Source organism: Rhinopithecus bieti, unplaced genomic scaffold, assembly GCF_001698545.2.
Source record: "Rhinopithecus bieti isolate Rb0 unplaced genomic scaffold, ASM169854v2 scaffold_21542, whole genome shotgun sequence".
NCBI lineage: Eukaryota > Metazoa > Chordata > Mammalia > Primates > Cercopithecidae > Rhinopithecus > Rhinopithecus bieti.
Window position 1 is genome coordinate 1,507,465 of NW_016810483.1, and position 72,089 is coordinate 1,579,553.

The window sequence follows — 72,089 nt, forward strand, 5'->3', positions numbered from 1 at the left end:
GAAAGATGAGTTATTGAGAAGGTTACTACAGAGGGCCACGGGGCCCATTCCAACTGGGAAACTCTTGGAGACAATAAAGAATGAGCTCCGGAATTATCCCCTCCAGGAGTGAGGGAATGAGGGTTATTCATCTTCCAGCTCACATCCATCATTGGCTCAGGGCTGTTCCCAGAACCTTAACTCCCCTAGCACTTTAGCCTGCCCTGCTCAGGAGCCCAGAACAAGCCTTTAGGTGAAGAGTTGCAAGTATATGCAGCAGGACATGGTAGGCATGGGCTTGGGGGACCCTAAGAATAAAAATGGATATTGGAGGGGCCCAGGCAGCACCTCCACCAGAAACTGCAAATGTTCTTGTTTCAATTCCCAGGCTTCTGGCTTAGCCTCTTTTCATATAGTGGCTAAGAAGGTGTATTGATTGCATGTATGTTGATTCATAAATAATGACTCTTCAGAAACACAGTAGCTTTAAAACTTACCAGGCTTTCTCCACATTTGAAAAGATGAGATTGAGGTCAAAAGTGGTGATGTTTTCAGCCTATTTCAATCACTCATTTATTCATTCATATAACAAATACTTTGTGGGAGCAGAAATCGATAAGCAAAAGTCCTTATCCTTGCAAAACTCAGAGGCTGATGTCAGGTAGAAACAACTGTAATTACTGGTGGAATAAAATGAGACTTGCTTTAATAAAGGTGGATATAAACTACATTAGAGCACAGGTAGAATGACAAAGAAGGCAGTGTTTGCATCTTAAAAAGTAAGAAGTGAAAAAGGGAGAGTTCCCTGAACCCGCTTGCAGAATGTGCAACAGGAGTGTGGCTCATTTGTCCGGCCACCACTCATGCTCAAACCCCTTATGGGAGGGGGAGCATGCAGATGGGCAGGTGCAGGAGCTGGGGCAAGTGCCCCTGGGCTCTGCCCCACAGCAGCATCCAGGGGAAGATGTCTGCAACTCTCAAAGCCCAAGTGGGTGCGTGTTACAGTGTGCTCTTTTAGCCTTGCTGTCTGTGGACAACTTAAGTGTTAACCAGCTTAGTGCCCTCTTGGTACCTAGGTCATTGTCCCACATCCAGAAAGAATCAGGTTGCCCATGGACCTGAAGGATGAATGTGGGAGTTTTATTGAGTGGTGGAGGTGGCTCTCAGCAGGATGGATGGGGAGTCTGAAGGGGGATGGAGTGGGAAAATGATCTTCCCCTGGAGTTTGGCTGTCCAGCGGCCAGTCTCCTCTCTGACCATCCCCAGCTGAAATCCTCTCGGCATTCAGACACTCATTCTCTTCTCTCTGCTACGCCATTCTGCCATTCTTCTGTTCTTCTGTTTGTCCCCTCAGGGAGCTGGGGGTGTAGGGTTTATATGGGTACAGGATAGGGGAATGTGGCAGGCCAAAAGCAACTTTTGGGCATGAAAACAGGAATACCTGTTCTCATTTAGGGCCATGGGTTTCCAAATTGAGGGTGGGGCCTTTGCCGGGGAACTGCCCTCTTCTATCCAGTATTTCCTTGTCTCATGTCTGTGTCACAAGGATGAGAGGAAGGAACCTTATTCTCTTTGCTGTTACAACCTAACAAACCACCCCAAGCTTATGGCATAGAACAGCAACCATTTTATTACGCTCATGATTCTGTGGGTCATGAAAGGAGGTCCAGAAGGCTCAGTTTGTCTCCACCATAATGTCTAGAACCTCGCTATGAAGGCTAGGGTTGACTCAGGGGCTTGTGTGTGGAATCATAGGAAGACTCCCTTACTCGCTTGTCTGGCAGTTGACGCTGATGCTTGTGAGGAACCTGGCTGGGGCTGCTGACTGAAACATCTACATTTGGCCTCTCCATGAAGCTGCTTTGGCTTCCTCTCAACATGGTGGCCAATTCCAAGAGCTGGTGTCCAAAGACAACTTGGTAGAAGCTGTGTGGCTTTTATGGACAAGTCTTGGAAGTCACACGGTGTCATCTCCACCATGATCACAAGCCTGCCAAAACTCAGAGGAAGAGAACGAGACCCACCTCTCAATGACAGGAGTATCAAAGTTACGCTACAAGAAGGGGATATAGGAAGGGAGATGTTATTGCAACCAGTTTTGGAAAATACCATCCTTAGTATTGAAGTGATCAAATTGTGATGAGCATCTGGTATCGAATAATATCTTTCCTGGGTCACTTTATTTTTGATCGATACTATTTTAAGTTGCTTAAACTACCCTCTTTCATAAAAAGATGAAGAGAGGGATTTATTAGTTGACTTGTTTGCACCCCTGCTCTGCCCACACAGCCTTTCTCCCTGGAATACCCTTTTAGAACCAATGCCACAGGGCTTGGCACAGTGGGAGAGGCAGGTGTCAGATTAGCACAGTGGATTCTATTTAGAGGTCAGGGAAGAGCAAAGACTGTGAATAGTCTTCCCTTTTTTTTTTTTTTTTTTTTTTTTGGAACAGGGTCTCATTCTGTCACCCCGGCGGGAGTGCAGTGGCACGATCTTGGCTCACTGCAAGCTCCACTTCCCAGGTTCAAACGATCCTCCCACCTCAGACTACTGAGTAGCTGGGACCACAGACATGTGCCACCATGCCTGGTTATGAATATTCTTACCTTAATATTAAAGTTGATTATAAATGCACATATTCATATACATGCTAAGTTCCTTTCTTTTCTCATTGGATCTTATTCTTGAGAGTATTGAGAAACCTTAGATTAGGCCGGGCGCAGTGGCTCAAGCCTGTAATCCCAGCACTTTGGGAGGCCGAGACGGGCGGATCACGAGGTCAGGAGATCGAGACCATCCTGGCTAACATAGTGAAACCCCGTCTCTACTAAAAAATACAAAAAACTAGCCGGGTGAAGTGGCGGGCGCCTGTAGTCCCAGCTACTCGGGAGGCTGAGGCAGGAGAATGGCATAAACCCAGGAGGCAGAGCTTGCAGTGAGCTGAGATCCGGCCACTGCACTCCAGCCTGGGCGACAGAGCAAGACTCTGTCTAAAAAAAAAAAAAAAAAGAAAGAAAAGAAAACCTTAGATTCATTTCATGTGTGGCATTATTCTATTGAACATTCTAATTTATTCTCCCTTTTGAGTAATTGTGATGAGGCTCAGGGCTGTTTGAGAATGTCTCCTTTGTTCATTACTTGGATTTTTTTAAGCGGAAAGTTGATAGTTTGCATTTTAAAAACCATATTAAAAACATCTTCAAAACTGACATCTCACAATCAGGGTATACACACGGTGACATTTTGACACCTGGCTGAATGAGGTAGCTAGGAGGCAGTATTGTACTATAGCCTGGCAGTCTTTGGCTTGAATCCCAAATGTACTACTTACTGTTCTGTGGGTTTTGGGGAATTTACTCAACTTCCTGCAGTCCTGGTTTCTCGATCTGTAAAATGGGGTAATGATACTTACTTTTAGTATTGCACTACACACTAAATAAGACGATTAAAGTGGTTGGTAGCTAGGAAATGATAACTGAATATTGTGGAATTCTAAGAGAAATTCAAGTCTGTGCTCAGTTCTCGCTGGAGACAGAGGGCAGGTCAGTATCCACATAAACACTGTTCAGATTTTTATGTCCCTTTCCTGCCTCCAAGGGCTGAGGAAAGGCAGAAAATCAGCTGAAGCCGAAGGCCTTCTTGTTATACTCGTGTGTGGCAGCGGGTGTCGGAATCCCGGCTGTGGAGGATACTTCCTGGATCAACCACTTCCTCTCCTCTCATCTCGCTCTCCTCTTCTCCTCCTGAGACTGGAAGCTTCAGAGACGTTTCCTGATTATTTCTCAGGGTCGTATATTAAGTGAGGCGGAATCAAAGCCTCACAGGGAAGGCAGCCCAGGGCTAAAGCACTCATTTGGTATGGCCTGTCAGTGCCCTGAGCACACTGTCTCTCCTTTCCTCCCAATCTAATTTAGAGCCAGACCTGTGGTATCACTCCCAGGCCTGCAATGGAGTTGTCAGGAAGGGCAGAGCCGGAATCTGCCCTGCCTTGTAATTAGAGTCTGGTCCTCCACCATCTCCTGTGCTGTGTTGCAGTGAGACACCCACCAGGTCACAGAGAGTCACTGAAAATGGCAAGAAAATCACCATATTGCCTGATATTCTTCTTGCTTGCTTTTTTTTTTTTTAAGTAAAAAAGCCATGAAGCCACAGTGAAATCACTGACAACGTCAACCAAAAACTGCCCATGTCATTTGGCCCTTGTGTGTGTGTGTGTGTGTGCGTTTAATATTAATTATTATATTGATGGCATTCCACCTTTCAAATTAAATCCCTTTCCTCATTGTCTTGGTTTGCCATTATTATTGTCTGAGTTGAAATGGATTTCATGACAACTTTGAAAAACCAGAGTTGGCTAAATTTAGCTTTAATTAGGCATCATCTTAGCCCCGTGATTATTTCCTCATTTCATTCGGATTCTACTAACAGGAATGCTGAGCGAGGGTTTGGCATGGTTTTCATGCAATTTTCACAGAATTCGCCACCACATTTCTTGCAAGCATAGTGATTGTTTTGAACCACAAATGATTTTTGCAGATAGAGCTTTAATCCCCTTTTATAACTCAGAGTTTATTAGGGGTCATCAGGCTATGCTCCATAGTTGGCAAGTGCTGCTGAGAGGAAAACCCAAAACAAAATTGCAGGGCATCTCTGCCTCCTCTGGGACCTCCAGGTGGTGGGCACCTGTGGTGGGAATTGTCTATTTTGGGTGGGGTGTGCCTGTCACTTCTGCACAGAGGAATTTCCACCTTTATCCAAGTAATGCTGTGGAAAGTGGATCTTTGCAGACCTTAGCTGACCCGTCCTTTTCCTAGAGACAATCAAGCCTGCTGGTTAAGAAGTAAGCTCCAGGCCAGGCATAGTGGCTCACGCCTATAATCCTGGCACTTTGGGAGGCCAAGGCAGGTGGATAACTTGAGGTCAGGGGTTCAAGACCAGCCCGGCCACCATGGCAAAACCCCGTCTTTACTAAAAATGCAAAAATTAGCCAGGTGTGGTGGCACGCACCTGTAATCCTAGCTACTCAGGAGGCTAAGGCAGGAGAATTGCTTGAACCCAGGAGGCAGAGGCTGCAGCGAGCCAATATGGCGCCCCCTGCACTCCAGCCTGGGCAACAGAGTGAGACCCTATCTCAAAAAAATAAAGAAGTAGGCTCTGAAGCTACAATGCCAGATTTAAGTGTTAGCTTAACCATTCGCCAGCTCTTTGACTTTGCAGAAGTTACTTCTTTGTGCCTTGGTTTGCTCATCTGTAAAGCAGAGATATGGTGGTCCTGCTTCATAGTGTCATTATGAGAACCCAGTTAACACATGTAAAGCATGTAATCACTTCTTGGACAGTGTGTGGCATGTAAGTGCTTGCTGCTGCTGCTGCTGCTGCTGTTATTTTGGGCCTCCTGGAAGACAGCATAGAAGAGTTATGGTCAAAAGTAACAATAAAGCAGGGACAGGCTGGAATGAAGGGCAAAACTTCGGTTCCTGGAAGAGAAACTCACAAGAACAAACCAGGATTTAATCCACAGTGAGCATCTATTAATTCTTGTCTGCCTACCAGTCATTCTCATTCCTGGACTTTCCTTCAGGGAGCTGTAAGATTCAGGATTTAGTTATCACAATGGAACCACTCCGGGTATTTCAAATGGAGTGAAATGTATATTGGGAGCTGATTATGCAGATGATGGAAGGGTTGAGAAGCCAAATGATAGATGGCAAGTTCGCCCAGTGGTTAGTGACTCTCTTCTGCACCTAGGGCTGGGGACCAAGGGAGGAGGCAATGCCACTAGAGCTCAGGGCCAACTAGTAGACGCCAGAACTATGGTGAGTCTGATCAGCAGAAGCTGGGACCGTGAAGGTAGGGTCCCAGAGGAGACACAGCCGTTGTCTGTGACACCACCTGAAGCAGAGAGAAGGATCAGTTTTTTGGCTTCTCGTTCCTCTTGTCTTTCCATCAGTGTCTCCAATTGAATCTACCAGGGAACCAGAGGCAAAGGCATTAAGGAGATATAGTTCTGCAAAAAGGCATATGAAGGGCCCAGGACCCGTCTGTTCCCCCACTACCCAGTTCCCATGACTCTGATGGCGCTGACCTTGACCTTTGGCTCCAGAGGTGGGCCTGTGACCTTGGTCTGGCCAATCCATGTATTCTACTCTGGTGGCTATCGTGATTGCTTCAGTAATGATAATGTGGCTAAAGTCAGTTCTAGTAGAGTGAACCCCGGAACGTTTGCTGTGACTACTGGGAAGGGCAGAGAGGAAGCTTCTTTCTTCTGGGGTAGCTGGGCTTCCAGAATATAAACCTAAAGTCACTAATGGCCAACTTACTGCCATAGAGAAAAACATGGCTTAGAATGAAGTCAGCTTAAGGCCAGGCGCAGTGGTTCATGCCTGTAATCCCAGCACTTTGGGAGGCTGAGGTGGGCGAATCACCTGAGGTCAGGAGTTCAAGACCAGCCTGCCCAACATGGTGAAACCCCGTCTCTACAAAAATACAAAAATTAGCCAGGGATGATGGCGGGTACTTGTAATCCCAGCTACTTGGGAGGCTGAGGCAGGAGAATCACTTGAAACTGGGAGACGGAGGTTGCCGTGAGCTGAGATCGCACCACTGCACCCTAGCCTGGGCGACAGAGAAAGACTCCATTTCAAAAAATAGAATGAAGCCAGCATAAAGAAAAGCAGAAGCATGAGAATGGAAAGAGATTGCTTACGATCTTGTTTGAATACCAGATCCAGCCATAACTGTGCATAGATCTCTTGGTTATGTGAGCCCTTTTAAAAATTATTATTGTTTTTTTATGAGTCAGTTTTGCCATTTGCAACTGGATGACGGTCTTTGGACTAAGATACAACAGACCTGAAACAGAATTAGGTACTAAGAGATCACTGCAGTCAAAACCAGTGAACAGTGACTGAGGGAGATGTCTGTCTTTGGGGCCAGTTGCAGGATTGGACAGTTTTGAATGAGCCAGATGTCTAGACATCAAAAGAGAAGCCCACCTCAGGACTAGACTAGCAGCGTAGGTGATCCTCTCTGTTGCCTGCTTTTCCAAACCAAGTTCTAGACACTCCCTACTTCTCATGCAGAATCTAGCCATAACAAACTTCTTCACAGATTCCTCAGCCTCATTTTTTGTTCTCTTTCTTACATCTGGGGATGCTTGCTATCCTTTCAATAGTGAGACCTTTTTCCTACCCCCATCCTTAATAATTATTTCCCCTATAAATTATCCTTACGTGTCAGATACTCTGACAATAAACAGTATTTATAAATATATTTATAGTTGTATCATAATATAAATATATTTTAATATTATATATTTTAATCTTTATCCATGAGGACAATAACCTATGAGGTCAGAATTATTATTTTCCATTTTTTAAATGTGGAAATTGAGGCTGAGATGGGTACATTGACTTGCCCAGAATTTGAACCTTGGCCATCAGACCCTAGACTGCACCCTTCTAGCCGTTATGACATGAGGCCTCCATCTTGCCTGAACACCCTTATTTATCCTTTGGGTCTCACTCAGATCTACCCTTAAATCAACTTTGGTTCCCCGCTGCCGTGCACTTCCCTGGACCCGCTGTTCTTCCCTCCTGATAGCTGTCAGCACATTCTTCTATAGTCGCTTGTTCAATTGTCTGTCTTCCCTGCCAGGCTGGGCCCCATAAATGTGTGGCGTGTGTCCCCCATGACTCCAGGTTCTTCTAAGTGTCCGGCATATAAAAGATCCTCAGCGACCATTTCAATAAATGGAGGAATGACTGTTGAACCACAGGTGTTGGCTTGAGTGAATCCTGCCTTTTGTTCAGACTGAACCTGAAAGTTATATGAAAAGTGACCATTCTCAGCAAAGGATCAAGGAACTTGGGCCGTAAGGGGCCAAGGATGGATACAGAGAAGAATTCAGACACAGCTTGATCTAGCCCCAGAGTCTGCAGAATGGGGGATTCCAGGCCTGGTACCACATAAGGAGAGACTATTAGGCAAGAGGGGTCTTGCCACCTCTCAAATCACATCCTGTATCCACCCTGCTCACCCAACAACCTGGATTCTCCTTAGTTGTCTTCTTCAGCAGCTGTGAGTTTTCAAAACCAGGAATTTTGTCTTTCAGCTGTTTCCCAGTCCTCAACCCAATGCCCAGCAGTCCATGGGCCCTCCTGGGTGCTGCTGGCTGGCTAGTTGTTCAGTGATGGAGTACTTGCTCCCAAGGCAGCCTTTCATTGCTCTCCTGGGGTTGAAGTGTGATGGAGAGGGCTGCTGTTCAATTCCAGCTAGCTTTCTGCTCTGTGCAGCTTTGGCAGAAGTGCCGACTCTTCAAAGGACAGGTGCATTGACATTTCACCAACTCTGCATGCTTTCTGATAATTCCTGATAATGCTATCTGCCAAACAGCAGTTACTGCTCTCCATGACCACAAAAATGAGATTATTGTCTCAAATGTCCCTCTAGAAATCATAGGCAGTTTTAACATTCATTCATTTATTCACATATTCATCATTCAGCAAATATTTACTGAACACATATTAAAGCACATGCTAGGTTCATGGCTATTGAGGAGGGCGGTAAGAAATGGATCAGTAAAACATGAATGCTCTCTAAAAGCTGAGTTGAAGACACAAAAGCTACTCTTTCTAAGATACCCACTGTGTGCCAGCCATGTGCTAAATAATCTTCATATATTGTCTCCTTCATTCTTCACCACCACTATTAAATATGGTATTAAATATGGATACTAGATGAGGCAGCTGAAGATCTGAACATGAAAACTACTTGCTCAAGACCGTACAGCTAGTGAGAAACAGAATGGGGATTCCATTCCCAATCTCTTAGACACCAGTGCCTAGTTCTTTCCTCTGTGCTGCACTGCCTCCAAAATAAGGATCAGATTGGAGGTGGGCAGCGACCTTGGACAAAATGCCATGGAAGATCAATAGGGACCGATTCCAGTTATGGGACTGCTGACCACTGCTGGAAGGTGGAAGCCATCCACGTGGATCCTTCTAACACCTATCCTCTACAATAGATGAAAAGTGAAAATTCAGTTGATCCTACGGTACTCCTGAACCATAACATGAAATTACTGAATGTTTGGAATCTACTTTCCATTTCTGTAAGATGGCACATGCCCAACAGACACAGCCTTCAGCATTTTTCCATTTTACCATGCCTGGCGCCAAGCATCCCACCTGCTGCATTCTATATGGAACAGGGTTCTGAGAGTGGACCAGGTGGTGTGGTGGTGGGCCTCCCTCTTTGGAATTGGATGTTAGCACTGTCCGTCATTCTAGGGACTGAGAAGTCAACCTGGGAATGATATGAAGCTAGGGAAAACTTTTCTCCTCCATCTGGGAGATCTTGATCTCTCAGTGAGTGGCTTAGCTGTATCCCTGGCTTGTGGAGGTCTCTTGGGAAGCAGGTAAGTCCCTGAAGATAAGCTCAGGACAGTAGGCTCTGGAAGTGGCAATTCCTGGAGCAAATGTGAGTTATTCTTTACAACTCCCAAGTCTTCAATAAATTCATTAGAAGAGAAAAAGTAGAAACGGCAAGCATAAATGTTTAATCATCTAGGTTTATATCCTTTCACTGACTAGCTGTGTGCTGCTTCTCAGCTCATTTAATCTCTCTGAGCCTATGATTTCTTATTTGTAAAATGGGGACAACAATAGTACCTATCTCATAGTATTATTTTAATTAATTTTCCAGACACAGGCTGGCTGTAAACTTAAGAGAATTATCTTAGACATTAAAAGCAATATAATCTTACCTAAAAAATAAATCTTTCCCGAGAGAAGTTCCAATTAGATGTTGATGGAACAGAATATTTTCATTCTTTTCCTTTCACTGTTTTTTTTTTTTTCATTGAAGGAAGTAGAAAAGCATTAGAGCTTATTAATGGAATGATTATTACAAAGGTGCTATAAAGAAATGGGGTTAAAATGAATATATAATGATAACACCACTTTGGTTAAACTTATTTATTACTGAACATATTTAAAAGAAAATGGGTAGTAATTTAATTCCATTTGTAACACTTTCATGAAATCATTTCCATTAAATGGTAAAGAGTGCATATTTTGAAACATGCTGTTCATATTTGTCTAGGAGAAGAAATTTCATTGCTTTAGAAGCGAGAGACTGCTGAATAGAATTTCCTCTCATAAATAAGGCATTGTCCTAGAAATCTGGTCTTCTTTATCCCACTATGTTCAGTTGTTCAGCTACTCTACTAATTGTTGCAATTGGCAGTTTTCAAAGAAATCAACATGAAGAGCTCTGCAAAGCAAAATTGGGCATTTGGTTATAAAATCTGGTGTAAATCCATTACAGTGCACTATTGGGAGAATCGGCGCAGCTTCCAACTTCATGAGCCATTAACAAAGCGTAGACTCTAAACACACAGACATATTTCTTGACAAAGCATAATGTTGTAGGTGGTTTTCTGGCTGATTTCAATTAAGTGTCTATTTTTTAATTATTTTTAAAATCACAAATAATTTTTTAAGTGATTTGAGGCACTACATGCTAAGGTTGAATCCCAGCTTACTAGCTCTGTGACCAAAGTACTTAAGCTTCTTGAAGCTTTAGTTCCTTTTTAACTCTATAAAATGTGAATAAGAATACTTACCTCATGGCTTGAAGTGAGGATTTAGTGAAGTAATATGTAAAGTACCTAGCACAGTTCTCAAAAATCTTTGGTATTATTTTCTTAGTTGTCATTATTATTGTAGTTGCAAATGATAGAAACCCAACTCAAATTGGTTTCAAAAATAACAATGATAGCATATATTGGGGGCTTACTGTGTGCCGCTTGCTGGGATCAGCACTTCATCCTAATTATTTTCATTAACCAAAAGGAATTTTTAAAATTACATAAGTGAAAAACCTAGGTTTGGTCTGGCTCCAGGGAATGCCAGACCCAGATGCTCAAATGAAGTCCTCAGCAGCCTGTCTCTTTTCACCTTTCCATTCTCTTATCTATGTTGGCTTTAGGCTCAGTCAGTCAGGGTCTCTCCATTAGCTATCAGCAATTCCAGGCTTTCATCCATTAGGTTCCTCTAACCCAATAGTTCCAGCAAAAGGTCCACATGATTTTTGATTAAATAGTGCCTTTCTCTGCCCAATAACCATGACCGGAAGGATGAACCATTCTGATGAACCTGGCCTGGGTCACTTGCCGACCCATTGAGGATTGAGTATAGAAATTAGAGCACTCAGTTTTCAATTGTTCTACCTCAATTTCTGAAAAGCACACAGGACATCATGAATAAGAAAAGACAAAACTCATGGACAACATCAACATCTTTAGCAAAACTAAGAGATTTTAGAAAACCTCAAACCCCAAGGTAGCAGAATTGGCATGAAATCAACCATGGTGCAACAGGAAGGAAAACAGAATGGTGAAATTTCCTACAAACTGCAAATCTCCTAATGACCAAACACAGGAGAGGGTTGCACCTTGAGTGAGAACTGCTGTGAGCTAATTTGAGAATGAAGCAAAATGAGGAGTCTGGGAAAGGAAGTCCTTGTACCAAATTATATTTCTATAAATGGAATGGCCTGCAAGTCATGTCATCTCAGTAGAAATGAACACTACAGAAAATCCTACTTAAAGGACCTGGCACTCCTTAGAGAAATGGTGGATCTGAAACAAAGAAGATACTTGGTGAGCTGGAGAGAACTTGTTCTACCAGAGAGCAAGGAAATTTCCAAGATTAGTAAATTTGTGTCAAAATAACATAGAAGGCAGTATGAAGGGGCTTCTGGTTACAGTTGGGTCAACTGAGCATCAAAAAGAATAATGATTAAGAAGAAAAAGAAACAAAAGGCATCTGAATTGGAAAGGAAGAAGTAAAATTGTCTCCGTTTGCAGATGACATGAAGTTATATGTAGAAAACCCTAAAGACTCCATTAGAAAATCCTTTAGAACTATTAATAATAAGCAAATTCAGTAAAGTTGCATGATACAAAACCAACATATCAAAATCAGTTACATATCTATACACTAACAATGAACTACCTGGAAAGGAAATTAGGAAAGTAATCATACTTAAAATGGCACCAAAAAAGTAAAATACTGGAATAAACTAATGAGGTGAAAGACTCGAATACTGAAAACTACAAAACATTGATAAAATAAGTTAAACAAGACACAAACAAATGGAAAGACATCCATGTTCATCGTTTGGAAGACTTAATACAAAAGTCCCCCTTTATCCATGGGGGATACATTCCAAGGCCCCTGGTGGATGCCTGATACCACAGATAATACTGAAACCTAAATATACTATGTTTTTTTAATCTCATAACTGAGATGACTGCTAAGTGACTAATGGGTGGGTGGCATATATAAGATGGATATGCTGGACAAAGGGATGATTCATGTCTCAGGTAGGACAGAGCAACATAACATGAGATTTCATCATGCTACTCAGAATGGCACAGAATTGAAAACTAATGAATTATTTCTGTAATTTTTTGTTTAATATTTTCAGACTGTGGTTGACCATGGATAACTGAAACCACAGGAAGCAAACCTGCAGATAAGTGTGCGGGGGAACTACTGTATTGTTAAAATGTTCATACTTTCCAAAGTGATCTACAGATTCAATACAATATCAAAATCCTAATGACATTTTTTACAGAAACAGAATTCTATAATTCATATGGAACCACAAAAGACCACAGGCAGGAATAACCAAAATCAGTCTTGGGAAAGAAGACCAAAGCTGGAAGCATAATACTTCCTGATTTCAAAATATATTGCAAAGCTACAGTAATGAAAACAATATAGTATATATGTCTGTACTGGCATAAAGACAGACATGTGGACCAATAGAAAAAATAGCCCAGAAATAAATCCATGCATAATATATGGTCAACTGGTCTTCAATAAGGGTATCAAGATATACAATGAGGAAAGGACAGTCTCTAATAAATGATGTTGGAAAACTGGATATCCGTCTGCCAAAGAATGAAATCGGAATCCTTATTTTATACCATACACAATGGTTATTCATAACAGCCAAGATATGGAAATAAACTAAATGTTCATGAGAAAATTAATAGTAAAGAAAATGTGGTATATCCACACAGTGGAATATTATTCAAAGTTAAGGCCGGGCACGGTGGCTCAAGCCTGTAATCCCAGGCACTTGGGAGGCCGAGACGGGTGGATCAACGAGGCAGAGATCGAGACCATCCCTGGCTAACACGGTGAAACCCCCGTTCTCTACTGAAAAAAAAAAAAAAAAAAAAAAATACAAAAACTAGCCGGGTGAGGTGGTGGGCAGCCTGTAGTTCAGCTACTCGGGAGGCTGAGGCAGGAGAATGCGTGAACCCGGGAGGGGAGCTTGCAGTGGAAGCGAGATCGGCACTCGCATCCAGCCTGGGCACAGAGCAAGACTCTGTCCTCAAAAAAAAAAAAAAAAAAAAAAAAAACCAGACCAAAGTTAAAAAAGAAGGAACTTTGTATGTGACAACATAGATGAACTTTATGAGAATATTATGCTAAGTAAAGCAGTCACAGAAAGCAAGATATTGCATGATTCCACATATATGAAGTACCTAAAGCAGTCAAATTTATGGAATCACACACTGGCTCATGCCTGTAATCCCAGCTATACAGGAGTCTGAGCCAGGAAGATCGCTTGAGCCCAGAAGTTCAAGACCAGCCTGGGCAAGACAGTGGGACTCCCATCTCAAAGTACTAAAATTTAAAACAGTGGAATGGTGGTTGACAGGAGCTGGAACTCTGGGACAGAGGCAACAACAGACATAAAGTTCCAGTCAAGCAAGATGAATAAGCTCTAGAGGTCTACTGTGCAACATGGTGCCCTCAGTCAACAATAATGTATTGAACACTTAAAAATTTGTGTTTCTTACAATTTTTTAATTTGTAAATGAGAAATCTCATGTTGTTTTCTTACCACAATAAAATTTAATGAAATAATGATTATAGATAGAATGTATTTAATAAATAAAATGTGTGACTTCATAAAGTTACTAAAAAAAGAGAAAACCTGAAAAGACATCACATGAGATGGCCATTAAACCACTCCTTATTTTTTAGTTGGTCATTAAAGGAAAAAAATTAAACATTTTGCCTTTTCCAGTAGGAACTATATGACAGGATAGACAACTAGCCCACCTGATGAAGAGAAGCTCTACTTTACAAAAGAATGCCAGTTAACAAATGTAGAAGAAATGATAAAGTTTGAAAACCTCATCTTACAAAACCTAATGAAATTATTGATTTAGGCAAGATTTACATATTAAGTGAGTGGGATATAGAACAAGACATAAGACCAAAGTAACATTATATAAATTCCTTTCTGATCATGTATCAGTTATTTATTGCTGAGTAACAAATCATTCAAAGAATCTAGTGACTAAAAACAATAATCACTTCTGATTCTTCATTACTCTGTGGGTCAGCTGGTTGGTTCTTCTGTCTGGGCCAGCTTTATTGGTCTCTGCAGACAGCTGGTGGCCCAGCTAGGGCTGATGGATCCCAGATTACCTCATACAAATGTCTGGCAGTTAGTAGAGATGGCTGGATGGCTGAGGCCTCCCTTCACATGGTCTGTTGAGATGATTTAGGATGGCTTGACTCACATCTCTGGGAACTCATCTGGACTAGCTGGGGCCATGCTCCATGTGGTGTCTCATCCCCCAGTAGGCTAAACTGAGCCCCTTCACATGGTGTTCTTAAGGTTTCAATAGCAAAAGAGGGAAAGCCCTGGTACACAAGCATTTTCTGAGCCTCTGATTGCATGATGTTTATTAGTATCCTATTGGCCCGAAGAAAGTTGCATAGCGATGCCCAGATTCAAGAGATGGAGAAATGGACTCATTCTCTAGTTAGTATGTCTAGTAGAATTTTCTTCAATGAAAGATATATTTCATATCTGCCTTGCCTAAATGGTAGCCACTAGCCACATGGGACTATTGAGCACTTGAAATGTGGCTAATACAACTGAGGAACTGAATTTTATTTAAGCTTAAATTAAAATAGGTACATGTGGCTGGTAGCTACCACACTGAGTAGTGCAGTTCTAAATACAGAATCTCCTATGGTGTATTCTAGCAAAAAATGCTTGTCGTGAATCTATCAGTCCTTTAGATCTAACCTATCATTTGCAGGAGATAGAGGGGTACAGGAATCAGCTACATGGCACAGCAAGGAAGCAATCAGACAAATCTAGAAGGTGAGATATTCCACAGGAAAACCAGTCCAGTGTCCTCAACAAGTCAATGTCATCGAAAAGGAAATCAGGATACACTGGGTGAAATAAGGAATATGTCAGCCAGATCTGATACTTGATAGGATTCCTAGAGAGAAGAAGCCAGTTATAAAGATCTTTTTAGCTTAATTGGGGACATTTGAATATGGTTTAGCTATTCAATGACATAAAAATGTACTGAGTGGGTCAGACACAGTGGCTTGGCTGAGGTGGACAGATCACTTGAGCCCAGGAATTCAAGACCATCCTGGGCAACATAGTGATGCCCTGTCTCTACAAAAAATACAACAACAACAACAAAATTAGCCCAGTGTGGCAGTAGTTGTAGACCTAGTTACCCAAGACACTGAGGTGGGAGGATCACCTGAGCCCAGGAGGTAGAGGCTGCAGTGAGCAGTGTTTGCACTACTGGATTCCAGCCTGGGTGGCAGAGTGAGACCCTCTCTCAAAAAATAAGTACTGAAGTGGAAAGGTAAAGATCATTGGCTGAAAAGGCAAGTTTTAAGACAGTGAATGGAGTGTCATCTCACACTGGTAAAGCAAAATCCATATAAATATGTGTGTAGATAAATACAAATATATGTACAAATATATAAAGATTTGGAAGCATATGGACAAAGGTCTAACATATGGTGATTCTGGGTGATGGGAAGGTGAAGTTTTTGTTTGTGTTTCCTAATTTTCTATAAATATAAATGCACTGCTTCTATAATAGTGAAGAGGTTATTCAATATTAAAGAGATAAAGATGCTACTAAGTGTCTCGGAGGTACCAGAGACAAGCAGCTATTTTACAGTGTTTATGCACGTGTGTTTGTTTAGGTAATGGTCTATCCCAATAACATTGCAGATACTATGTGCAGACAAGGGGAGACCTATGAGGCTCAGCAGCTGCTGAAAGCGTTTAGCTAATCTCGAGGATCTGGCAAGTGGATCACTTCCTTGTGACACCACAGAAGCTCCAGCTGTCAATTTGGATTAGTCAGTCAGCATATCCCATTGGACAGCATGTTCTAGAGTGTTCTAGTATGAATCATTCATGGAGACTTCTAGTTATGTTACTTGGTTTCCCTTGGAAATAATGGCCCCAGGGATTGAATGCTGTGTAACAGAGAAAGTGAATAAATTGGTGCAGGCCCTGCCAGGTGTCAAACAAATAGGAATATATCACAGGAAAAGTGCTCCATCTATAATTAATGACAACATTTTAAAGTTTTACCAGAAATTGATAATACAGTGGTTTCTTTTAATGTGTTTTCCCTTTAGTAATGTGTACATATTTTAAAGTAGGTCTAGCATTAAATATACATCAAACTCTTCTTATAGAAAATGTAATCATTGAATAGAAAATATTATATTCATAAATATCTCATTGTTACCTTTTATGCAGTTATTCACTCTGGGGTGTTCAGTGTAGAAGTTCCAGGAATATAATGCTTGTCACAGAAAGCATATTTAAGACTATCAAGTAAAAAAGCAAACTTATGACTGCCAATTTTTTTGAACTTTTTGCATAATTTCCAAATTGCTACTGTCATAAAAAAATCTAGATTGCCACTAGTTTGTCTTGGAATTACATGGGTATCTTTTAAAATAAACATATATTGTCATTTCTGAGTTACAAACCCATTTAGGTAGCTTAATCTTCTAGCAGTCAACTGAATAATTAAATAGTAAGGTAAGAGCTTTTATTATCCCTCAAATCTGCAATTGAACATTTGCCATGAAACAAATGGATACATTTCCCTTTGGGATCCATTAGGGAGAAAGGGGAATTCTAAAACTCTTAAAGTCTAGCAAACAGCAGTTGTTCAAGTGTTAAGTTCTATCAAATAAAATTAAGTGAAATCAAATTCTCTTCCCATTTGTATACTTTATGTCTTTGTTCAAATTGCTTGTTCTGAGACACAATAGGCTGTCACACCTGTCCCCTAAATTTCCAAAGCATTAAGTCATCACTCTATTGTCTAACTTCTATTAGTGCCATATGCATTCTCCCTTAAATTTGAGGGTAAACACAAGCTTTAACAAGTTCCCAAAGTCATCTTATTTTTTTTAAGAGTCTCCAACTGTCAACGTTGTTATCAAGTCCCTGAGAATATTATTGTTTCATTATAGTTAATTTGAAATTGATACACAATATGATTTTTTGGTCAAAGAACAAGAATGATTTTGTGCACTTTGTATTTATAAGTGGTCTCTCAAACTGCTGGCCCAGGGATCCACCAATAAACATCAGTCATGTTTATTGAGCATAGTTATCTACAAAGTGTTTCATCTAAATGAGGAAGGTGGTGGGCATCACAGTAGGAGAAAGGCAAAGCCTTCAGAGCTAGATAGTGTACATTGCACATATTCATTCTTCTATACACAACAAGAACTTGCAATATACCAAGCATCATGCTAGATGTTAGAGACACATCAGTGAACAACACAGGCACTCACATAATTTTCAGACTGCTAGGAGCACCAGATATTTGAAGTAACCATGCAATTAATTAATTAACTGCAATCATGAGAAGTGATATGAAATACACACATGATAAGAGAATGAAACAAGGCAATCTAACCTGTTGGGGACAGAAAATGAGGGCTGAATGGTGGGCAGGGGATCCGTTAGGCTTAACTAAGCAAAGAGAAAGAGGAGAAAGAGTTAGTAGATGAAGAGCAGAGAGTATTACAGACAAGGAGGGAATAGCATGTACTAAGGCCCTGGGGTGGGAGGGAGCATGGCAGTTCTAGGAATTGAAAGAAAGCAAGGATGGTTGAAATGCAGAGACTGAATGAGAGAATGGTAGGATATGGCCAGAAAAGAAGCACAGGCCAAGGAGAGGATACAGATCACCCAAAAGACAGTAAGTAATTTTCATTTTCTGGGGTTAAGTTTGAGAAAAAAGGAAAGATTGGGCCAAATAGGCTTTAATATAATAAGCAGTGCCCCCATTTGAGTAGGAGAAAAAACTTTTTGTCAATGGTATTGGCGCAACAGAGCACAGCTAAGTTGGTAAAAGGAGAAAAAAATATGCAATCTGAAGAGAAACCAGAGTATTAGCCAGGCTGGGAGCAGGAGTGAGACTGGAGACAGAGCTTCCAGCTCAGAGGATCTGCAGAACTCTGTTCAAGGGGCTTATGAGTAGATGTGGAAGGAAAAAAGGAAATGTGCAGCTGAGACACATTCATTAGTGGGATAAGAATCCACTGGCTTTGTGAAAGAACAGATGAAAGGAGGGGGGAAGGAGAGAGAGGAATTGAAACTAAAGCGAAGAATATGAACTTAATGCTGATGGCATTGATTCACCAATCCCTGATAGGAGTTGGAAAATACCCCTCATCTTCATAAGGTGTGCTCTGTAGCATTTCCCAGAGGTCTTCAGTGGGATTGAGTCTCCGTTTTTATATTTCTTCTTCTTTTCGTTTTTGTTTTGCTTTGTTTGAAATGAGGTCTCACTCTGTCACCCAGGCTGGAGTGCAGTGGCATGATCATGGTTCACTGCAGCCTCAACCTCCCAGGCTCAAGTGATCCTTGCACCTCAGCCTCCCAAGTAGCTAGGGCCACCAGTGAGAGCTACCATGCCTGGCTAAGACACTGAGACAGGGCGAGTAGAGAGGAGAAGATGGAAAACACACACACAAGCACACATACACACATTTTAAGTTTGGCAGCTTCAACACAGACAACAGTTGGGATATTGCTTTGGCCACCATTTCTGTGCACATGATCATTGAATCCCGCAGAGGCTGAGTTTCTGAAAGAGAGAAGAGAGGCTCAGACAATGCTGAAGAATCAGGAAAGTGGTGTAGGGGATGTTGTTATGAATGAGAGCGACAAAGGGGTTTGGTTTTGGAGGCTTCATTGCAGAAAGCTTTCAAAACAGTTGCTCAGAAATTTGGAGGTGAATCTATGCCTTTGAGAAAATTGTGGAAGAACAGCACACGTGATATATGAAAAACTTCTGTGTTTATGTAATTTTCTTGTCATTATTTTGTGTAGTAATATCGTTACTTCAGTGAGAGGTTAAGCAATTTATTTACGAAAACTGACTGGGCACGGTGGCTTTTGTCTTAATCTCAACACTTTAGGAGACTGAAGCAGGCAGATTGCTCCAGCATTAAAGTTCAAGACCAGCCTGGCTAACATCTGGAGACTCTGTGTCTACAAAAGGTTTAAAAATTAGACAAATGTGGGGGAACGTGCCTGTAGTCCCAGCTACTCGAGAGGCTGAAGGGGGAGGATCACCTGAGCCTGGGAAGTTGAGGCTGCAGTGGCCCAAGATGGTGCCACTGCACTTAAGCCTGGACAATAGAGTGAGACCCTGTCGCAAAACAACAGCGACAAAAGAAAGCTAATTAGTATGTGCCTTATAGGATCCACTTGAGGATCATTCTAGTATATTTCCAAAGGTTTTTTTTTTTAGAACTTCAATAAGCCTTTTCTTTTTTCTGCTATATTTCCAAAGGTTTTTTTTTTAGAACTTTATGAAACCTGCTGCCCAGGCTAGAGTGCAGTGACATGATCGACCTTGGCTCACTGCAACTTCTGCCTCCTGGGCTCAAGTGATTCTCCTGCCTCAGCCTTCCGAGTAGCTGGGATGACAGGTATGCACCACCACACCAGACTAATTTTTGTATTTGTAGTAGAGATGGGGTTTCGCCATTTGGCCAGGCTGGTCTCAGACTCCTGGCCTCAAGTGATCCACCCGCCTCAGCCTCTCAAAGTGCTGGAATTATAGGCATGAGCCACTACGCCCGGCCTACACAAAACCAATTTTTAAAATGTTGAATGTACACTGCCTTACACGTATCTAGCCCATTGTTATCCTAAATATTTCACAACAATTTACATCGCCTTAATCCTTACCAAATATTGGTGAGGAAATGCATTCTGATTCTCATTCTCAAGATGAGGAAATTAACCCAGAGAGGAAAAGTGACTCACCTAGTTACTAGTTACTTCCACAGTTGATGATAAACCTGAGACAACTGTGAGGACTGCTTCACTTCTAGCGTATCTCTGGTTTGAATTTAATTAGAAATGAGTCTAATTTAATAGGTTTGTTCTGTCATTGGACATTTCATGGTTTATGAAGGAAATGCTCCTGGAGCCATCATTTTGAAATGAAAGGGCATGTGTTCTAAGAAGGTTTTTTTCTCCCCTGGGAGCTATTTAGATTACGTAGTTCAATGGGTTTATAATCAAGATTTGTCTTTTCTTGTGGTCCCTTAAGAAAAGGACTTTCAGTAAGAAAAGCTCTTTTAAGATAAAGGGCTTACCCCACTAACCCACAAAAAAACCCTGCAGGACCAGTGAGTATAGCTGGGACATACTTCTAAAGAAATTTGGTCCAACAGAGTTCACTTGATATTTTTAAATGTCTCTATTACCTAAATTAATAAATTGAATATTTTTCAATTTTTTCCTTTTCTCTCTTAAGCAATTACTTCTCTCTTCTACTTAAAGATGCTCATTAACATTGATCATCACACTAGGGATGGTGGCAGGCACCTGCAGTTCCAGCTACTGGGGAGGCTGAGGCAGGAAGATAGACTGAGATTAGGAGTTCAAGATCAGCCTGGGCAACATAGTGAGACCCCACGTTAAAAAATAAAAATAAATTGATCTTCAGAGAGTGTATTAGTTTGCTAGGGCTGCTATAAGAAAATACCACAGACTGTGTGGCTTAAACAACAGAAGTTTCTCATGGTTCTGGAAGCTGTCCAAGACCAAGGTGCCCGCAGGTTTGGTTTCCTTCTGAGGCCTCTCCCCTTGGCTTGCAGATGGCCACCTTCTTACTGCTGTTAAAGCAAACTAAATATGGCCTGAGAAATCTCCATACTTCTATATTTGAGTCCTTGTGGGCGAACTGAAGCCTAACTTAATAGGTAGACAAGATTGAAACTCTCACTTAGGGGTATGCGCCTGTAACAATCGCTGAGTCTTGGCCAATCCCAGCAGCCATACTTCAACTACTCATACACTGCCGAGTGTTCAAACTGTGCTCAAATAAGGCAAACACTGAGCTGTAACCAATCCAGCTGTTTCTGTACCTCACTTCCGATTTCTGTATGTCACTTTTCTTTCTTCGTCCATAAATTTGTTCTGACCATGAGGTACCCCTGAAGTCTCTGAATCTGATTCTGGGAGCTGGTCAATTTACCAATCGTTCATTGCTCAATTAAACTCCTTTAAATTTCATTCGGACAAAGTTTTTCCTTTATCACTGCGCCCTCACGTGGTCTTCCCTCTGTATACATGCATGCCTGGTGTCTCTTTTTGTGTCCAAATATCCTTTTCTTATAAAAGGACACTAGTCAGATTGGATTAGGCCTGCCCTACTTTGAAGGGCCTATCTCCAAATATATTCAGGCCCACCCATATGTCCTCATTTAACCTTAGTGAATTCTTTAAAGGGTCTATTTCCAAATACAGGAACATTCTGAAGTACTTGACATTAGGGCTTCAACATGTGGATTTTGGGGGTTGACAAAGACTCTTTCTAAATAACCTTTGGCCAGGCTCCTCTGAGCTGTTTAAAAAAAAAACAAAAAACAAAAAAAAACTAGACCTAAACCTTTGTATTCTTCCATTAAAATCCAGTTTTAGCAAGAATCCTGGTAAGTCAGTTTAGCAAGAATCCTCAACCTTGGCACCTTCCTCCTCAGATCCAATGCCTCATCCCCCACTTTTGGTATCTGATGACCTTGGCCTCCGTTCAGCAAGAGTCCTATCAAGTCAGTTTAGCCAGAGCCCCCCTTACTCCTAATGTTTCCTCTTAGTAATTTTCCATCCATTGAACCCCATCCTGCTCCTTGGCCATAAATTCCCACTTCGTCATGCTGTATTCAAAATTGCTGCATTCCAAGTTCTATACTGAGGTCTCTTCTCCCCTATTGTAATAGTTTCTTTTTGAATACAATTGACTTTCACTGCTTTAACTTCTGTCTGGCCCTGATTTTCTTTAACAGGGGACACAATTCAACCCATTACAAAGAGAATATAAGCATGTACATTTGTGGGTCTTTCAGAACTGAAAAGTGAATTTCCCCCTTTCTAGAAAGGTAATGTTAACCTCTTTGATCCTTGAGTATTCTCCACTCTGGAGAGTGAAGAAGCAGCCCTTCACTCTGTTGTGCAGTACTCAACACATTGCCCCGCATCCCAGGTGGTGACCCTCAGATCCCTCCAACCCCAGATTGGCACATGCAATTGGATAGAAGCAGAGTTTAAACTTGGGCCCTTAAATAATCAGACATGTATTCAAATTCTGCCCATTATCAGCTGTAAGCGTAAGATCTCCAGCAAGGTATTTTTACTCTCTAAGCCTGTTTCCCTAACTTTAAAATGGGAGTAATAATTGTCCCCACCACAAAGTTTGTGACAAGGATTAAAGAAGACAATGCAAGTAAAGTACTTAGCATGCAGTTGGCACTCCATAATGCTATTATTATTGTTAAAGATCATCCAAGCCAAGGCCTGAAATTGATAGTCAAGGAATCCAAAACTTGAGATCCCACTCTGTTCTAAATCTCTTCCTCATTTCAGGCAGCTATTTGTTTATCTGAAATTTAGGGGAGAACAATGGCCGAAAGATTCACCTTGAAGTTGGGGCATGCATTTGAGGGGCTTCTACATTTATAATCTGTCTGACTTTGTCCAAGAAAAATCTTATAGCAAAGAGGCTGAAAGGAAAAGTCTTCCTTTTTCCCCTTACCTTACTGAAGATAGTAATTACAACTGATGTGTAGCACCCACAGAGACACTCAGCATGGGTTACAACTCATTTTAAACCAAATAAGAACTCAAATTCAAACATTAATGGTGTGATTTTGACTTAGTATTCTTTGAAACATGTAACCACTTTTCCCTTTATAAATTTGAGGCCGGTTGCTTTATTCCCTTAGGCCTTCGTTTAAAAAGGAGTGCCTCATTAATTATCTTCTTGACGGCGTAATAGATGATGTTTCATTTCATTTTCACATTAGATGAGTCAACTAAAAGAGATCTCACTGCTAAAAAACCATGGATCACAATTTCTTCTTTGTTTCTCCTCTGTTAGGAAAAGCTCACTCCCTAGAAGAAGCATAGTAATTCTCCCAATTGCATTTATCTTGCTTATTAATTCTTACAAATGTGGTACTGTGAGATGTTTCTATGTAATTTCACCCAATGTCGTTTCTACCCTTTGCCGTGACAGCATGCCTGAGTAATGTATGCATGGACATCCATGGTAACATGGTTTACGAAAAGTATTGGTTGCAATCTTCTTCCACAGATATTTATAATTGAAAACAACTTTCTAAATAAAAGCAGCATGAAAGATGCCCTTATACTTAGGTGCTGGAAGTGTGAACCCTAAATATCTGAGTCAGGTCTCAGTCAATTTAGAAAATTTATTTTGCCACCGTTAAGGACACACCTGTGAAACAGCCTCAGGCGGTCCTGATACGTGCCTAAGGTGGTCAGGACACATCTTGGCTTTATACATTTCAAGAAGATGTGAGACATCAATCAATATATGTAAGATGTACATTGTACATTGGTTCAGTCCAGAAAGGCAGGACAACTAGAAGTGGGAGGGGGCTTCCAGGTCATAGATAGGTCAGTGACAAATGGTTGCATTCTTTTGAGTTACTGGTTAGCCTTTCACTGAATACGCAATTTACAGGAATAGTGACTTATGCCTTAGTCTGGCTTTAGTGAAACAGTAAGTCAGAGGAAGCAATCAGCTATGCATTTGTCTCATGTGAGCAGAGAGAGGACTTTGAGTTCCGTCCTTCCTTTGTCCGTAAGAAATTTCCTTGTGGGCAAATTGTGAGGGAGTTATGTCGTCCTTGTTGTTTGTTTGTTTAAATCTTTGTAGCTATTTTATTTGGGAATAGAATGGGAGGCAGGTTTGCCCTATGCAGTTCCCAGCTTGACTTTTCTCTTTGGCTTAGTGATTTTGGGATCTCAAGACGTATTTTCCTTTCACGGAAGTGTATAAATATTATCTGGATAAACAAAATTTCAGGCCCAGTTAAAGTGCAAATGACACAGACCTGAGCCTTTTCTCTTTTGACTTGGTTTTCAGAATTTGAAAAGCTGATTCATAGGGTAATTTATAAGAGTATAAGTAATTAACAGGATGGCGTCTATGAGTACTATAAAATGCTAGGGGAAAAAAAAAAAAAAAAAAAAAAAAGCCCAACCTCTGCTCTCTTTCTTACAAAGAACATCAGCTTTTCTGACTTCCAGCATCTTCTTTTAAATGAAGAAATGACGCATTCTCTATGTTGGAGGTATGACTGTTTACCATTTATTTCATTTCTCCCTAAAATGCTTTTACTCCCTTTTGTATAATCACTGTGGGTTTTTAAAGGTCTTTTCTAAATGGAATTGGCATACTTTTTCTCCTCACTTTAACAAAAGCTGTATCTTGGGCTTTCTTTTGCTTTTTTTTTTTTTTCAATAGAACCAGTTAAACATTAACAGAAAAGGTAAAGTAATTGATTTATAGGGTATATACCTTTGAGTGAATTACTCCCAAATTCCACACAATTATAAACCAGAAGCACTTAAATAAATTTAATACAATAAGACAAAGTGAATCAATCAAAAAGAATATTCAAACAATGAGACTAGATTAACTGTTTAAAGTTAGAATGAGTAGACCCCCTCCTAAATGGCTTTTGAATATGGCATTAAACAAGATCAAATGCTGGGTCCAGGAAAGCATTCCAAGACAGTAGTGAGCAATTTTCAATGAATCATATATTCGAGATTTTTTTTGCATTTGTAGGGAGGCATCCTTTAAATAAACAAACACAAAATTTTCCAAAGGATGCACAAATAACTCTGGAGAAAACAAAATCTGATCGGGTGTGGCATTAAAGCATTCAATAAATGATGACTAATGGATGAATGAACTAAGAATGGAAATGAAGATAGCAGGACACACACAAGTGCCAATTGTTCTTCCCCTGAATTTTCACTGTCTCCTCAGAGGGCTCACTTTCATCTCACTGCCATCTACAAATGTGCAGAGTTTGATTGTACACATTCAGGTCCCTCTGCAGGGCTTCAGAGAAGAAAGAAAGAGGTAGCATGGAGGACCATCCAACTAAGAATTCTTCACTGGAATTGAAAGACCAGCTTTGTTCTTCACAGCCGTAGTGTTACTGGAAAGGGATCCCCATCCAGACCCCAAGAGAGGGTTATTGGATCTTACGCAACAAAGAACTCAGGGCGAGTCCACCGTGCAAAACAAAAGCAAGTTTATTAAGAAAGTAAAGGAATAAAAGAATGGCTACTCCATAGACAGAACAGCCCTGAGCATTGCTGGTTGCCCACGTTTATGGTTATTTCTTGATTATATGCTAAACGAGAGGTGATTATTCATGCCTCCTCTTTTTAGACAGTATAGGGTAACTTCCTGATGTAGCCATGGCATTTGTGAACTGTCATGGCATTTGTGAGCGTGTAGCAGTGAGCACGACCAGAGGCCACTCTTGGCACCATCTTGGTGTTGGTGGGATTTAGCCGGTTTCCTTACTGGAACCTGTTTTATCAGCAAGATCTTTATGACCTGTATCTTGTGCAGACCTCCTATCTCATCCTGTGACTTAGAATGCCTAACCTCCTGCGAATGCAGCCCAGTAGGTCTCAGCTTCATTTTACTCAGCCCCTACTCAAGATGGAGTTGCTCTGGTTTACACACCTCTGACAATACCACCCACCACAGCTAAGCCACTCACTTCTCTGGGTCTTAGTTTTCTCACTTGTGAGATGAAAATGTTAATACTAACCTCATAGAATTGTGTACGTAAAGCATTTTACAAAACCAGAGTTGAAAATATTACCTCTCATCAAGTCATTTTAGCCATTCAACCAGCAGAAAGCCTGTGGGCAACTCATCTCACAGGATTAGGAAAAAGGAAGTATGTTAATGCACAAATACAAAAAATCCTCCTTGGCAATCAGTGAAGATGGTAGGAATGTAACAAACAGTGGATAAAGTCAATGAGATAAATTAGAGTTAATTAGCTTTGCCTATTGCAATAAGCACATAAGGGTTTTACATTTTCAAAAACTGAATAAATAGATCAGTATGAATTTTCTTAAGCTCCCCTCCCCAAATAACCAAAGGGGCCTAGTTTTGGTCATTTTATTATAAAGGACCTCAGCCCAACCTTTGTTGGATATTTACATTGAAACTAAAAGAAATTTCTTACTACTCTGGAAGTTCTAGTTCATGTTATTTTCAGCCATTGGATTTTGCTTTAGGCCTAATTTTTGGTTCTTCAACAACTGCCAAAATAATAATGCCATCACTTAAAAGTGTCTCCTGCAGCAAGAGTGTCCAGGTTTAGCAAGTAAAAAGTACAAGATCCCCAGTGACATTCGAATTTCAGATCAACAATGAATGATTTGTTTTAGACTAAGTATATCCCAAATACTTTCATGCTACATACTTATACTAAAAATCATTCATCGTTGATCTACAATTCGAATGTAACTGGGTGACCTGGAAACCCTACCTTAGTCTAGGCCTGGCCTAGAGGCTGCTTCTACATCTTCAGGAAGATACTCTGGGTTTTGTTTCCTCCAGAGGCCTAATTGAGCTAAGAAGTGAAAGAAAAAGGGAGAGGCCCCTGATATTCTTGAAATGGGGACAGAACTTGGCTGTCTCAAGTCAAAGAATAGGAGCTGGTCAAGTGGGATCCTGAATCCCTCTGCAAGATACCACCAGAACAGGACTGTTTCTTCATCTGAAGGAATACCCTGATTTAGTCCCATCACAGATCTAGCTAGAAGAAGCCATCTGTCTGTGTGTTCATGTTTCATACACTTGGAAATGTAATGATGAACAGCAAATAGTCCAACACAACCTACTCTTCGTTGCGACCATTGTATGACCACCTGAAAAGGACATGCTCCTTTCAGGTATGTGACTTGATAATTGGCTTATTTTATTTCTTTCTTTCTTTGTTTTCCTTCTTTTGAGACGAAGTTTCACTCTTGCTGCCCAGGCTGGAGTGCAATGGCACGATCTCAGCTCATTTCAACCTCCGTCTCCCTGATTCAAGGATTCTCCTGCCTCAGCCTCCCGAGTAGCTGGGATTACAGGCATGCGCCACCACACCCGGCTAATTTTTGTATTTTTAGTAGAGATGGGGTTTCTCCATGTCAGTCAGGCTGGTCTCGAACTCCTGACCTCAGATAATCCACCCGCCTCAGCCTCCCAAAGTGCTGAGATTACAGGCGTGAGCCACCACACCCGGCCTGGCTTATTTTATTTCAAAGCTCTTTGCAATCAAATAAAACTGATGTGTGAATTGGCTAAGCATGCTCTGTTTTTCTTTTATGTTGTTTCTGCTTTTCCTGTCTACATGAGTCTTTGATTTGAATTCTCCATTATTTTGAGGATAAGAAGTAATAAGCACCATGCTGCTCATGAGAGTGTTTTCTGTTCATTTTTCAGGTAAGTCCTTCCTAAACGCTTGTCAAAGTAATAGTTGTTACTTTTGTCACGATTTGTACCTGAGCCATTTCACTTTGGCATCCATATAATTTGAGCATTAGGTTGTAAATTGAGGCTATAATATTATTAAAAATGCCATTTCAAAGATGAGTTATTAAATGTTATATGGAAAAACATTTTGAGTGAATCATCAGCTTATTCCATTTGCCAAATACCAATTGAGGGTCATAAACACGATTATGCAAAGGGAAGAATTTCAAGAACGCCTCTCAGTGATGTTGATTTTCTGACAGATAACACAGTCACTGTGTGAGCATAGTGAGTTTAAGAAAATTACAAATATTACTTGGTTATTAAACAGAGATAATTTTATTTTCTATAAAATTTGAGTAGGGCAAAGTGATGTCATTTTATTGCCAAAGAAGCTATGGAAAAACTTCTCATAAACAATATGCTAAAGTAATGGAATGGTTATAAGATTCCATTTCAAAGCTACCTCAAGTTCTATTTAAATGTTTTAAATAAAAATTAATAAACTTTATTTTTCTTATATTGAGATGGAGTCTCACTCTGTCACCTAGACAGGAGTGCAGTGGTGTGATCTCCGCTCACTGCAACCTCTACCTCCCAGGTTCAAGCTATTCTCCTGCCTCAGCCTCCCAAGTAGCTGAGATTACAGGTGCACACCAGCATGCCTGGCCAATTTTTGTATTTTTAGTACAGATGGGGTTTTACCATGTTGGCCAGGTTGGTCTTGAACTCCTTACCTCAAGTGATCCGCCCGCCTCAGCCTCCCAAAATGCTGGGATTACAGATGTGAGCCACCACGCCTGACCAATAAATGTTTAGTGTTATAAATATATTAAATAAAAATAGGGCAGGAGTGGGGTGGCCTTACCACTCCACTCTCTAATCAAGAAATATTTAAAAATGTAGGGCCAGGTACAGAGGCTCATGCCTGTAATCCCAACACTTTGGGAGGCTGAGGCAGAAGCATCACCTGGCCCAGGAGTTCAAGACCAGCCTGGGCAACATAGTTAGACCCCATCTCTACAAAAAAATATAAAAATTAGCCAGGCATGGTGGCATGCTCCTGTAGTCCCAGATACTCAGGAGGCTGAGGCAGGAGGATGGCTGGAGGCTGAGAGGTTGAAGTTGCAGTGAACCATGATCTTACCACTGCACTCCAGCCTGGGCAACAGAGTAAGACATTGTTTACAAAAATAAATTATAAAAAACATTGTTTAATAGTATCTAAAGGATACTTATATATATTCATTCTAATTTCCCCAGCAACCTTGCAAGGTAACTATTATTGTTTCACTTTACAGAGGAAATCGAGGCTCAGAGATTGTGAATAAATTGCCCAAAGGCATGGTGCTAAGTAAGGGGCAGAGCTAAGATTTGAACCCTGGTCTGGCTGACACCAAATCCATGTACTTTCCCTGTTGTTAGCAGAAGGTGCACTGGACAAGATTTAATAATATAAAATCTATAAACTTCTACCTTTCGACAGAGGATTAGAGGCTATATAACATAATGTAAAAACAACACAATTAAAAAGGAAGACAATAAAAGATAGTTTAAGAGAGTTGATGTTACATTGGAGTGAGAAATTACATTAGTTGAATCATAAACTTAGCTGAGTGTCCTAGCAGCCAAGTGAAAAAGGAACAGCAAATTGGATTACATATTTATTTTTTTATCTTAAAAAAGCCAATGAGTATGCTCATTTGCATATACAACTTTTTGCCTTCCATGGTTTGATAGAGGAATTTGTGACCTAGGTTCTTGATTAACAGGTGCTAGGCAATCAAATCTAAGTATTGCCATACTTAAAATGTGGGCCCTTGTTTGCTGACCCCCATTCTAAGAGAATAAAAGGTAGAGCTGTGAGATTATATCCCTTCATCCTTCTGTCTCAAATACTAGTTGTCCAATGAGCCTTGTTTCACAACTCATTCGAGGAGGAATTATACAACCTGTATGCATATTCTCTATTACTGCTTCGTGCAAGTCTCACTCTTTGACCAGGCAGCAAAAAGCAGAGTTTATGCTGTAAAAATGCAGGATGGCCAAGCTGTGTTCTCCCAAGAAGGCTTTCAGCTATAGGAGCTATGGGAAGTGGAAATCTAGCTGATGTTCTGATGCACCCACCCAGAGGAAAGACTGACTTTTTCTAATTCTTCTGCCCCAAAGAGGCACCTTTTTCTAATTTTTCCACTGGGAGGGGTGTCTTTTTCCAATTCCTAAAAGGGCGTGGTCTGTGCTAGAAGAGACCCTATGAAAATCTAAGAACCTGACTCATATTCTTCTCATGTTTGTGGGCTGTAGCCCAAAAAGCAATCTTTGCATGGTTCTTCAATAAGAATTAATTTGAAACCATGGGGTTTGGCTCCATCTTCCAGGAAGAATATGCTTTAGGCCTGAAAATTATTAAGAGTAGCTGTTAACAATTGACTGTGGCAAGCAGAACATCTTAGGATTGTGCTTACCCCCTCTGATTGTGTCATAGGCATTTAAAAATCCTAGCCTTCTGGAATGTCTAGGGAAATGGTATAATTTTGATAATAGGCTATTACTCTAAAGGGGATGAAATGCTGACTGTGGATGACAAATGGTGGGGAGAGTCTGGGGTCGTCCATACTTGTTTTCTGATAAGATTTACCATTCAACTATAATCAATTGCACAATCATTGTGCTTAAAACGTGCTCATTCTTCATATGACATCAATGAAATCTGTGTTGCAATTTGTTAAGAATGCTGGCATAGACTTGTTTTGTTTACTTAATGGGGTTAGTTTTATTATGAAAAATTCTCATAGAAATTAGAATAATTCTGAAGTGCATAAAGGAAAAACGGAAGGCCCCAGTGTTTTTTTGGCCTTTGTGCATGTTCGGAAAAAAGTGTCCAAGTCACAATTACTTAAAAAATATTTCTATATTTTCTTCCATTTGTTTTTTGTTTTCATTTGTATTTAAATCTGTAATATGATTGGAGTATGGTTTTTAGTTATGTTGTAAGGTAGGAATTGGACTTTTCCATCGAAATGGGTAACCAGTTTCAATCATCTGTCGATTGCTCCATCATATTTCGGTGGGCAGCAGAAGAGCTTGATGGGTACCTCATATTGTGGCATACAGATTATTATAAAGATACTAATCTCAGGGTGGAGATTTAATTAAATCAATCATTTTTACCACTTCATTGAGGACATTCATCAATGAAACTGGTATTTTTCAAACTGTAAGTACACGATGATAGTAAATGCAATGACTACTCCTATAGTTTGGTACCCTCACCATGATTTGTATCAAAATTTCAGCAGTTAAGAGCGCAGTTACCTTTGTATCACTGGTGGGAATGTCAACACAGTGAAAAAAAGAGAAAAAGACAAATAATGTTTTAGTATTATTTTGAAAATGATTTCGACATTGCAGCCCTTCCCAAAAGGGCCTCAGGGACCACAACAATTAACTGTAAGTTCCATGAGAATAAAATTGTATCCATCTTGCTCATCATTGCATCCCCAGTGGCTAGCACACAGTAGGACCTCAATAAACAGTAATTGGAAGAGTATTTGTTAACACCTATTTCAGTTAGTTTTTGTTGCAATAATGCTGTGTAACCAGTAATGACAAAATCTCGGTGGCTTTGTAACAGCATTTTCTATACACAGCTGCAAGTTGCCTGGGGTTCTACTGACCTAGGCTGGGCCCATCTGGGCAACTCTGCTTTTCACTGCAGATCTGTGTGTCAGCTGAGGCGGCTCCACTCCCAATGGGTCTCATTCTCCTTGGTGCAGTGAGGTGGCAGGCCCCAGTGCAGAGCATTTCTGTAGCAGAGATATAAGAGAAATTAGAAACATACGAGATGTCTTAAACCTTGAAAGAGGCGCACTATTACTTCTACCCATATATTTTTGCCAAGACAAGTCACATGGCCAAGCCCAAAGACAAGGGGCATGCAGGTACACTTTGCTCATAGTGAAGCCATTGCAAAGATATGGATGCAGGGCATGAGGGATTAATTGAGGCCAAACTATCCACGAGGGAACCAACTTGTCCAAGTTTGTCTGCAGTTCCCCCTGGTTTTAGAACTGAAGTCTCACATCCCAGGAACCCCCTCTGTCTCTGGCACACTGAGACAGTTGGTCCCCTAATTACTCTTTGGTATGCTTTAAGCTGTAAAAGGCTGAGAATTGTGTGGTGTAAGAACTAGTCCCATTTTAAAAATTTTCTCCTTTCTTGAGTGCTGTAACTTTAAATGCAAATATTCAATGGAAACGTTTTGGTTCTCATAAGGGAATGGGTAGCAAAAATAAATCTTCCACAATTGTTTTTAACTTCCACCATAGAAGACATAATCTGTGTGTAGAGAATCATCAGGTAGCACATTAATATTTTACTCTAACAGATTTTTAAACCATATAGTAAGAAAATTCAATTTTAAATATATATATACTCTATCATTTACATGTGATAAACTATGGTAGCAATCTCTTATAGTTTGCAAATATCTTTTAGCATTTACTTCAATTCAGTTGATTTTTATATCTTTAATCATAAAACTATAAAAACAAGATGATATTGTTACTGCCACCATGTAATTATGTAACAACTCATTGGGCAAGAAAGAGCACATTTAAAGGAATGATGTAAGCACTGAATATTTGGGGGGTATTAACAACCTTGGGTATCGAAGCTGAGAGCCTGAAACAAATTTATGGGGTTACATTGCATCTTTAGCAGTTCAAACGCAAGAGGGAAATAATAAATCAGCTGAAACGTTGTAAGAAAATTGAATATTGTGTAGAGAGATTAGCAGAACTACACAGGAATTGAGAGACGTATATGCCTGTTGCTAGGAATGGTAATGAGAATATCGGAAATGAATAGTTCTATGTCGTCCTTGAAATATCATTACCTGTTTTTCAAAAAAGCACTTTCCCATTTGTATGTTTCCTTAATGTAATGTATTTGTTTGCATCCTTGTTCAGAGAGAGGGTTTGAAATATGTCAGAAATGTTCTTTAATTCCAGTTGAAAATAGCAATGTTTCATGAGTTCAAAAGAGACTTTAAAAAAATCACTGGTGCTTAAAAATATGCCCTTTTAAAAAAATGTAATATTGGAAACCAATGAATCCACTCTTGCTCTCAAATGAAGATGAATATTTATTAAAAGATTGACTGCTACTACAAAAGGCATTGATGGAAATGTATCAAAAATGAAATAACAATTAAATATACATTATATTTCGAGAGTATTTTTGTTCAGTATCATTCTTAGCCCAAGTGATTAAATATTTATTGCTGAAGAAAAAAGCCTTACAACTTCAGTGCAACCAAGATCTCTGTACGATGAAGTCAGCTGCCAACGCCCCATCTATTTTGAACAACTTGAATAGCAAAATCTGAAGTTAGCAAAAGCTTGTAGATGGTTATACCATTTTATCATCACCATAGCCCTAGAAAAGATATAACCATCTTCATTTTAAAGATGAAGAAAAAGGCTCAGTGTGGTTTGGTAATGTGTCCAAGATAACACAGCTTCTGTCAGTGTTGGTATCAACACCATGGACTTCCAGATTCAAATCCAGTGTTCTTGTATCTGTATCTCAGTGGGTTATGGATTGGGCCAAAACTACAGCCACCCTCTCAGTGGCTTTCTCTGAGGTCCCTCTGTTGTGTACAGCTCTCACTTTTGTGTAATGTTATTTTGATGAGAAACTCTTTCCCATTCCAAGTAGTTCTGGTGGGGTTGTCAACCACAGTACCTAACGACCCCCCCACACACACTCATATTCCTGTTCTCCCATGTGCTGGACTGTACCATCACTGGGTTGGACCACTTATCATCCCCGTGGTTATTTCAGTTCCAGTTGACATCGTTTCTAAGAATTTTCCAAACTGGAATAAAAGTGTGTCTTACCAGGACTCAGTCTCTCTCTCTCTCTCTCTCTCTCTCTCTCTCTCTCTCTCTCTCGTGCTCTCACTCTTGCGCTCTCACTCTCGCTCTCTCAATAAATTGTAAGCAATTAGTTCTTGTAATGTCAGAGGTCCTTTCCCACTCCCCATCCCCAACCCCTAACACTCCCACTTAGAAAGGTTGTCTACATAGAATCAGTCCAACACACAAAGAGAAGTGGAGATGAGAGATGCATGGAGAGAGAGAATCCAGAGGATTCTGTGAAAGCCTGGATTCAGTCACAGCTACACTTTCAGTTGACATGAGCCAGTACATTTTCTTTTTGATTAAGCTAAGTTGATTTGAGTTTCTATCATTTTCAATCAAAAGGATCTGGGGCCAGACACAGTGGCTCACGCCTGTAATCCCAGCACTTTGGGAGGCCTAGGTGGGCTGATCTCTTGACGTCAGGAGTTTGAGACCAGTCTGGCCAACATGGTGAAACCCCATCTCTACTAAAAATACACAAATTAGTCCAGCGTGTTGGCAGGTGCCTGTAATCCTAGCTACTCGGGAGGCTGAGACAGGAGAATTGGTTAAACCTGGGACACAGAGGTTGCAATGAGCTGAGATTGCACCACTGCACTCCAGCCAGGGCCACAGAGTGAGACTCTGTCTCAATAAAACAAAGTAAAAAGTAAGTTATAGCCATTCCTATAATGAAATACTCCAGAGAAGTTAAAGTGAATGAAATGAATCTAATGTATCAATACAGATCCACCTCAGAAACATGATAAGGTATATAAAATCAAACTGTAGGAAGATATGTGGAATTTGGTATCATTTACCCAGATGTTAAAAATTCCCAAAATCTATATATTATTCCCTGTAATTTTGTTTATGTTTAATTTTTTCATAATAAAATTCAAAAAATACATCATATATTGCTTCATCTTACACAAATATGTAATAAAACACAAAAACATAAATTAGAAGAATATCTGCTTCAATGTACCTCTGAAGAAGAAGGGAGAAGAGTATAAAAGAAGCTTCCACTGAGTCAATGCTTTGTTTCTTTGGGAAAAAACTTCACCTGAAGCAAATATGACAAAATTTTGCTTTGAGATGGGGTTTCATGATATCGCCCAGGCTGGAGTGCAGTGCCTATTCACAGATGCTGTCGTGCTGCTGGTCAGCCTGAGAGTTTTGACCTGCTTTCTTTCTGAGCTGGGCCAGTTTACCCGCCTTAGGTAACCTGGTGTTGCCTGCTTTCAAGAGGTCACCATACTGATGTCAAACTTAGGGTGGACACCCAATTGCCATAACACACTACAGCCCAGAACTCCTGGGCTCAAGCAATCCTCCTGCTTCAGCCTCTCGAGTAGCTAGGACTACAGGCAAAATGTTCAGAGTTAATTAGGTCTAGGAGGGAGGTAGACACTTTCTTGTATGTTAGAATTTTTTTAAAAAAGAATATGAGAAAAAAAGTCAAACATTAAACACAAAAAGATACAAATCAACAATCAATTGCTCAATTAATTAATGAGGGACTGTTTGCCCCAACATCCCTTGGCTGCTGCTAGAGAGGAGATAGCATTCTGTCTGCAAGCACTAGGGGAAGAAAGGCAAAGATAGGAAAGTCCTCCTATCTTTTTTCTGATACACTGCAAGGTAGAGTTGTGTTGTAGCAATGTAATTCAACGGAAGAAGGTATGTGAATGTCTACACTGCAGATTTTATGAATGCCAAAAGAGCTTACTTTTTTTTTCCTTTACCATCGCACCTAAAATATCTCATTCAATGGAACCAGGATTCCATGCTAGCCACTTCCTGGAAAACTGATGATCCGCTTACCTGAGTGGTCCAAGTATCTGAAAGCAGCAGATTAGTGGGCTTTTATAAAGTTCTTTCTGAGCAGGAGACAATTTTTATGTTAAGGAAGGTAATTTAGGATTTATAGGTACCAATCTGTATGGTCAACATACATTCCTTTCTGTGAGCAACTGATTCACTTATTTTACCATTTCTTTTTTTAATTGTTATACTTTAAGTACTGGGACACATGTACAGAACATGCAGGTTTGTTACATAGGTATACATGTGCCATGGTGGTTTGCTGCACCCATCAACCGGTCATCTAGGTTTTAAGTCCCTATTTTATGATAATTTCTGTATAACCTACTGGTCTGGACCTGAGACAGCTGGAGCTAACGTTCTGTTCTCTGACAACACACATGTTGTGGGAGGCTGAGAACAAGTACTGGGCACAGTCAGGATGGAAGAGAGGATGGTCTGCCTACTGCTAAAAGGTCTGAATATTGGGAGGACGTATTCTAGAGTTAAAGAAAGGCCAGCATAGTGGTTGCCTTTGGGGTTAATTGTGCCCTTCCTCCTCCATTAACTAGATAGAGAAAGGGGAACTACACTTAGGGTACTCATTTCTGTTGCACCCGCCCATCCATCCACCTATCTAAAAGGGCAAGGTAGGGAGAGGCCTACAGTAGAGAAAGAGAAAGACTCATGGCCTTGTGTCAGCCTGCAAAGATTGCTCAGAAGAATGGAGCTGAGTGATCTGGGGCAGTTTCTCTTTCCTTTTCTGCCCAGGGAAGAGACAGAGTAAAGGACTCCTACCACTCCTAGAAGTGAGCGGCAGCAGGAAATGTGCAATGGCATAGCCATGGCCATCGGGGTAAGTTGGCAGCAGAAAAGCACAGAGTTGCCTTTTGGGTTGACCATGACAACAGCCCAGCTGCGGGGACATTGTATTCCTTGGTGTTACATGACCTGAGGCCTGGCCTCAGAAACAGGCCAAGGAAGCAAAGAATGCAGCAATGGCAGAGAGCACGAGTGTGAGGGAGCGGGGCTGTCCATGTCAGCCAGAGCTCATGGAAGGGGAGACTCCAATTCCAGAGTGTGAAGGAAGAGATGGCCTGGTCCTCCATTGGCCCTTGTAGATTAGGCTCCTGCCGCTGGTTGTGGAGAAGCTACCACTTGCTGTTCATCACTGAGTTGATGATGACAGGATGGGAGCAGTGGATGTTGACTTGTAACCTACTTTGACGTTTCCCTCACTGCTTGAATTCGTGCTTCACATCTGTGTTGCTCTCTGTTGTGCCTTAGTCACATCTGTCATGTCTGAGAGAGCATGTAGGTACTGTCCCCCACGCAGCACCCAAAGTAGTCTTTTTAAAATGTTAAGTCAGAGCATGTCACCCCTGGCTCCAAACCTCCTATGGCATCTCATTTCATCTGGAACAAAATGCAAAGTCTTCACAATGACCTTCAAGGCTCTGTGCACTATAGGACCCCACCACCACCCACAATGTCCCGCGACCCCAGCTTCCTCTACTGTCCCCTGCATCTCTGCTGGGCCACCCAGGGACACTCCTGCATGAAGTGTTCTTCCCCTGATATCTGGGCTTCCATGCTTTCTCCAAGTCGCAGCTCCACAGTTAACCTTCTCTTTACTGAACACGACGACTCTATATAAAATTGCAAACCCTCACCCCCAGCCCCCATGCCACACACGCCTATCCCCCTCCCAGCTTGACTTTCTTTTTTCCCCATCATCTATACTGCCACCTGACATTCAGCATGCTTCAGTCACTTGTTTAATATCTGTCTGTCCTCCCCCACCCTCCTAGATTGTAAGTCCTATAATGTAGGGACGTCTGTCTGTTCTGGTCATTCCTGATATGTCCAGGGAGTATAACCTGACATGCAGAAAATGCTCAATACAGATTTATTGAGTCGATGGAGTAACAGAAAGAAAGATTTACAGCAAACTCACAAGATGGAACAAAATATTATTTTATCTCTTAAATCACCTCCTAATGGACATTGGGAGTGCTTCCTCTTCTTTGGGCTCCCTTTTCTTCCTACTCTCACCATCTGCCCACCCACTTGATTTTCTCTACCCCCTCCCTTCCTCCAGGGTTCCTACTATATCTTGGGTGAAGGGATTAGGTCTTCCAAGCCTCACCCAATTCTTCAGAGCAAAGCCTCCCCAAAACAAACAGATCTTTATCTCACCAGCACTGACCACCTCTTGAGGTTTAACATCAATATGTGACTGTGCTGTTAACCTCCTGTTTCCACACTCCATTGCATCAAAGACCACTTTCCAGAAAGAAATAATGGGGGAAAAGACAAATTTGAAGAAGGAAGGCAAGTTTATCTGGCCACATCTTTATAGCACACAGAGAGGCAGCTGTACTAGATAGCAAAGTGGTTAACTGTCTTGGATCTCATGAGCAAAGTGTCACTAGAATGGGGACTTTCTTTTCAGAGAGAGTCTCACTCTGTCACCCAGGCCAGAGTACAGTGGCCCAATCTTGGCTCACTGCAAGCTCTGCCTCCAAGGTTCTAGCAATTCTCCTGTTTCAGCCTCCTGAGTAGCTGAGACTACAGGTGTGCACCACCACACCCCACTGCTTTTTTTTTTTTTTTAAGTAGAGACGGGATTTCCCAGGCTGGCTAGGGTGGTCTCGAACTCTTGACCTCAAGTGATCTGCCCACCTAGGTCTCCCAAAGTGCTGGGATTACAGGCATGAGCCATCGCACCCAGCCTAGAATAGGTACCTTATAATGTGTTTAATAGTTTTAATAACATTGAGATCTAGTACACATGACATACCTACACATATTTATGTTTCTGAAACAGAAGATTCATGAAGCAACAATTATCGTATTTTGGAGTGTTGTACTCTGACATTTTCCATTCTATTCCATTTCACTTAAGAAATGTCAATCTTGATATTTCAGTTCATTTCATAACCCAGTGGGTCATAGCCCTCAGCATATCCTCTGACCTAAATGCCCTTGAACTAGAATATCATGTGCACTTTTGCAGCCTGTCAGGTAAATGTGAAATAATAAGTCATTGCACATTGACCCTTTCCTGCTTCGTGAACGCAAGTGTGGTTTGAAGATGCAATAAGATGTAAGTATGGATGTACTTTTTCAGAACTTTAATTTCTTGGAGAGAAATTGTACACCACATATTATTAGATAATATTAGTAGAATAAGTTAAAATGACTATGGTACCAGGTAAAATATTAAATATATTAAATATTTATATATCCCTTTAACATATGGGGAGTTTCCAAAGCTCACTCTTGCTTGTGACTGTGTTACTGGATGACTTTCACACTGAGTGAATTTACTGAGTGCACTCCCTCTCTCTCCCCCTTACACACACTCATCCTCTCATGCACACACACACACACTCACATGCACAGGCTTCATCTACTCTGGCTTTCAGAAGTCAGGCACTGCCTTGGAGTATTACCTGATGTGACTCTTTGTAACCTAATTACCAATCACTGAAAGAGTGAATTATCCACTGAAAAAGTGGTTTTAATTGCTGAAAAAATGTTCCAGAGCTGAAGAGCATACAGCAAGCATACAAATATTATTTGAGATTGTGAAAGCAGAGAAAAGCAGGTAGTTTTCCAAGGCTGCAGCTTGGCTGGAGTGGGGTTTTTATGAAGGGCCCTTCTGATCCTCAAACCATCACATCATTTTAATCTACTGGCTCCAACCATCCATATATCAATGTGTGAAGGAAGTAGGACAGACGTTGTGATTCTCACAATGCAAATGCAGAAACTGAACCTCAGAGGTGTTAAACTGGGTGAAATGTCCCTGTTTCCCATTTCCAATTGCAGGAAAGTATCTAGCCCTGGCACTGTATGCCTGATGACATTGATTACATCATTGTTCGTGGTGTGCCAAGGGACTGGAAAGAACATGGGGTCAATCAGGAGGGAAATGGTTGAACAAATGTTATATACTCATACTATGAAATACTATGCTGCTATTTAAAATGATGGCTTAGATCTAAACTCAGAAAAGCAAGTTAGAGAAAAATATGTATAATACAATTCAATTTTTTACTTAAAAAAGGAAAGATTGTATTTAGGTAAAATTACTTGTAGGGGTTCATGGAAGATTAGTGAAAGATAGATATATACTAAATCATTAGTATTACCTACTTGAAGAGAAATAGGCTATAGGGATGGTCAAAGGAGATGGAAGAGTGAATAATTAGCTTTTTTGTTGTATAATTTCATTTGTTTCAAAAAGTAATGTTACTGCAATTTTAAAAATCTGACAAAGACTATATAAAACAATAAAATAAGATTCTTCTAGTTCTATTTTAAGTGAAGTAACCTCCCAAGATTACCTGAATTGAAAGGGGCAGCATTAGTGCTTGTTTTTGACCCCAAAACCATGGCCTTCTCTTAGCGCTACAGCTGTCTCTTCTGTATAAAGTCTGTGTAAAACTTCGCACCCTTGAAATTAGCATTGAGGCCGGGCGCGGTGGCTCAAGCCTGTAATCCCAGCACTTTGGGAGGCCGAGACGGGCGGATCACGAGGTCAGGAGATCGAGACCATCCTGGCTAACCCGGTGAAACCCCGTCTCTACTAAAAAATACAAAAAAAAACTAGCCGGGCGAGGTGGCAGGCGCCTGTAGTCCCAGCTACTCGGGAGGCTGAGGCAGGAGAATGGCGTAAACCCAGGAGGCGGAGCTTGCAGTGAGCTGAGATCCGGCCACTGCACTCCAGCCTGGGCGACAGAGCGAGACTCCGTCTCAAAAAAAAAAAGAAAAAAAAAGAAACTAGCATTGGGTGAACACACACAGAAAAGAGCAGAATAATGTCACATAAGAAAACACAGCCCTGGGCTGGGCACGGTGGCTCACGCCTGTAATCCCAGCACTTTGGGAGGCCCAGACGGGTGGATCACAAGGTCAGGAGATCGAGACCATCCTGGCTAACATGGTGAAACCCCGTCTCTACTAAAAAAAAATACAAAAAACTAGCCGGGCGAGGTGGCGGGCACCTGTAGTCCCAGCTACTCGGGAGGCTGAGGCAGGAGAATGGCGTGAACCCAGGAGGCGGAGCTTGCAGTGAGCCGAGATCCGGCCACTGCCCTCCAGCCTGGGCAACAGAGCGAGACTCCATCTCAAAAAAAAAAAAAAAGAAAAGAAAAGAAAACACAACCCAAATTATTATTGTTGTTAGCACAGTGTTTAATGCAAATTTAAGCATGTGAATCAGGTATCACAATAGCTGTTGAAGAAATGTAATGCTGACAGTATTTGGCAATAAAATAATAATCACTGTGTATATCTCTGATGAAATGAGATTTAATACATTTGAGCTCCTAATTGTCTGCCACACTACATTAGAGATGGATGGATACTACTATTGTCTCCACTGCTCAGAAATATGAAATTCAAAGCAATATGCACAGTGTCATGAAATAAGCTAGCTTAATGAACCAGCAAATTAGACCTTTCTATCTCTTTATTTAACAACCAGTTCCATGAATTATCAGAATTCATTACAAAAGGGCAAAATTTAAAGAAATGCTGCTAAATTCATTTATGATCAGAACTAATGACTTTGAAAAGACTTCTCATATTTTTAGAGAAAGCCATTATTTATTATTGAATTTATATGGCTTTGGGTAATAAACATTCAATCTTTTCTCACATCTGTTATTTATAGTTTGGATTTTGTAAAACAACCACACACACAAAATCTCCCATAAAGAAATCAACTTTCTCCCGCTAAACTTGGCAATGACATTCAGAAAATACAATGGCAAAACTTTCTTCTTGATTTGTGTCAATGGTTCTCAGTGGGGGTGAGGAGGATTTTGGCAATGTCTGGAGACGTTTTTGGTTGTCACAGCTAGTGGGAGAGGGAAGGACACTGCTACTTGCATCTGGTGGGTGGAGGCCAGGGATGCTGCTAAACTTCCTGCAACGCACAGAACAGACACCTACAACAAAGAATTATTTAGCCAAAATGTCAATAGTGCTGAGACTGAGAAACCCTGAGCTGTGTGTATGTGTCTCATTTAAAGAATGCTCCATTTCATTCAATGTTTTCTAAAATGAGATCACTCTCCATCCTGTCACGTAGGCTTAGAGCGAGACCAAGTGAAGGAATGGATCTGGCTCAGATGATTTGTTTCCCCTAATCATTATAGTAATAATGACTTCAGCATCTGCAATAAATATGATCGAGTTTCATGATAATATAGATGACTTAAGTTTGTTCAATCATTTACATTATCTTCCAGGAGATATCTTTCCCATTTGAAATTAAAAGCATCTGATTACCTAATAGTTTTCAACATGTTAGCATATTGGTTGAACATATTTAAAATAAATCTGTTCGGGACTCCAATTTAGACGAGAAGAGTCAGTAGCCAGCAGGTCTATGGCCAGAGTCAAGAATGCAGGCAAACAATGGGAAGATCAAAAGGTCTGATTCAGGCTGGGCATGGTGACACACGCTTATAATCCCAGCATTTTGGGAGGCAGAGGTGGGAGGATTGCTTGAGGCCAGGAGCTTCAGACTAGCCTGGGCAAAATAGTAAGACCTTGTCTTTACAAAACAAACAAACAAACCACACTTTTCAATTTTTATTTTAGATTGGGGGAACATGTGCAGGTTTGTTACAAGGGTATATTGCATGATGCTGAGATTTGGGCTTCAACTGGTCCCATCACCCAGCATAGTACCCAGTAGGAAGTTTTTCAGCCCTTGTCCCCTCACTCCCTACTTCTTCCCTCCTTTTGGAGTCCCCAGCATCCACTGTTCCCATTTTTATGTCTATGTGTACTCAAGGATTAGCTCCCACTTATAAGTGAGAAGATGCAATATTTGGTTTTCTGTTTCTGCATTAATTCACTTAGGATAATGACCTCCAGCTGCATCCGCATTGCTGCAAAGGATGTGATTTTGTTCTTTTCTATGACTATGTAGTACTCCATTAGTGTATATGTACTACATTTTTAAAATTCAATCCACCATTGATGGACAGCTAGGTTCATTCCATATATTTGCTATTGTGAATATCACTGCAACATACAAGTACAGGTGTCTTTGGTAGAACAATTTGTTTGCCTTTGGGCATATACCCAGTAATGGGATTGCTGGGTCGAATGGTAGTTCTCTTTTTAGTTCTTTGAGAAATCTCCAAACTACTCTTCACAGTGGCTGAACTAATTACAATTTTCTTTAAAAATAGCCTGGCCTGGTGGCATGTGCCTATAGCCCCTGCTATTCTTGAGTCCCAGCTCAAGCCTAAGAGTTCAAGGTTACAGTGAGCTATGATCTTACCACTGCACTCCAGTCTGGGTGACAGACTGAGACCAAGTCTCTTAAAAAAAATGTGATTCACTTTAGCTCAGAATTGCTTGGAACATTATTTACAGTCTGTTTCAAGGTAGAAATTGCATACCTTTGATAGGAATCAGTTTAATTTGAATATGGTAGAATTTCTCTTTTGGCATTCTAGACATAGGTTAACTTTTTCTCTAATCTGTCTATCATATGCATGCATGGGGAAACTGGTTAATTTGATATAATTTAACCTGACACTTGTAGTTCCCCTATGACAACAATGATCAAACTTTGCATCTAGGCCTTATTTAAATAAAATCTAATTATTATGAAATAGCCCAGTGAGGAAAAATAAAAGAAACTGAAATTCTTTTCATCCAAAAGAAAATAATGATCAAGTATCGGCGGGGCGCAGTGGCTCACCCCTGTAATCCCAGCACTTTGGGAGACCGAGGTGGGCAGATCACGAGGTCAGGAGTTCGAGACCAGCCTGGCCAATATGGCGAAACCCCTTCTCTACGCTGTCTCTACTAAAAATACAAAAATTAGCTGGGCATGGTGGCACGTGCCTGTAAGCCCAGCTATTTGGGAGGCTTAGGCAGGAGAATCACTTGAACCCAGGAGGCAGAGGTTGCAGTGAGCCAAGATCATGCCACTGCACTCCAGCCTGGGCAACAGAGTGAGACTCTCCATCTCAAATATAATAATAATAATAATAATAATAATAATATCAAGTATCAAAAATTAAAACATTGGAATCCTAATTTGTTAAACTGCTAGGGAACTAGGGTGTCCGAAGTAAACCTGGTTAAATATAAAACACGTTCTTATATCCTTCTATCTCATTAAGTAAAATAAATATAATTGTAACATTCACGACTTAAGGATTGTATAATGGTGGATTTCCTTTGGGAAATATTTTAGTGGTTATATGTTTACTTCCATATATTTTTTGGAAAATAAATGTTACTAGCACATCAAATACATGATTTCACCAATATTACTGCTCTCGGAAATAATGAAATAGATCTTGGTGTTAAGCCCAACTTGATTTAAAGACAAATATTAGCGATGGTATAGGTGGTACTCAGATGTAGCAAAAATTGTGACTGGTATCCAAGTGAATGGAATCCTGTGGCAGTACTTCAGAGTCATCATTCTGAACATTTTTATTGTATAGCCCTGGGGCGAAAAAAGTGAAAAGGATGAAGGTCAAATGACCTCAGTGTATATCTTTACACTTTTGGTTTTTACAATTAAGAACAGTTAACATTTATGGGTGCTTGTGGTGCACCCAATAACGTTTACATAGTGCTTAGTACATGCCAGGTGTTGTAAGAATGTTACTTGTTTATTGTTTTTAATTCATTTAACCCCACAACAACCTCATTTAATAGATTACAGCTAGTACATGGTGAAGCTGGGATTGGCACCCAGGCGTCAGCTTCTGGAGTCTGTGCTCTTTAACAACTCTGCAATAATGCATCTCTTGTGATAACAACAAGTACCACACATATTATCTCATTGAATTCTCACTGTGCTCTTCTGCTGAGCTTCATTATCTCACTGAATACATGATGTCAATGGGGCAAGCCAATTCATTTCTCAGTAAGTTGTATGGCGGGAAAAGCTTTCAATTACCCAAGATTCTAAGTCAATTAAAACTAAAGTGGGGAGGGCACAAGAAGAACTACTAAAGTGTGAAAATCAAAAAGAATGTAGAATTTCAATTAACATTTATTTCGTATCTCATCCTTTTCAAAATTCATTCTTTGTGTATATGTTATAAAGCATTTATGCATCATTGCAATTGTGCATTATGTAATTTATCTTTATATTTTTTATTTGAGACAGAGTCTCCCTGTGTCATCCAGGCTGGAGTGCAGTGGCATGATCTCAGCTCACTGTAACCTCCGACTCCTGGGTTCAAGCATTCCTCCCACCTCAGCCTCCTGGGTAGCTGGGACTACAGGTGTGCTCTACCATGCCCGGCCAATTTTTGTATTTTTAGTGGAGATGGTGTTTTGTCATGTTGGCCAGGCTGGTCTCAAACTCTTAACCTCAGGTGATCCACCCGCCTCAGCTTCCCAAAGTACTGGGATTACAGGTGTGAGCCATCGCACCCGGCCCATTATGTAATTTATAAATACATATACAAATATTGGGAATGCATGATCAAAAATTTTATACTGATGGAATGTTTGCACTTAATACATATTTTATAATAACTCCAGGTTTTCTCCCTGCCTGGGCCATTTCCATGACATGAGCAAGTCAACTTGGAAACTTACATTATCTCCTTAAAACCTGTATCCGCACTTAAATGAAGTATGTATGACTTCATTCCCTACGCCATCCAAATTCATTCCCACAGCACATTGTCACTAATTGCCTGGGAGTATTTCAGACACACAAAATATATCTTACCTTGAGATTTCATCTACAAGACAAAACCAAAAACAAAACAGCGAATTGATTCAGAAAAAATATCTCATTGTCTGAAGGAATCCAAGAGGTTGAATGAATTAGTTGTTAGGATATGTATGTGCTAGGCACAGCAGGTACCACACGTCTGGGCTCTGTCCTGATGAAGCTGATAGTTTATTGTGGCAGTAGGGAGCACAAATCCCTGGCAGTATGACCTTGAGCAGGTGATTCACCCTCTCGGTGCTAAGTTTTCTCATTTTTGCAATGAGCATAATAACAGCACCTACCTCAAACGGTTGTGGTGAAGAAGATGGTGAATTAATATATGGAAAGTGTCTCGCACAGTGCCTGGCATCCACAAAGCACTACATTCTCTGTTTCGTTGTTGTTTTTGTTTCTTATTGTCAGAGAAGGTGAACGAAGCACTAGATCCTCATCACTTTGTGTGATGATTAATGTCATGTGTCTGCTTCACTAGGCCACGGTACCCAGATATTTGCTCCAACCTTATTCTAGGTATTTCTGTGAAGGTATTTTTAAACAAGATTCACATTTAAATCAGTAGTCTTTGAGTCAAGCAGATTACCCTCAATAATGTGAGTGGCCTCATCCAGTAAGTTGTGTGGCCTCACCCAATAATAATAATGTGGCCTCACCCAATAAGTTGAAGGCCTTGAGAGAAAGGACAGACCTCCCCCACGGAGGAGGGGATTCTGCCAGTAGACTGTCTTCAAGGTTGAACTGCAATACCAACTCTTCCCTAAGGTCTCCAGCCTGCTGGGCCACTCTGCAGATTTTGGATTTCCAGCCTCCACTATCTCATGAGCCAATGCTTTAAAATCTCAATCTCTCTCACTTTTTTATTTCTCTCTGTCATACACATCTATGTGCGTATATATGTGTGTATACTCATATAAGAGAGATATGTGACTCTGTATTCAACCATAAGTAAGAGTCACTTAAAGCTTAAGAGTTTCTTACTAATACAGAGTAATACATCTCTCTTAAATGAACACACACACACACACACGCGCGGGTATATATGTATACACATCCTACTGGCTCCATTTCCCTGGAGAAGCTTGACTAATACACTGTGGGATAATGGCAGCTAGCATTTATTGAGTCCATTCTACATACTGTTTAACACTTCAAATATGATCTTACTTATTCTTCAGAAAATCCTTATTACCAACCACCATTTTACAAAAGAGAAATCGAGTCTAAGAGAAGCCTGCGACTTTGCCCCAGATCATTCAGCTAGTATGTGGCAGAGGCAGGATTACTCAATTGCCTCCCTCACTTCTCCAGTACAAGTAAATGCTGTCATTGTTTGAGTATTCATTCAAAGGTTTTCCATGGAGTGATCTGTCTTCAGTACGCCCACAATGCCAGGTGATGTGGAAATATTTATGTGGCTATTTTAAAAATGCTTTCAGGCTATTGAGAGATACTAATTGCCAAACAAATTTTGCTCGCTTTTTTTTTTTTTCTCTTTCTTTCTTTTTTTGTTTTTTTGAGATAGGGTCTCTCGCTCTGTCACCCAGGCTGGAGGGTAGTGGCATGATCATTGCTCACTGCAGCCTCAACTTCCTTGGCATCAGCCTCCTGAATAGCTAGGACTACAAGCACGGAACCACGCCTGGCAGTTTGTTTTTTTTAAGCAGACACTCATGTTGCCTCACTATGTTGCCCAGGCTGATCTCAAACTCCAAGGCTCAAGCAATCCTTCCACCTTGGCCTTCCAAAGTGCTAGGATTACAGGCATGAGCTACCACACCCAGCTGACCACTTCTAATTGTAATTCTTGCCTGGGCTGAACTGTTGAACTGTTTCAGCAAAGCTATTTGCAATACATCATACAGAAGCTAAGCAGACAGCAAAGAACATGGAGATGACCCAATCCTCTGCTACAAGGGCTACCTGGCAGAAGGGAGCAATTTTAACATCTTGGAGTGAAATTAGCCAAGGTATCATGACCAACTGTGATTTTTGAGGGAAATAAATCTTTTTTGAGTTAGTTGAGAGTAACAGCTGTTTACCAATGGACTTTCAAGACCTCTCCTTCCTATCACTGCATATTATGGAATTAGCAAATCCAATCAGACTTCTTCCAGTAAATAACTGTGACTATTGAATGAAGCTTATCTGAGGGTTTGCCAAGCACATTTAAACCAGTCCGAGAACCATCGGGCAAACCCATATTAGCTAGCATTCACAATTTCCTTTTATGTGCAAAGCTGTTTCTAAAATTTAAGAGTTCAAAAGAGCTTTGAAGGAATATTTTTATAATCTGTGCCACTGGGTAACAGATTGAATTTAGCCTCAACTGGTGATATTTGTCTCCTTAATTATCAGCAATAACAACACTTTAAATTGATATGGTGCTTTTAATTTTGCAAAGAATGGTCGAGTTCATTTATCAATTCATCTACTTTGTTGTATTATGCTATAATTTTCAACTGTTAGTCTAAGACAACAGGCTAAAATATGAAGAAAGATGGGCTAAGGAGTGCTGTCAATGTCTTTTTTCCTTAAGCTGAATTTAGGTGATGATGACATGATCTAAAGATACTTTTGTTATCTGAGATAATTTATTTAGTCATCACAGACATAAAATATATTCTTGATAGTAAATGCATAGAGAACACTTACTGTTGCCATAAAAACTTTAATTCACATGCACATTCTAAGTATAAATATGAAAACCAATGATTGGCAAATGACTGGAGAACTTTCTTTGCTGTTTATCTCTGTCTGCGAGTCTAGGAAATTGAGAGTTTGCTATACTATCAAATACAATGCTTCAAAAAATACTACAAAGGGGTTAAGAGCAAGCAAAGGGCTTGGCCTTGGCTTTTGAATGGTCCATGCTGTGCCTGGCTATAGAAGCATCTTTCTATAAAAAATATTCATATACTCACCATAATAGGAAAGTAATAATTATGTCGGCAAACCCTTCAGCTATAAAACTTGCTGAATGGTGTTTAAAACAGCAGGAGAGCATTTGTCTATACATTTTGTACTACTCTTTTGAATTGTATGGATTAGGATTATATGGCATATTTTAACATTATGTGACAAAGGAAGTCAACAACTTTGAAATATATGAGGTTGTAAAACTTATATTTAGATATTTCACTATATAAGGAGACAAGTTCGCAAAGTGAAATTAATAGAAGGGATGTGTTTGTGCAATTTTAGAAGGTAAATCAAAGTAAAGCTATTTGGTGTGGAATTCTCATTCAGGAATAAGTCATGAAGACAAATTAGTCAATGAAAAGTACATGTATACATAAAATACGTACTGGATTGTATTCTCATGTTTGAGAGTAGAAAGGCATTATCAAATAACTATAAATGGTATATTACTGCATCAGAATCAACTCTTATAGCAAGGGATGCTTATACCTGTTACAAAAAAAATGCTGTCTGTGATCAGTCAAAGTTCACAATTTGTTTTGTCTCTGTCTTTTGTATTTCCATAATTCTAGCTATTCCTGTTCCAAATTTAGTGTTGCACAGATCCAAGAAGCAATTTAGAAGTTTGTTCTCTTTCAATGTGCTCAGCAGAATCACTACTGTCATTGACTATTACCCCAAGAATGATGTTTCTGTCTCTTTCTCCACTGTATCTTCCATGAGCTCTCTATCTGAAATAGCAGAAGGGAAGACTTCTATTCTAGCAGCAGAAACCCAGCACCGCGGCATTGCACAACTCCAGAGGCAATATTCACACCATAGTTTATGTGAATTCCTAGTGTCATTTTTATAGACTACCATGTGAATGGTGCCCTTTGGAGTGCTGCAAATCCTCTGAAATTAATTTCACCTATTAAATTAACAAAAGCTTATAGGGTTATCTCAAGAACACAGGAGGTTTTCTCCACAGTTGGCTTTCTCTCTTCACCTTTATAAGGCCAGACACTTCCATCTCAACCCTGGCTTTGCTTGGCCTCTCAGTGCAGGCACCAACGGGATTGATGGGATTTGGAAATCTAAATGGCCCAACGTTCGTCAGGCATCCACCCCATGGTCCAATTAGCTGTGGCCACAGAAGTGGTTTTGTGCCATCCACTTAGTAAGAGACAGAATCTCTGAGAAGGGGTATGGATCAGGCAGGTAACTGGCTACTGAGCTGGCTGTGGTTATATAGATAACGCTGGATTTTGTTGGGAGAGCAAATACTCTCTAAAAATTTTCTCATTATGCAGAAGTCATTGACTCTATGAGTACTTACTCTTTCCTAATAGTGAAACTGCCATCATCTGGCAGATTGTATTATTTATTCAAAAAATATTTATTTTTTTATTGTAAATAGATTGTATTATTTATTCAAAAATAAATAATGTTTGAATAAATAATACAATCTACCAGATGATGGCAGTTTCACTATGAATCAATTATCCCTGTGAATCAATTATCATTTCCTGCCCCATGACTGCAAGTCAGGCCTGGACCTGGGACTTGAGGAAAGGCTAGTGAAAATGATTGCTGTTACTTATCAGCAGACGACTTAAGGGCCATCATCCTCTTTCCTTGCTGCTCTTCTCCCTCTGCTGTGATAGAAGCAATGTTAATATTTGAGGTAAATATCCACGTGATGTCAGTTAGTGATATTATTTCGTATTATTTCTGTCCCTGCCCCTCCACCCTGCCATCTTTTGTTCCTGTTTTTCCTCCCCTGCCTTCTTTGTGGTTATGTTGTAGAAACTCGTGATTCTGTTATATTCTTACAAAGAATGTTGATGGTTTTGTTTTAGCAGGCAATTAACTTAAACAGACTCAAACTAGGAATTCTGTCTTGCGTTTGGTGGGCTGCAGCTCAGATCTCAATTCTGTTCTCTAAGCCTGACCTATAAGCTGCTTTGAGTCTGCCCCATGCACTGATCATTCAGGTGTCAGGAACTGGGGCAGTATTTACGCGCAGAAGGCTTTTGAGGCTCCTCTGCCCTGGCTATCATTTCTGGGATTCTCTCGTCACTTTCCAGCAGCAGTGGTTGCCCCAGAACCTTTGGTTCTTCAGGCCAGAAAGAGCAGATGTTCTAGTGGGTTTTGCCCATTCATGCTGTCTGCAACCCAATCTCAGACTGAAGTCATGAAAATGAGAAACTCACCCTCTCATAATCCCTCTTTCATGTTTTGACTCCCTCCCAAAATCTGCCTGGTTTTGCTCACTCTTCAGAGTATTTTGTTTGGAGTTCAGAGCTGTTGCCTGCAAACAGGCCAGGCTCTTAGAAATCTACTCTGTCATACTGACGTGAAATTCTAAAGCCAGTTCAGGCATATAATAACAAAAAATAAACTTTTGTGGTTGAAAGCCATTAAGACTTGGGGTTATATTTGTTTCTGCAGCCTAACTTACCCAAAACTGGAATGTTGCTTCTTAACTGTTTCACATCTATATTTGTGAAACCTTATTCAAGGACAAATGAATTTCCCTGAATGTTTCTGATGCTGTGAATTTTGCTTTTCTTCTTCCACTGTTAAGATACTTTAAGTGGTACCCTTTCCTCCTTAACTTCCGCTGAAATCATGAAGAAGACTGTTCCTTAACTTTTTAAGAACATATTCTCTGTTCTATGTTTGCACATTCCATCCTTATCACTGAAACCACAGGGTTTACAGATCAGTATTCACCATCATCTAAAATGAATACACATCTATCATACTGTGCTACTGACAAAATTGGTCTTGGTAAATTATGAAACATTTTATTTAAAATATATGATGAATTGATTTCTGCTAAAGCATGGTAACATAAAAAACCTGTAAAGAAGGGGTAAAAACAAATTAGACAAAGGAAAGCATTTTTCTTGGGATTGTCATTTCAATGTTCACTTCCCTAGAAATGATTCCACAAAAAGCATGCCTCTCTTCATATAATATAACCAAGCAGGTCTCTGGCATAGATGTTAAGTATTATGATATTGCCTTTAATAAAATGCAAGATTCTAAATATGCAACCTTCAAAATTAGTGTAAAAACTCTACTTGTCTCTTAGTTGATTAAAATCATGAGAAAAGAAATACACACATACACATTTATATTTATATATTTTCCCCTAAGTTGATTACTTTCCAGTCTAGCATCTAATTGGTAACAAAAATCTCTTTATGAAAGTCTACAGGGGGGTTGTAGATTAGAAAAGCCTTTTTGAAATTCATGACAATCTTTTAGTATTATAAATTTCCACTTAACTTTCCAGAAAGTCTGGGAGGCTGACAACGAGAGATGTCCTATAGTCGTCTTCACAGCTTCCTCTTTTTTATTCAAACATTTATCTACAATTATTTTTGTAAATAGCCTGTAAATATATTTATGTAGCTCAAATTATGATTTCTTTTTTTATTTATGTATTTTCTTCAGATTCTCTCTATCATTTATTCAACCAATATTTATTGAATGGCCGCTTTGGGCCAAGCACTGTGGCTGCAGGAGTGAACAAGACAAAGCTGCAGCAGCCTTCATGGTTCTTCCTTCTTTTTTTTTTTTTTTTTCCAGGTGGAGTCTTGCTCTGTTGCCAGGCTAGAGTGCAGTGGTGCGATCTCGGCTCACTGCAACCTCCGCCTCCCAGGTTCAAACCATTCTCCTGCCTCAACCTCCCAATTAGCCGGGACTACAGGCCCGCACCACTACGCCCAGGTATTTTTTGTATTTTCAGTAGAGACAGGGTTTCACCATGTTGGCCAGGATGGTCTTGATCTCCTGACCTCATGATCCGCCTGCCTCAGCCTCCCAAAGTGCTGAGATTGGTTCTTCCTTCTCTAGGGGAGGCAGACAGCAACCAGTGGCACAAATACAATCACTTCAAGTTGTCAAATATGCTATGCAGAAATGTAAAGTAGAATAAGGGGTCAAAACCTACTGGAATGCTCAATTCTCTTTAATTTATTTACCTTTGCATCATTCTGAATTACAGTAACTGCTTTGAATTATAAGCAATCCCGGCACAAAAGATTAATGGTTTATGTACATTTTGCTTCCACCCACCCCAAATTCCACCACGCCTCTGATGCTGCCCTTCCTGAGGAAACCAAAGACCTCCTCATCTCTAAGTTCATTGAACATCTCTCACGCTTTTCCTAAGTTGACTCCTTTGTGCATCTCTCAATGTTGCTCACTCGCCAAAAAATTGCTCCTGTCCTGAGATCACCTCTGGCCATGCTTTCTCTGTATCCTCTGGAATCTGGAAACATTGAGGAGCCTGGAAGGGCTGGGTCCTCCACCCTTTTCTCCTCTTTTTAAAATATTCGCCTTCAGGCATCTTATGCATCCTTCATGCCTGCTTCATTACCCACATATACTCCAATGACTCAGAAACTCGTGTTTCCAGCTGAGGCATTGCTCCCAAACTCCAGACTAGTGCCACCAACTGCCTTAGGACACTTCTCCTTGGATGTGCCTTGGGCTTCTGACATTCAATTAGTTCAACACTGAGCTCAGCATCCCACTTTGTCTCCACACACACCACCCAACAATTCCCCATCACAGAAAGTGGCACCACCATCTACTCCTCAGCTGCCTAAGCCAGAAAGCAGGTGCCATCCTCTCCCTCACCCTTCTCATCTTCTTAATTACAAAATACAGTGGAACTGACTTATATATTGCTCAGATCCATCCACCTGGCTTCATCCTCATTCTTATTCCCTTAGACCAGGCCACAGGGTGACAGACACACTCTCAGATTTGCTAATTTCATTCCACCCCCTACCCTGCCGCCAGGATGAACCATCTGAGCTCTTCATCTGATTGGGGCTGTCCTAGGCTTGAAGTTCTTTATAGTTTCTCTCAGGGAAAAAGACTATCGGACATTAACCTATTCACCATTGCAGATTCTTTCAATTTCTTCATTTCTGAAGAAGCTCAGTTTGGCCATGCGTGAACACCCCAAGCTGGTTGGGGCCCAAGTTGAAGCTGTGGGCCTGTCAAGTCTACACACCAACCTCTGCTTTGAGTCATCCCTCCACTTCCAGAATGGGACGAAATGGCGCATGATGGCGCATGACATCTGGCTTCCTGAGCAGCCTCCAAGCACCAGATGCTGCAACCCAGAAGTGTGGGGAAATTAACTCCCCATGGATGCTCCCTGAATAATGGAAAACAGGAGGTAGAGTGTAGCTGGGCAGATTAATTCCTCCTTCTCTCTGTTTTCATGGCCTACTACAAGACGGAGTTTCTTCCCACAGCCTTTCCAGAGCAATCCCACGTACCAAGCAGACTCACTTGCTGAGCCACCTGCTATGCCTCTTTTCGGCTCCTTGTAACTTGGTGGCCACACAGCGGTGTGTGACAGTTTTCTCACCATGCCTGACTTCTTTATTTGCCATACTTCCCTTTTTAACTTACCTTTTAAACCTTGGACTTGCACTTCCCGAAATGTCAGCACTTTAGTTTTTGACTCAGGTTCCACTTTCTGGAGGACCTGGGCTTAAACAAGAGCCGAACTTCTCAGTCACTGCCTGCATCACTGACTTCATCTCTTTTTCTATGTACTGAACCCTTTCCTAGCTACCACCCCCTGCAGTGTCACAGATTAGGCACATTCTTTCCTCTTCCAGGCCTTTGGACATGACCTCTCGCCGCTCTGCTGGGGAAATCTTAGGTCTCACCTGGGAAACATTTTTTTACACGACTGTTGCATTGGACTGGTTCATGTACCGTGTTTAGATGCCCATGGCACACTGTGCCTTCCTGGGAAAGGGCTTATCCTTCTTGTTTACTTCTTTGTCTTCTCCACCTGGCAGGAAGTTATTCACTATGTACTCTAGTGCCTGCTTCAATGCTTGACACGTAGTGTCCAATAAATATTTGATGAATGATTGGATAAATGAATACGTGTTTTCAAAAGGAGACAAATTCCCTGGAAAAGGTACACAAGCAAGAAAATTATGCAAGTGTTCATTTTTTGTCTATGAAAGCTTTAGTATACCTTTTAAAAAACTGAAGCATATTACATTCCATTTTTTTTCTTTCTCACTATGAATCTTCATAGAGGTAAATACTGTAAAGTACAGTTTAATGGGTAGGGGTTTGTTGTTTGTATGTAAAAATTTATAGGGTACAAGTGTAATTTTGTTACTTGCATAGATTTCATAGTGGTGAAGTCAGGGCTTCTAGGGTATCCATCAACCCAAATTATGTACGTTGTACCCATTAAGAAATTTCTCATCATCCACTCCTTTCCACCCCCATCCTTCCAAGTCTCCCATGTCTGTCTTTTCACACTGTATGCCCATGTGTACATGTTATTTAGTTCCCACTTATAAGTGAAAACATGTGGTATTTATCTCTCTATTTCTGAGTGGTTTCACTTAAGCTGATGGTCTCCAGTTCCATCCATGTTGCTACGGAAGACATGACTACATTTTTTTTATGTCTGATTAGTATTCCATTGTGTATACATACCACAGTTTCTTTATCCATTCATCTATTGATGGAAATGCTTAGGTTTCATGGGTAGGTATAAGTCCGGTTCCAAAACTACACCTTTACGTTTCAATCCCTGCTCTTCCACTGACCCGTTTTGGGTTTAGTGTGTGTGTATGTGTATAACTTGACATATACCTGGTTTCCTCATGTGAAACATGAAGCAAATAATAGTCTCCACCTCACAGGATTGTTGAGAAAGGAAATAGCTAATTTGGCTGAAGGGCTTGGCATATGTATTCACACAGAGCTGAAGAAGGCATTGGCTACCATTACTATTATTATCCAAAAAGGACACTTTTAGTTTCACCTCCTAAATAATTTTGCAGTCCACTAGGTAGGATATTTCTGGCTGTAAGGCTTGAAAAAAACCATCCTAAGTGACATAAACAATAAGGAGGCTGGGCATGGTGGCTCACACCTATAATCCCAGCACTTTGGGAGGCCGAGGCAGGTGGGTGGCTTAAATTCAGGAGTTGGAGACCAGCCTGGGCAACATAGTGAAATCCTATCTGTAAAAAAAGTACAAAAATTAGCCAGGTGTGGTGGCGCATGCCTGTAGTGCCAGCTACGTGGGGGGCTGAGGCAGGAAGCTCATTGAGTCTGGGAGGCCAAGTCTTTAGTGAGCCCTCTTGGTGCCACTGCACTCTAGCCTAGGCAACAAAATGAGACCCCATCTTAATAATAATAATAATAATAATAATAATAATAATAATGAAATGGCCAGGCTCAGTGGCTCATGCCTATAATCCCAGCACTTTGGGAGGCCGAGAAAGGAGGGCTGCTTGAGGCCAGGAGTTCAAGACCAGCATGGGCAACATGGTGAAACCCCATCTCTACAAAACACCTTAAAAATTAGCCAGATGTGGTGGCACATGTCTGTAGTCCCAGCTACTCAAGAGGCTAAGGTGGGAGGATCACTTGATCCTGGGAGGTCAAGGCTATAGTAATCCCAGATCACACCACTGCACTCCAGCCTGGGCAACAGAGCAAGACCTTGTCTCAAAAATAAATAAATAAATAAAATAAAAAATAAGACAATAAGGAGATGTATTCTTACCTAACTGGAAGGAGTGGCACCATCAGTAGCTGAAAGATGTCATCAGATACCTAGCTCTCTCCATCTCTCTACTCCATCTTTCTCACGATGGTGTAAGCCTAGTTTCCAAGTGCCTCATAATAACAAGACGGTTGTCAGTGGCAACTGAAGCTACATACTTCTTTGTTCTCAACTACCTGGTGAAAAATGGAAAAACCACGCCTCTAAGTGTGTAACATAAATGTTTCCTTAATTTTGACTGAACCACTCCTAATCACAGGGCCAATGAGTCATGGAGGCAGGTGACGGGGAATGGCACCTGCCAATAGCCTCCTTAAGATTCACTCCTGCTGGGTGTGGTGGCTTGCGCCTGTAATCCCAGCACTTTGGGATGCTGATGTGGGCAGATCACAAGGTCAGGACATCAAGACCATCCTGGCCAACATGGTGAAACCCCGTCTCACTAAAAATACAAAAATTAGCCGAGCATGGTGGCCGGTGCCTATAGTCCCAGCTACTCGGGAGGCTGAGGCAGGAGAATTGCTTGAACCAGTGAGGTGGAGGTTTCTGTAAGCTGAGATCGTGCCACTGTGCTCCAGCCTGGTGACAGAGTGAGACTCTGTCTCAATTAAAAAAAAAAGAAAGAAAAAAAAAAAAGATTTACTCCTCGAGCCTTGGTCGCATTCCTCTAAGTCTTGGGACAATTAATACTTGGTCAGAATCGGAGTCGTGTTAGGAAGAAAGACACAAGTGAATGGAGATGGGGCAATCAGTGGTGTTCGCCCCAGGTACTATTGCTCTCAGAAAATATGGAGATGCCTCTTTTTTTCATATTTTAAAAAACTTCTCAATTTTAATTTTTTTAAGTTTTAAATTTTGGAAATAATTATTTTGTTTTGTTTGTTTTAGAAAAGGATCTCACTGTGTTGCCCAGGCAAGAGTGCTGTGACATGATGATAGCTTACTGCAGCCTCCAATTTCTGGGCTCAAACAATCCTTCCGCCTCAGCCTCACAAAGTGCTGGGATTGCAGGCGTGAAAGAGGATTAATTCTAACACATTACATTGTGGTTAGAAACTATGTTACCTGTTACCAGATGTAAGAAATAAAATAAAATTACATCTTCATATGTATATTTTATATATATTTATAGCTAGCATTTATTGAGTGATTGCTTTGGGCCAGATCTGGCTTTGTGCCAGATAATCACTCAGATGCTACTGAGTGATTGCTTTGTGCCAGATACTACCCACCATTTCCATCAGCCTTCAAAAATACCCTCATTTATTTCATCAGAAAATACTTATGAAGCCCCTACCATACTTCAGATACTGTCTTGTCACTGGGAATATAGCAACAGCAGGAAAAGACCAAGACCCATCCCCTCATGGATACTACATTCGAGAAATAGGAGAGTGTGGCTGAGAGGGATTGAGTGAGTTGCTGAAATTTACAGAGCTTGAATGTGGCAGACTCGAGATTTGAACCTGAGAAGTCTAATCTAACTCCAAAGCTAAGAGTGGGTGTATTAGTCTGTTCTTGCACTACTATAAAGAAATACTTGAGACTGGGCAATTTATAAAGAAAAGAGGTTTAATTGGCTCATGATTCCTCAGGCTTTACAGGAAGCATACTGGCTTCTGCTTTTGGGGTGGCCTCAGGAAATGTACAATCATGGCAGAATGTGAAGGGGAAGCACGCACATCTTACATGGCCACCGCAGGAGGAAGAGAGAAATGGGGGAGGTGCCACACAGTTTTAAACAACCAGATCTTGCGAGAACTCACTCACTATACTGTACCAAGTGGGGGATGGTACTAAACCATTCATGAGAAACCCGCCCTCGTGATCCAATCACCTCCCACAGGTCCCACCTCCAGCACTGGGGATTGTAATCATTCCAGTTCTCAGCCAATGGCAGGCTATCTTCTTTCAAGCCTCGACTTTTCAGGGGAGGGCTCTCTGGGGCCTGGAGGAGGCATTGCTCCGGGGTCAGGCACCATGCCCCACAGTGGAATCACTGCTTGAGAGCACCCAGAATGATGAAGGGCAACCTGCAAGCCCGGGGAGGGTCCACCCAAACCAAGGGTGTATAGAGCAACCTGCATAAGCACTGAGGCCCCAGGAGAGATTTGCACAGGAGATGCAGGTGCCCAGTATGATCAATCCCTCTCCCCAGACCTCCAGCTATCATTTGCAGTAACTGAAGTTAACATTACCTGTTACTTTGCTTCTGGGAAACCAGTGTGCACAACCTCCTTACAAAAAATAAGGGTTTGGCTGGGCGTGGTGGCTCACACCTGTAATCCCAACACTTTGGGAGGCCAAGGCAGGTGAATCACCTGAGGTAAGGAGTTTGAGACCAGCCTGGCCAACATGGTGAAACCCCATCTCCAACAAAAATACAATAATTAGCCAGGTGTGGTGGTGCACACCTGTAATCCCAGCTACTCGGGAGGCTGAGGCAGGAGAATCGCTTGAAACTGGGAGATGGAGGTTGCAGTGAGCCGAGATCATGCCATTGCACTCTAGCCTGGGCAACAAGAGTGAAACTCCATCTCCAAAAAAAAAAGAAAGAAAAAGAAAAAGACAAAGAACAAAAGAAGGGTTTGTGGCATGTAGTGGGGTGAGACTTTCAGACTTCTGAGCAGGAACCTAAACTGATTGAAGATTGCCTGGTCCCTGTCATATTGTAATAATCCGTGACCTTAAATTTAAGTATTCAACTTTCACCAGGTTATTTTGAATTTGAGTTCTGCTAGATAGAATCAAACCTATGTAATGCTGGGCATGGTGACTCATGACTGTAAATCCCAGCACTTTGGGAGGCTGAGACAGGTGGATCATTGAGGTCAGGAGTTCAAGACGAGCCTGACCAACGTGGTGAAACCCCATCTCTACTAATAATATAAAAAAAAATTAGCCAGGCATGGTGGTGCATGCCTGTAATCCCAGCTACTCAGGAGGCTGAGGTAGGAGAATTGCTTGAACCCAGGAGGTGGAGATTGCAATCAGCCAAGATCACGCCACTGCACCCCAGCCTGGGCAACGGGGGGACACTCTGTCTTAAAAAAAAAAAAAAAAAAGAATCAAACTTACATTACTAATTGTTATAGAATCATCTGAATTTGACTGGCTTCAAAAGTGTCTTTCCAATAGGACTGTTTGTTTAATTGGGTTTAATATTATGTATTTTTCAACCAGTCCTGAAGAAGTTTTCAAGCACCCACTATGTGTCAGGCGCTATGCTAGGCACTGGGTGAATTAAAGAGGCACAGTCTGGTACCCGGAAGCAGACTCAGAGATAAAGATTTTTGTGAAAATGATTTATGAAGGCAGTGTCTCCTGGGAAACTGGGCAAAGGAAGAGTAGGGGAACAGGGCAAAGCAAGAGGAGGAAGCCCACCAGAGTGGTGATCTCAAACCAAAGGCCAGACTCCACCCGATCCTGCAGGGAGCTCTGCAGAGTCAACTGCATCTCAGGGTTTTTCCTGACTCAGGATAAAGGAGCTGGGCTTTCATTCTGCTGTGTTAGCAGGTCATTGGTTACAGGCTACCCCAAGGGGATAAAAGCACTCAGGCATTTCTGGCCTTCTGCACAAGGAGAGCAGAGCGTCTCTGGGAGCCTGAGAGCAGTTCTGTTGCAGGTCCCACTGATATAGCAAAAGAACAATCCAGCCAAAGAAGGAGAGCATGGAAATGGTAAAGGAATGTGAGGGCTTCTGAGCTGAGCATCAGCAGTGGCTGCTACAAGGTACCTAAAAGATGTTAATAGGCAGGGGCCGGGCACTCACACCTGTAATCCCAGCACTTTGGGAGGCTGAGGCAGGTGGATCACTCGAGGTCAGGGGTTCGAGACCAGCCTGGCCAACGTGGTGAAACCCCATCTCTACTAAAAATACAAAAGAAGTAGCCAGGCATGGTGGCTGATGCCTGTTATCCCAGCTACTTAGGAGGCTGAGGGATGAGAATCACTTGAACCTAAGAGGTAGAGGTTGCAGTGAGCTGAGATCGCACCACTGCACTCCAGCCTGGGTGATAGAGGGAGACTCTGCCTTTAAATAATAATAATAATAATAATAATAATAATAATAATGTTTTACCAGCTACCTGGGCATCCCTTCTCCCAGTCAGGTTGACACATAAAATTAACCATTATATCTGCCATTATCAAATGCAATAAATGCAGCACAGGAAACAAGCAAAGTGCAATTTTGTAAGCACCTATTTGAGAAGAGGCAGACATTCTCAACCTGCACGCACTCTTTGACCTTTCCTCTTCCCCTTACTCCCCAACTAGTCATAGGCCCCATGCTGGTGATGGAGCAGCCATGGTGCTCCCCCAAGGAGTTATGTGTGAGGACCAACGTTCCAAGAATGGCTGGGTGGGAAGGTGGAAGAAGCCCAAGCCTCCGATGGCATCGTGGAGCAAGGGCACCAGCCCTGGACTGCTGCCTCCAGATTGCTTTTATGTGAGGAAAACAATACCCATGGTAAAAAGCCAGAGGATGTTAGAGTTTTCTGTTTCACACAGCTGAACTTAATCCTAGCTGGCCTCCAAGCCTTGGAGGAACGGTTGACCTTAGAGAGGTGAGAGCACTTGTTTAATTTCACAGGAAGAAGAAGCAGAGGGTAAATGCAAAAGTAGGAAAGAGGCTTCTCACATTAGCTTTTTAATGGAGGTAGAAATTATTATGACACTGTAATAAAGAAGCACTCAACACAGTAAGTGAAAGGGCATGGCTTATGATCTCTGTGGGAGTCTTCACCTGCAGAAAGCTGGTTCATTTAACCCAGGGCTTTTCAACCTTGGCACTATGGACATTTGGGGTGGTTAATCCTTTGCTGTAGGGGGCTGTCCTATGTAGTGTGGGGTGTTTAGTAGCATCCTGGCCTCTACCCACAGTAGCACCTTCCCCCGGATGTGACAAAACATATCCAGACATTGCCAAATGTCCCCTGGGGACAACATCACCCCAGTTGCAAACCACTGGTGCAGTCTGTGAACTTTTCTCTCAAAAGATATTTAAAACCTAGAAGTGCTTTTGGTTTTCTGTTTTGGGGTTTTTTGGTGGGAGGAAGGAATGAGAGAGTGAGGGAGATGTTGGTTAAAGGATACAAAATTTCAGTTAAATAGAAATTAGTTCAAGAGATCTATTGTACAACATGGTGACTATAGTTAATGACAATGGCTGGGCACAGTGGCTCACGTCTGTAATCCCACCACACTGGGAGACCGAAGTGAGTGGATCACCTGAGGTCAGGAGTTTTAGACCAGCCTGGTCAACATGGTGAAACCCTGTCTACCAAAAAAAAAAAATTAGCTGGGCATGGTGGTACATGCCTGTGATCCCAGCTACTCGGGAGGCTGAGGCAGGAGAATCGCTTGAACCCAGGAGGCAGAGGGTGTGGTGAACTGAGATTGCACCACTGCACTCCAGCCTGGGTAACAGAGCACAACTCCATCTCAAAAAAACAAACAAACAAAAATATGTGAGGTAATGCATATGATAATTCACTCAGTTTAGCCATTCCACATGTATGTATATTTCAAAACAACATGCTGTATATGAAATAAACAATTTTTACTTGTCAATTTAAATAAATCATTTTTAATTGACATGAAATTGACAGCAAGCTATATTACTCCTATATTTGTTGTTTAGTTATTTTTTTAAAAACACATTGTATCAAGCAATCAAGGAAAAAAACACCTCAACAAGTATTATTTTAATTATCTACAAACTTTATAATTATTGACAAATTATATCCAAACTGTAAGGAAGCTGAAAAATAATCTTCTTTTGGTTCTATAGGTCTACCACCTTCCTTTAATTAAACATTGAAAACAAAAATCAGCAACTAGAAAAAATATATAGTAATATCAACCACAGAACAAATTCATTATAAGTGCACCTTAGCTAAGTCATTTCCCACTATACATCCACAATTTCCACATCTATAAATGGAGACATTTATGCAAGAAAGCCCAGAAGTTTCTTTCTCCTTTAAAATTAAATCATTCCATGTTTCACTACACAATTTTTGAGTTATGCTGGACCTTAAATTATGATTCCATTTACAAAAAAAGAAAAGTGATTTACATGCAAATTTGGGGAAATAGGTCTACAGAAAGAGGCATACTGGCTAGGAGTGGTGGCTCGTGGCTGTAATCCCAGCACTTTGGGAGGTCGAGGCACATGGATTACTTGAGGTCAAAAGTTCGAGACCAGGCTGACTAACATGGTGAAACCCCATCTCTACTAATAATACAAAAAAATTAGCAGGGTGTGGTGGTGGGTGTCTGAAGTCCCAGCTACTTGGGAGGCTGAGGCAAGAGAAGCGCTTGAACCTGGGAGGTGGAGGCTGCAGTGAGCTGAGATCACACCACTGCACTCCAGCCTGGGCAACAGAGTGAGACTCCATTAAAAAAAAAAAGAAAAAAAAAAAAGAGACATACTATGTTTTTTCTTCCAGAGGTTCTGTTGAAGAATGTAATTATTTTAAGGTAGGAAAATCATCATTGATTAAAAAATTCTACAAAGTAATTGTGCTATCATTGATTCAAGGTCAGGTTTTTACATTGTTATCTTCTGAAAGCATTCATTATCACCTTCTTTGCATCTTTTTACAACTGACATGACCAGAGTCAAAGAGAATATGCCAAGAAAAGGTCAGTAAATGCTGAGGTGAATCAATTTGCATAAGAAAAAAAAAAGGAGAGTGTTGTTTCCATGGCTTCTAATAGAAGCATAGACAGAAATGTGAAAAATAAAAACTAGTTTGCTGTGGCAAACAAAATAAACTGATCTATAAATATATCATAATTTTAGTTCCATAAAATCTCATTGTTCAGTGGTGATCTTTATTATGAGTAATCATGGGTTGCTTTTTGTTTGTTTCTAGCTTTTTTTCTGCTGATCTCTGTGCCACATGTCTCTGAAATAGCACCTACTAATTTCTTTTTTCTCTCATTCTGGTATATAGAGAATATATGTAGTCATCAAGTAGGAAGTTAGATACATAACTATCCAATTTCAACATATAAAGTACATTTATAGAGTCAGAGAGGATGGTATACAAAATGAAAACCCAAAGATAAAGTCCTCAGTAATGTTTTCCCTGGGAAAGGGAATAGTTCATGCTTAAGACACTACATGTTTTCCTAAGAGGTTGAGAAGTCCCTCTCATGGGCAGTTATGTTGCTTCTTGAGTCCTGGAGAGATATAAAGGGCGCACTGGTAGCTGATGGGTGTGTACAGAGTAACCCTGCTTTGCTCAAAAGTGGGATACACGGCTCTTGCCTTTGCCTCTGTAGCTTCCATCCCCTCTTCCTTTGTTAACTTTTGTTTTCCTTAGGAGAACCACCTCCACTTACTCTCAATTCAGGTGGTCAAAGTGGAGCTACCCCCATATGTATAGCATCGGCAGACACCTCCACATTGCAAACCCATCCAATCAGCATATTCCATCCCTGTGGCAAGAGTGATTCATTCAAAAATGACCACCTAACCCAAAATGGTCCACAGAGACTCAATCCTGGGATTTCTGCTGAACTGATTGGAAGAAGAGGAGAGGAGTTAGAGCCCTCCTTCCAATAAATGAGGAAGAGAGAGGGTGTTGGCCTGAGCTCTTGGGACTACCTCACGGGAGGATGAAACAGAGACCAACCCAAGCCAACAAAAACCGTGAGGGAAGACCAGCTTGAACCTACCCCTGGTCCTTTGGGATTCTAGAGGATGTAAATTCTTTCCCTTTGCTTAAGCCAGTTTGAGTTGGGTTTCATTGCTTGAAATTGAAAGACTCCTGAGGAAGTCAAAAAAGTCAAGTTCTGCAAGAACCTAGAGAATTGTTCATAGCCTAGAGATGTTTGTGCAATGAAGGAAAGAAAAATCCATGTTTTTTTTTTTTTTTCAGGGATCTGTACATAGCTTGCAAAACTATGAGGAACAAATTAGGAAATGGTTAACACACAAAAGCACTCAGAAAAGTGCTTAGCTCTAGGGTGAAGGGAAAATGCATATGTGGGGAGGGGCACACACGGGCTTCCAAAGCCCTGGCAGTGTTCAAATGCCAAAGCTGGGTATTGGTCACAAGGCACTTTTTATTATTTTTATTTTTAGAGGTAGGGTCTCCCTCAGTTTCCCAGGCTGGGGTGCAGAAGCACTGTTAATTTGCTGTAATGTCAAACTCCTGGTCTCAAATGATCCTCCCATTTTAGCCTTCTGAGTAGCTAGGACAATTGTGTACCACCACCCCTGGCTAACGTTTTTTATTTTTGTGGTGACAAGTCTCACTATGTTGACCAGGCTTGTCTCAAACTCCCAGCCTCAAGTGATCCTCCTATCTTAGCCTCCCAAAGTTCTAAGATTATAGGCATAAGCTACTACACCTAGCCTATTATTATTTTTGTATGTACATATACATCTTATATTTTATCTTAACATTAAATATTTCAATATCTCTGAGGTTAAGAAACTTGCACAAAATCACAGAGATTATAAATGAGCCAGTGTTAGTATTCATCTCACCAGGTTTTGAAGATTAAATGAGGCAAAGTATGAAAGGATGCCAAACCATGCCGGACACAAGGCAAGTGCTCCGTAGATGTTTGATGTTGTTATAATCATAACTGTTTGGGGATGTTGGGAGGATTACATAAGATAATGCATATTAAACACTTAGCCCAATTTCTGTCATCCATGAAATGCTTATTTAAATGTTTGCTATTAATATTATCATTTTTTATCCAAACTGGTTAATGTGTTTTCTTGGCCGACATACCTTCCATAAAAGCAGGACATCCATGACATTTCTTCGTGGGTTAAGCTTTTTCTTCCTACCATTCAAGCTCTTAACCAGCCTTACATTTCAAGAATCTTCACAGTAGTGCGGCAAAATTGTAATTTATACCTGTACTGTACAGTATAGTAGTCATTAGCTACATGGGGCTATTTAAATTTAAATTAATTAAAGTGAAAATTTCATTCCTTAGTTGCACTAGCCACATTGCAAGTGCTCCACAGCCACTTGTGACTAGTCGTACTGTTAGGGACTGCATGGATATGGAGTATTTCCATCATTGCAGAAAGTTCTATTGGGCTGTACTATGCTATACTGGGGAGTAATTAAAACCAGAACCAAAAAAGCACAGAGACCTTCATGTGGGGGGTGGAGAGGAGAGGCATCTCGGGGCAAGGCTTCCTGGCTGTCTTCCTAGAGGCCTCACAAGATGGCTTCACCTTGACCCAGTGATGATTATCCAGGGTCTCTCAGCCTTGCAGACTCAGAGCCTGACTTGTCAGCACCATAGGTCTCCTCCATTTGGGTCATGAATCAGAATGTCAATCTGTTGATTTACCATGAAAACCCTTACTACTTTCACTGCCCAAGGACTGGCATTCAGGACACTGGCTCCCGTGACTTCTCCCCACTGGCAAGGCCACCAGAAGTCCATGTATAATCAAAGGGCTGCAGTGAGCTGGAACCAGGCCAATGGCAGTGGTCTGTGTGTTCTGAATGTGCTAGTCCCCAGCATCAAGAGGGACCGGCCTGTCCCTGGAGCCAGACAGGCACATCCCAGGCTGGAGTTCCACTGGCCTGATGGTGGTTAGCATTGCCAAGTTGTACTCCTGGGACTTCCCTTTTTTCTTTCTTCCCTACACCCTTTTTTCAATTTTAAAATAATTTTAGACTCACAAGACATTGCAAAAATTATACAAAGAGTTCCTGAGTACCTTTCCCCCAGTGTCCACCACAATAGCATCTTACATAACTAGAGTACACTGTCAAAACCAGGACATTGACGTTGGCACGATACCCTTTTCCTTTGATAATAGCAAATATGTTAATGGATTCTTACACCGTGTCAGACATATTTTTGTTTCATTCTCACAACAATCCTACACTGTAGGTATTACTATTCACTCCATTTTATTGAGAAGAAGGCTGAAGCTCTGAGAAATTAAATATCTTTCCTAAGGCTAGACAGACCATAGATGGCAGAGCTGGGATTGGACCATAGCAAACCCGACTCCAGAGTAGCACTCTCTAAATATGAATGGATGGGAAAGGCTTTAACAAGCAGACCTCAAACGCCAGACCAAAACGCTTTTCTGCCTGTTTGCATTTGCGACCTATGTCTCCGGGATGATTTAGTGTGTGTTAAACCTGCACTTTCCCTGGTAAGGGGAAGGGGGAATAATGGGCTGTAACCCCCAAATTCTGATGATGCATTGCTAAAGCCAAAATCTGCTCAAATGCTTATTAAATTTATCTTAATGCTTGAGAAAGATAAAAATAGTGCTCAAAATATAAAGAGTACTGCAGGGTGGTTGTACATTTTCTACTTCAAGAGCTCACTTGATGTCATGGCTTATTATAATTAGAGTAAACTTTCACTAATCAACAGTCACAGAGAACCATGAACACTTTTCAGGAGGGGTGTCGACTTAAAGAGCTGAGCTGCCAGTTTAGGAAATCAGGTTTAGACTCTGAACGTGGTAATGGTGAAATTGTTGCTCTAAAAAGAACCATCTGGTAGCAACTTGCATCGTACGGTACAGCTATTGCACTATTCTCACAGCACCTACTGCACAGTGCCTGCAGGCACACAGCAGCGATAGGTGGTATATCTCTGGTCAATTACATTGCCTGTGTTCTTCCTTCACAGCTCCTCTTCTCCTACATGTGAAAGATCCACAGATGAAAGGAAATCAGAGAGAGCTGTGTTTTTTGTTTTGTTTTGTTTTGTTTTGTTTTTGAGACAGAGTCTTGCTCTGTCGCCCATGCTGGAGTGCAGTGGCACCATCTCAGCTCACTGCAATATACCCTTCCCAGGTTCAAGTGATTCTCCTGCCTCAGCCCCCAGAGTAGCTGGGATTACAGGCACCCACCACCATGCCTGGCTATTTTTTGTTTTTTTTGTAGAGACGGGGTTTCACCATGTTGGCTAGGCTGGTCTCGAACTCCTGGCCTCAAGTGATCTGCCCGCCTTGGCTCCCCGAAGTGCTGGGATTACAGAGGTGAGCCACTGTGCCTGGCCAGGGAGCATTTTATTGGACAGGAATCTTATCAAAACTTGGATGTTCCACCACAAAAATAAAAAGTTTGAAATCTACTGGCTTACACAAACTGGATGTAAAAGAAATCAATTACAAATCAAACTAACAATTGATCCATTTTAAAATAACTGATTAACTGGAATCGGCTGATGCTGAGATCGGATTTGGGGGTTTACATCAACCTTTAGGAAGATCATAACTTACAGTCAAGGCTGAGTTCTGGAACCTAATTCTCTCAGCAAGGAAAACAGTTCTATTTGAGCACCCCAGTAAATTCATCTCCTGACCACTTTCCCTCTCTCTACTCCTCCACCTCCAGCTATTATGATGGGGGCCTATTAAACAGACAAACACACTAGAAAATGGAAGGGAGAATGCTGTAATAAGATCATAAAAGCACAATTACCACGGATCATTGGCTAGGGCTTGGAAATACTTGCATTATGGCGAATTGCATCCATCAGCTTGAAAACATTTTGGAAGTAAAGAAATGAAAAGAGTTAGCAATCTGCCACTTAGGATTCTCTAGGTGAAAACTTATCCTACCAAAATTAATTTTTCAGCCCCCTCCCGCTCAAACCTACACTATCTTTTTTGCTAATTAGTGAGCCAAAGGTTGATAATACTTACGTATACATTTAGCAAACCCAAACTCTGCCAAACTGTGTGAAAAAAACAAATGACTTCAATGGATAGAGATCCAGGATGCAACCACACACTCCATGGCCATTTCTAACTGTGAGGACAGTGGAACAAGTGATCACAATGACTTGATATATATGGCAGAGACCTTCCTAAAAGTAGTCTCCTGTGTTTTGGAAAGTGTGTTTATAACTGTTTCGTAGAGGAGTATCCACACCTCAAAGAGGAGCCAGTATGGTTGGAAAAAACTAGAACTTTGAGGCAGGAGACCAGTGACCTATTTCCTGCTCTGTCTCCTGGTTCCTATGAGATGAAATCTTTTGGATTATCAGTTTATTCATCTGCAAAGCGAGTTAGATAAATTAGATTATCCCAACATTTTCTGTATTTGATTAATGAGTTTATTTGAGATTGGCTACATATTCAAAATGTACCCAATTCCTCTAAATTTCTCTACATTTAGTGGGGATTTTCTGTTAAGGCTTGGATGTGGTCAAGATAAGGGATTGAGATTTGCCTAGCATTTTATCCCTGGCACATGCAAAAAGTGCTCTGTAACCAAATATTTTGGAAATGCTGAGTTGTACCAAGTTGGTACAACTAGTTTCTTTTTGCAGGACCTCTTGGAGTCTTTAACGTGTTAATACAAATTATGGCTCCTGAGAGGTCTCTATCTGATCATAAAAAATCACAATTTTTCTAAGATGAAACACTCCCTGGCAGATGCTGTACTAGAGTCCTCAACCTCCAGTGTTAGGCTCACTCTAATTGATCCTGCCACCGAAAAAAAGCAGGCAGGATGCCTTTGATAGAGAACTCACCTTGTGAGAGCAAAGACACCCAGTCCCCACTTAGAACTCTGACAAATGAATCTGCAGAGCAGAAACACGGATGGCCCACTTTCTTACCACTCACAAAAATAGCATCTCTTCTGAACTTGTTCTCAGGGGGATTCCTCTGCGGGTAAACACACCTCCAAACAAAAGTCACATGTGTAGAATTGTACCTGTTCTCTGCCATTTTGTTTTTAAGTCTTGATCTCTGAGTTGTAAAGAGACAGAGAGAGAACAAAGAAAGAGAGAAAGCAACAAAGAGAAAGAGGTGGGAGGGGAGGGAGAGAGGCAGGTTTTAAGATAAGTTTGAGGAAAATTCACATCCTAGTCATTGTTTCTTCCTTTTGGTTATTGGCTATCTAAATTTTTTATGACAATATTTAAATAAAGCATATAAATTCAAGGAGAAACTGTAATAGTTAAGTTTTTGGCATAAGACCCAACTGGGTGTAAACCCAGCTCTACTACTTAGAAGTTACTGTGATTCTGTATGACACAGTTAATCTCTGTGAATCTTACTTCCCTCCTTTGTAAAATAGGAATTGTGGTAGTAGCTACCCCATAGGGTAACTGGAGGTATTATATAAGATGTATTGAGATTTACTGAGTACTTACCATATGCAACGCACAGAACGAGGCAGCCTTTACATTTAGAAATGGAGATTTTTGTAATTGGTTTGTGCCTATAAATTCCTATACCCAGATGTCTTATTATTTCTTCCAAGTCCTTTCCCTCAGGAAAAAAATATAGATATATTGATAGATATATAGAGATAGATATACATATATACATACATATATATACACACACACAATTCAAATTTAGGGGAGAAAAAAATTAGTAAATAAAATTTGTGTGAACTAATAAATGTTGACCTAAACTAATAAAGAAGTAATTACCTAGCCCTGGTTTTTCCTCTTAAGAAAATTATTTTCTTTCTTTTTTTTTTTTGGACAGAGTCTTACCCTGTCACCCACGCTGAAGTGCAGTGGCACGATCTCGGCTCACTGCAACATTTGCCTCCCGGGTTCAAGCGATTTTCCTGCCTCAGCCTCCCAAGTAGATGGGATTACAGGCGCCTGCCACCACGCTCGGCTACATTTTTTTCTTGTATTTTTAGTAGAGACGGGGTTTCACCATGTTGGCCAAGCTGGTTTCGAACTCCTAACCTTAGGAGGTCCACCCGTCTCAGCCTCCCAAAGTGCTGGGATTACAGGCGTGAGCCACTGCGCCCGGCCGAGAAAGTTATTTTCTGTATGAGACTTTCTGTCTGGAAAGTTAACAAATATGCTACAGATTTGCATAACAATCTCTTCCTTTTAATGAAGTACATGATACATAGACTTAAGGCTCATCTTCAATGCTAAAAATAAATATTAAATGCAGTCAACACTGTAATGAATAAGACCTAAATCTTTTAGAACCAAATGTTCATCCTGATCCCTCATATTATTTCAAATACATTTTGTACTAATTATTTTTTAAAAAACGTCTTTCTCTTGAATTAATATTTCAACTATTTAAAAATAGGTAAACTTTGTTATACATTATCACTTGAATAGACCAAATAATTTTTAGTGCCTCCATAGACAATTGGCTTTCAGATCGAATCCTGATGATTTATTTTTAAATATAAAGAGAAATCATCAGATTAAAATAGATGTCTTATTTGGAATTATAAAAGCAATTCATTTTCACATCACATTTAAAGCATGGTTATTATATTTAAAAGATATTTCAGACTGATATTATAGGTTTGTTAACAAGAAAAGCCACCATGTAATAGTGCAGTGATAAAAGATGAAAGGTGATAAAATAAGGAGAATATCTATTTTACTTTTTTGGAACCCTTCTAAATGAAAAATCATTTACACAAAGACAAACGGGACCTAGCTAGGAAATTACCAGGCCCACCTATTATGTGAAAATAATTAGAAGTCACATGAAGAAGACACATACAAAGTAAGCCCTCAGACAAGCTGGAATCATTTTTAAAACCAGAGCAGGCCAGGCACAGTGGCTCACACTTGTAATCCCAACACTTTGGGAGGCCAAGGTAGGAGGATTGCTTGAATTCAGGAATTCGAGACCAGCCTGGGGAACAGATTCTCTATTAAAAAATTTTTAAAAATTAGCCAGATGTGGTGGTGCACACCTGTAGTCCCAGCTACTCGGGAGGCTGAGGTGAGCGGATCGTTTGAGCCTGGGAGGAAGAGGCTGCAGTGAGCCATGGTCGTGCCACTGCACTCCAGCCTGGGTGACAGAGAAAGACCTTGTCTCAAAATAAATACATAAATTTAAAAATAAATAAAAAATAAAGCTAGAGCTTCATGTAAAAGAGTAACAAGTTCTCTTCCTTTATGTAGCCGAGATTGTGTCAGGCTTTCACTGCAAGATGGCAGATGGAAGACCCATTTGCTGCCTTTCCCCAATTGCACCAGCAGATTATTGAGCACCTACTATGTAACTGGCCATTGAGATGAAAGCACATATAACAAGGTAAACATGCAAGGGGTCCACCAGTGAGCCAGAACTTTGGGCAATTCCCACAACTCAGAAAGCGGATGAATTCCACCGGTCAACAGAGAGAGCCTCAAAAGGACAGCCCAGAACAGACCTAGGAAAAGGAGGTGGGAAACAATGTACTCGAGGGGCAATAATGAAACTCCAGGCTCTTTATGATCTAATGCATGAGTCAGCAAACTTTCTGTAAAGGGCCAGAGAGTAAATATTTTCAACTTTGCAGGTCATATATTCTCTCTTGCAAATACTCCACTCAGCCCTCATGGTGTGAAGGCAGCCTTAGACAAAACATTGGCAAGTCTCGCTGCGTCCCACTCAAACTTTCTTTACAGGAACAGGCAGTAAGTCTCAGTCTGCCAGTGCCTGATCTAAATTCTTACCATTGTGGCTACATTACATGAAATCTAAAAATTTTAAGGGGAAAATTGCCTGAGTTTTAGCTCTAGCCACCATCTTCTCTGTACCTCAGGTCTTGATTGCCTTTCCCCACACCCAGAGGTTGCCAACACCTGAGCATCCATCTGCACTGTCAATCAGTTATACAAGGTGAATCTTGATGTTTCCTTGTCCAGCATTTATCTTAACCAATGGTAAACTCTACTTGCTCTACTTTGGGTTTTTTTGCTGGTTTTTTTTTTTTTTTTTTTTAGAAAGAGTCTTGCTCTGTCACCCAGGATGGAGTGCAGTGGCTCTATCTCAGCTTACTGCAACCTCCCATGTTCAAGTGATTCTCCTGCCTCAGCCTCCTGAGTAGATGGGATTATAGGCATGAGCCACCACGCGCAGCTAATTTTTGTATTTTAGTACAGGCAGGGTTTCACCATGTTGACCAGGCTTGTCTCGAACTCCTGATCTCAAGTGATCTGCCCACCTTGGTCTCCCAAAGTACTGGGATTACAGGTGTGAACCACCACACCCAGCTCTCTACCTGTTCTACTTTTTAAGTGAGTCAGTTCACCTCTCTCCCTCTTTGCTGCCAACACCAGTAGCAGAAGCCACCTGGACTGCTGCCGTGGCCTCCCATCAGGTCTGCTCTCAGACACTCTTCAATCTCTTCTCTATATTTTTTGTAATTTGTTCAATAAATATTTATCAAGTGCCTACTATGTGCCAGGCATCTTTCTAGGTACTGGAGATAAATTAGTGAACAGAACAAAGTTTTTGAACATCCCTTATCCTGTGGAGCTTAGATTCTGGTGTATGTGTGGGGAGGTGGGGGCAGTAAGGCAACCAAGAGAAAACATGATATGTAATAGAATATGCTAGAAGGTCTTAGTGCTAGGAAAAAGTGAAATATAAAAGGATTAAAAGGCATCTGGAGTGCTGGGGCAGTTGCAAATGTAAATAAGGGTGGTTAGGATAGGCCTCCTTGCAAAGGTGAGATTTGAACAAAC

The 72,089-nt window shown here is 41.0% G+C and overlaps 1 long non-coding RNA gene across 2 annotated transcripts; it reads right to left on the reverse strand.

Annotated features, from left to right (window-relative positions):
* Positions 1 to 10,015: 10,015 nt before the first annotated feature.
* On the reverse strand, positions 10,016 to 53,585 carry LOC108542231 (uncharacterized). Of its 2 annotated transcripts, none has more exons than XR_001889197.1 (3): positions 53,516 to 53,585; positions 31,390 to 31,518; positions 10,016 to 10,254 (listed from the first exon to the last, which is right to left on the reverse strand). It is a non-coding gene; the product is annotated as an uncharacterized LOC108542231 (long non-coding RNA). The 2 variants fall into 2 exon arrangements; XR_001889196.1 differs by lacking the exon at positions 53,516 to 53,585 and adding an exon at positions 53,393 to 53,468.
* Between the last annotated feature and the right edge of the window lie 18,504 nt (positions 53,586 to 72,089).